The 72089-nt window shown below is 46.0% G+C and overlaps 1 long non-coding RNA gene and 1 other non-coding gene across 2 annotated transcripts; both read left to right on the top strand.

Moving 5' to 3' along the window:
* Positions 1 to 25095: 25095 nt before the first annotated feature.
* LOC119389042 (uncharacterized) lies at positions 25096 to 54718 on the top strand. The gene is made up of 5 exons (XR_005182970.2): positions 25096 to 25154; positions 39998 to 40079; positions 42306 to 42341; positions 48239 to 48319; positions 54561 to 54718. It is a non-coding gene; the product is annotated as an uncharacterized LOC119389042 (long non-coding RNA).
* A 5424-nt stretch (positions 54719 to 60142) lies between these two features.
* Trnat-ugu (transfer RNA threonine (anticodon UGU)) lies at positions 60143 to 60214 on the top strand. The gene has a single exon. It is a non-coding gene; the product is annotated as a tRNA-Thr (tRNA).
* Positions 60215 to 72089: the final 11875 nt, after the last annotated feature.

The following is a 72089-nucleotide window of genomic DNA, read 5'->3' as shown; positions in this document are numbered from 1 at the left end:
ACGGCACCACGAGCGTGGCATGTAAATCATGTCGTACATGACTTGCATGTAATGATTTTCCTGTTACCACTCATTTACGTTGATCACAGTGTATCGTCGCATAATATCAATTTTGGTGTATATCAAGTAAGCTAAATGGCCGCGAGGGCACCATCAGCGTGGCATGCAAATCATGTCGTACATTACTTGCATGTAATGATTTTCACATTACCGCCTCTCATTTACATTCATCATACAGTTTCGTCACGCAATACCAATTTTGGTGAATATCAAGCGAGCGAAGTGGCCGCGAGGGCACCATGAGCGTGGCATGTAAATCATGTCGTACACGACATTAATGGCTTGATTTTTTGTTAGCATCTGTGAATTTTGTTTGTCACACAGAATTGTCTCGTCTTACCAGTTTTGGTATGTATCCATTCATTTAAATGGCCGCGAGCGTCCTGAGACCATGTAATGTAAATCATGCTGTACATGACATGCGTGTCATGATTCGCACTTTTAGGACCAATCATTATGTTTGCTATACACTCTTGTCACGCCATACAAATTTTGGTATATATCAACTTACCGGAACGGCCGCAAGAGCCCCAAGACCGTGGCATGTAAATCATGCTGTTCATGACATGCATGCCATGATTTTCATATTATGACCTGTCATTTATGTTCGTAATACGGCCATGCTGTGTCGTACCAATGTTGGTATACATCCCATTAAGGAAACGGCCAGGAAAACACGAAGTCGTAGGCGGCTAGATAGATAGATAGACAGATGGATAGATACGCTCAATGTCGCAGAAGTTCGCTAAGAAATGCTTCGCATTTAAAAGTCACCCTGCCCAATTACAGCGTGATTTTACTTCGTTGTGTTCTGATGTATAGTATTCCTCGGGGCGGCAAACCCGTCTGCGTCTGTCGACGCCCTAACTACATTCGTGTGTGAGTGCGTGAATCGCTTTAACTGTTATATCATCCGCCATCGCTTCATAAGGACGTAAGGCTGCCTGTGCCGTGTTGTGTCTGTGTGCACTGCAGTGCGGTCAGTTTTGAGTGTACCCTGTCTTACAGCCTGTTTGCACTAAATTTAAAAAAAAGGTGTGCCGGTAGAAGCGACCTATTCGTATTACAATGGCGAGCAAAAGTACTTCTGCCATTGATTGGAAAAAGTGCTCCTGTCAAGTATGGTTTCCAAATTACTCGATTTGAAACTTCACTAGTTACATGAGGGAGTATTTAATATATTTACAAATGCGTTGAGGGACTTTACATTGTCCTTCGTTCATATTTAATGAGCCCTACATGTACGATCGGACATTTTCTTGTTACTAAATGAATCAAAATGTTATGCTCTCCCAATAAACATGACGGCATCACACTCGATAAACGTAAGTGTGTTGTTATTGAACTTGCAAATCATTCTCAGAAAGACAGAAAATTTTTCCTTGGAATGTTGCTGTCATTGTTATCTAATTAATAAATATATTTGATAAAAGTGGATAAGCGAAAGTGAGTACATGTTACAGTTTCACAGCCTGTAACTGCTTTGTGTTGATTGCTGTAATGGTACCCCGAACAAAGAAACAACGACACGCCGCAGTATGGCAGAGTGAACCCCAGTGGTATGAAAGCTAAGGCGAGATATGGTCTTGCGTATCTCAGAGTATCATGGTATAAGAATGGGAGAATGTGTAGGCATTATCCTTCACCCTGGGTATTAAACCCAAAGGCCGCAAAGCAGGTGCTATAAAATATTCAGAAACCCTTGCCTATTTGGGAACATGAGGGTGCCTGACTTACTTTATTTCTTCCTTTCTTGTGTTCTCTATGTCTATCGCTTTACACAATGCTTCCTGCATACTGTTGCCATTCTCCATGCAGGGAATTCACCCGACTTGCTTATCTTTCCTTACCTAGGCACCACGCCAAGTGTGCCTTTGTAGGTGGCATAGTGGACTGTAGCAGTGATACCGTGGCATCGTGGCAGATGGCATCGCCTAGATATGAATGCATGATCTCACGTTCCGTCGCTGGCGCCGGATAATAAGGTCATGCGTTCACATCCAGGCAACATTGTAATGTGGCAACCTTAAATGAGAACTCACCTCAATGAAAGGTCAAATTGTCATATCAGAAACGCCTGACTGGCTTCAAGCCTACGATCGAGATAGAATCAGTTATGCGAAATCAGCGCATACAAATGCGCATGGTGCCGGCTCAGCTTCAAGGGCCACATTTTATTTTGTGCTTGTGGGCGCCGTGTTTTAAATGCGAATGCATTTCTTCGTCGGGGCATGTCAGGCGTCTGTCGGTGTCCGCGCGCCGGCAGGTGTTATCTCTCCGCTCTCACTCCCTCTCCCATAGCAACAGCTGCAGGCGCGCGCGCTTATCCTCGCCCCTAGCAACCGGAGCAGGTGGTACGGGCGGATAAGTGCGGCATGTTGGGCAGGTTGGTAAAGTTGCATAACTTCGACAGGGTAGCGCAAAAATACGGAACAAAAGAAGAGACGTGGACAGCACAAGCGCTAACTTCAAACCACGTTTATTTTGGAACACGCAAGAATATATACATCACTAATCACAACGATCTCAACTATCGGCTCATGATACGACAGCCCTTTAGACTAATAAGAAAAACCATTCGTACTTCTGCGCAGAATATCACATGCGTCGGACAGCGAACACACCCAATAAAACAACAAATGATCCACTCATTTAGAAAAACAAAAAATAAAAAATTTTTTATACACTCTTCGATTCCAAGCGCGACATCAGGTACTGACGCGATATTAGGACGCTATACTAAGGAATGATAGTTCCTTATCGTGTAGGTGTACAGACGGCTGGCTTACGCATGAGGTGCCTTGCCTCTGAACGATGTAAGCCTCAGTTATCTCACGAGTTAATTGTACCTTGTGACGGAATAAAACGGAGGTTAGTTCAAACTGCGGATCGCAACCACACTGACGGCAATGTAAGGCCAAATTTGACGACGGAGCACATTTTAAGGAGCTGTGGTGCTCGCTCTGGCCGCTGCCTGAACATCCGTCTGCGCGAGCACCACAGCTGGAGCACCGGTGGAGGCACCGGTGACAAGCACATACCCACATTATGAAAAAAAAAACATCTAACGTAGTCAGGGCGCTGTGTTGGCAGACCATTGTAGAACAGCGACATTGCCAACGAGCGAGCGTATCCCAGATTTCTCCAGTCTGGGAAGTCATCTCATGTCACAGCCCTACGTTTTACGCGGCAGCCGCTAGAGTTGATTCATCGTTCTGAGGAATTTTCTTGCAGGCGTTTCAGGTGCGAAAAAGGTGAAGTGTATTGTCAAAGAATTTACCTTCAGAGCTCGGACCTTGTTGCTCACCTTTGATATGGATAACTACTCGGATATGGTGATGTGCTCCTCTCAGGGTGTCGGAACGGAATGTTTTTCGTTTCGGCACCGCAAAAAATTCCGTTTCGTTTCTGTTCCGGAACAAAAAAAAATGTTCCGTAACGGTTCGTAACGGGTTTTCTTTAATGAAAAAATTTGACGTTAAGGTAATCATAACGAAGATTGGATTTGTGATGTAGTTACTTGCCCTGCTCTTAGGAAAGTGGTACAAGGGTAAAATACGTTCTTCAGAGGAGCGGAAGTAACTGCACCACGAATTTCTGCCAACTAGCACAAACAAGTATTAATTTCAAAGTCATAGTATTTATTTTCTCAAAAGACAAATACGATTTTCTTAGTGGGCTCAATGCTTTGTGTCAAGGAAGTGAGCACGATCTGAGAAGCAGTACGTCGTGGTGTGCACTCTCTGATGTGCGAGACCGCTATTCTGATAAAGAGATCGCCAGCCCTGCGCGACACACGCAGCACAGTCACAACGAAAGCTGGAAGGGCGGACTTTGTAGAGCCCGCTGGAGAGTCTCTTGGGACAATAATACAACTACACATGCAAGGTACCCACTACGCCATAAATCATCCCAATTCTTCTGAAGTAGAGAACTTCCCACTATGCCATTTTTTGTCATTCTTCAGAGTCTCGTGGTACACGCTACACATCTGAAAGGCATTATGCGCACTTTGGTGGACAACTATGGCGCCAAAATCAGCTGTTGTGATCTCATAACAGCTTTCGCTGTAACTTCAGCGCCGACAATGCCCTCTCTACGCCTGCGTGACAGGAGCGCAAAAATCCACTTGCGTTAATATAAATATCTCTGATTGCCACTGTTTTCGTTTCTCGCACAATTTCAACATATCTTTCGCTTTGGAATTCCTGCCTGAGGTACGCGCTAATACCGTACCCTGAGATATGCTAACATTGCACGAGCTCAGTTGCTCCGGATTGCGAAGTTGTCTCGTGAACCGAAAAACGATTGAAAAAATTTTTCGTTTTCACTCCGGAACGAAATAATAGATAAAGTTTCGTTTACGTTTTCGTTCCGGTCCAAAATATCGTTTTTTTTTTCGTTTTTGTTTTCGGTTTTCGTTCCGTTCCGACACCCTGGCTCCTCTTGCTTGAGGAAAGAACGCAGATACTATTTCGAGGGTTTAGCCTAAATTAATTCTCTTTGGCTTGTCCAGAAAGTTTAATAAGGGCTAAGTGTAGGTTTCTTAAACAGCGAAAAGTACAGAAGTCGTATACTATGTGCACATCATCCACATAAACTGAACAGAGTATTGTAACCGGTATGATGCTAAGAAAAGGGTTCATTTGGACGATACATACAGTACAGCTGAATACACCACTCTGCGGCACGCGCGTCTGCTATGAGTGGTTTTTAGAGCGCGCCACCAACTCTGAGGCGCAACGCTCTGTAAGGGAGATAGCTCTCAGTAATTTTTGAGCAGATTGCCGCATATACCCGTACAAGCGATCTAGCGAGGAATTCCAAAGCGCCGTTTAGTGCGGTATGCCTTCTCAACGAGTTGAAATGCCAAGAAAAATTGCTTCCGTAAACATTTCTCGCAAATGTTCGCGAAATGCTAATAACATGGTCTATTGTGTATCTGCTTTCCCTAAGACCAGGCTGCGACATGTTTAAAACATTGTTTCCATTAAGATAATGACAAAGGCGCTGGTTTCTTCAAGCTCATAATCACTTGCTACCCAAGCTTCTCGCTTGTGCTTGTGCATTCAAAAGCAGTTTACGTGTTCGCTCAAATTATGCATGTGTGAGAAAAAATAGGCAGGAAATACGTGAGAACGCTCACAGTGGGACTGCAGAGAACAACTAGCTCGTGCTGTTTGAATATTTTATTCAATATTACTTTTTATTTCTTTTGCAAACACGTGTACTGAATAATACACATTTGTCTTAAGTCGTAATGTCAGTGCAAAACATTAGTCAGTCGCATTTTTTATACGCCTCAAATCTTGAAGCTTCAATATGCTTGACTCCTCCTTTTCTAAAGGTGCAGGCGACATCAAGATGCGTCATCGCCTCAGGCTCACTGTCTACCTTGAAATATTAACTGCATGCCCTTTGAAAAGCTCACTTGTTTGCGAACAGACTTGCTCTTCTTCTGCAGAGCTCACGTTACCATAGAAGAAGATTAAAGCAGTTACATTTTGCCATATTCAAACAAGCCTACGTGGAGTAGTATATTGTCTTTCCGCATAGCTGAAGTTAGAAAATAAATAATGTATACTTCCTTACGTGAGCTATCCAATAAAATTCCAAAGCGACTACTTCTGACGCCATATACTTGTCGTGAAATTTACATATTACAAAGTATAATGAGTCAAAACGTGGAACATGAATGTATTCATGCCAGAGGTATGGACATGATCCACGGCAGAGCTGTTATGGTCGAGGTTTGCCGTGTGCCGCAGATAGAAACTTATCGCCATCATGAAGCGACACGCGCTTTCTTTGTCCTTTTCTTCACCGCATTCCTCTTCTTCCTTTTCTTCTTCGCTCCCAGAAAACGTCAGCTGATTGGCCCGGTGTGGCATGCAAAAACTCTGATGCGGTAGAGAACCATTAAAGGGGTGGAGAAAGAAAGAGATGAAGAAAGAAGGGTAGAGAAATAGAGAAAATCTTGGCAAAAAAGATTTCATGCTAGATTCGAACCCACGTCCCCACGATCCCAAAGCGAGGGAGGGAGGGAGGATCAGGGGATAACGAATGCAGATATAAAGATAAAGAAAGCACCAGACAGAAATAATAATAATTGTTGAGGTTTAACATACCGTAACCCGGATATGATAATGAGGGACGCCATAGAGGAGAGCTCCGGAAATTTCGACCGCCTGTCGTTCTTTAAGGCGCGCCTTAGCCTAAGTACTCGGGACTCAAGCATTTTTCGCCTCCATCTAAAGGCGGCCACCGCGGCCGGGATTCGATCCCGCGAACTTCGGGTCAATAGTCGAACACCATAACCACTAGCCCACTGAGGCGGCTAAAAAGAGTTAGAAAGAAAACGACAGACATAAACAGACAGAAAGAGCAATCGAAAAAAGAGAGGAAATAAAGAGAAGACAGGAAAAGGTAAAAAGACAGAGAAACAAATAGACATATAGAGAGAAAGAGATAGAAAGACACAGATTAAGCAAAGCAGAATTAAAAAAAGACAGAATAAAAGAGAGCAAGCATAGCTATGTCTTTTATAGTATGGCAAGATGTGGCAAAGAGAGAGGTGTGGGGGTAAAAGCCTAGCTAAGCCAGGACCAGCTAGGGGCCCACAACCACTGCTGTGACACAGCCTTGCGCGACTTAGTGCAGGCTGCCCTAATTTTTTGTTATAAAATATTGACAATTGCAGAGTAAGGTTTTTACCCGCCGTCCCATCCATTTGTAATTAGAGTGTGTACAGTAGCGGCGTAATATTCTCCCTAGGTACCTATGAGCTACACGTTGCAAAATGAAGTAAGATACTCTCGTAATTGTTGAAGAGAAGACGCCCATGCGAGAAGCCGCCCAGGCCCATGAATATATGTAAAGTCTGACAAAGGATATTGTCTTCACAGACATCGGAGACATTTAACGAGGAATTCCTGAATGCTTATTTCGTTAAAGTAGCGCACTGAACAGCGGTATACAGTGAAACAAAAGCAATAACTGAAGTGACCAGGCGAGCTTGTTGGTATGGCATATTTGCATAACGATGGCAGCGCAAAGAAACAGGACACTAGATAGGAAGAAAGAGACACACACAGGGCCGTGTGTGTCTCTTTGTTGCCTTCTTGTATCCCGTTTCTTTGCGTTACTACTGTTATCTGAATAACTGAAGGAGTAGCGCGAGAAAATTCCCGCCACTGCTTTCATTCGTTGCTGCTAAAGCCCCCAGTCATAAGGTTGAGAAGCACCTAGCATCAACAGCCTTTTACGACAGAGGTCTGTTAAAAGTAGGGTGCAAAGACGGAAAGAGTTATTTTAGTCCACTTAACTTCATTTCAGTTTACGTGATAATCACTACACTACACTTAAAAAACAACAGTTAATGTCCCCTGTGCTTTCGTTGGGATACTTTCTGTTGGAATAATCTGGTTGTGCCTAACAAAGAAACTATCCCCTCGAAAACATTTTCCTTCTGGAGTTAGATGCCATTACAAGAACACCACTCTGTGATCCGTTGCATAGATTGGCTGTTCCGATTATATAATGTACGAACACTAGGTATTATATAAAAAAACGTTTTCCTAGAAGACTACACAATTGGGCTGTGGCTATCAGCATCCTTAACTTCCTCGGGGACTAGGGTTTATTTACCCTTGCGCTCACCAACTTTGCACCCAACTGTTTATGTATAGAATATGGGATTTAAAATTGTGTTATTTTATGTGTAGAGAAGCCTTGGGACATGGTAATGGGTTACCCTCTCCAGCGCCTTCTAGTGGGTCGTCCTCTTTGGTTGCTTGTAAAAGAACGCCGCTCGCGCAGGGAGTTCGTGCCTTGCCGTGACTATCGCCATTACTCATTGTCGTTGAGTGCTGTCCATTAAACACCTTAACAATTTGGTGGAGAGTGCTCTGCTCCCATTCAATGCCCCTGGAGCTCCGATCCCGTACCCTGCCATCTACCATGCCTCAAGACGCCACACAGCAAAGGCCTCCTCTTGCAACGAGCACATGTCCCGGTGTCCCCTGTATACGCGATCCACCTATCTTCACTAGCGCCGATAGCACCGACGTGGAGGACTGGCTCGCAATTTACGAGCGCGTCAGCATTCCCAACAAATGGGACGAAGAAGGCAAGTTAGGCAACTTGGTATTCTACCTCGCGGGCGTAGCAAGCTTGTGGTACAACAACCACGCGTCCGATTTTGCGACTTGGTCCGATTTCAAGACAGCCGTCATCAGCGTTTTTGCCCGCCCAGCAGTTCGTAAGCTGCAAGCCGAACAGCGCTTACTCGAACGAGCTCAGCAGGCCGGTGAATCTTTCACAAGTTATATCAAAGGCGTCCTCGACTTGTGTACGAAGGCCAACGGAACCATGTCTGAGTCTGACAAGATCTGGAACGTAATGAAAGGCATTCACAACGATGCCTTCACCATGCTGCTCGCCAAAAACCCTGGCACAGTGGCCGAGGTCATAACGCTGTGCCAGAGCTACGAGGAGCTCCGCCGGCAGCATTCGATGACCCGTCGCTCCCCATCACGCGACGCAGAGCTTGCTGGCTTGGCGGCATTATCTGACCAGGCCGTGTTGCTGGCAGAAGTCAAGTCATTCGTGCGCGAGGAAATTGCACGCCATGTCTCCCTCCTCGCCTTTGCCAACCTGCCGAACGTTCAACAGTCGTCGATCACCCTTCTTCTTCCTCTCCGCTGAGCGATTGAGAAGGAAATTGCGGAGGTCATGCTTGAGTACCACCCGCAATCTCCGGCTGCTGCGCCCCAAAGTTACCCTCCAGTTGTCGCCAGGATGCCCCAAGTAATTCCTGCGGCTGCCCCAATGAGTTACGCCGAAGCCGCCGCTAGACCTCCGTTCTTTGAAGCGGGTGTGCCGGCTACATATGTTGACGCCATTCCTCCGCCCCGACTGCAGCCCACCATGCAGTCGTTTCAGCTTGCCGACCCGTCAATCGCGTCCTGCGACATGGGCGGGACCTACCCCGGAGAACCGATGGCGCACCCCCGACAACCGGCCCATCTGCTTTGCTTGCGGTTACGCCGGTCACGTGGCTCGTTATTGTCAACGCGTGCAGCCGCCTCGAGTCGCGTCACCTGTCACCAGCCAGTCAAGCCGTGCATTCTACGACCCACCTCCACCTATGTCGCCGACGTCACGCCCACCTCCAGCTACTCGCCGCTCTCCGTCTCCACGACGTCGATCACTGTCACGCATGCGGCCACTTTCGGTCGCGCGAGAGCAGGAAAGTAGTCGTCGCAGTCCAAGAGGCAAGGGCTGCGACGCTATCGAACTGTCAAAGCCCTCAGCGAAGTCCATCGAGTGTAATCGACGTGTTTGTGGACGGTGTTCGCGCATCGGCCCTTATCGATACTGGAGCCGCTGTATCCGTTATGGACGGAAAACTTTGCCGCTTACATCGAAAAGTGATGGCGCCACTTTCTGGGATGTCCCTCCGTACAGCGAGCTCCCAGAGAATTCGTCCTACAGCAGTATGCGCTGCTCGCGCCGTCATTCAGGACGTTCTATACGACGTCGAGTTCATTATAATTGGGGCATGCTCTCACGACGTCATCCTCGGATGGGATTTCCACTCCCGCTACGACGTCGTAATTCGTTGCGCACCAGCCGAAATCGAACTCTCACCGTTCTCACATTTGACGCCGACAGACAGTCCATCGGCAGTGAGCAAGATCCTCGTCAAAGACGATACGCAAGTGCCTCCAAACTCGTCAACGGCTGTGTCGGTCTACTGCGCCGGTCTCTCCGACACCATTGCACTCTATTCGCCATCTGTCCCCGTCTGCACTAGGAAAGGGTTGCTGGTACCTTTCGCGACCATGCGAGTCACTCAGGGCAGCACCACTATTTTTTTTTACCAACCCATCCCCATGCATTGTTACGTTGATTCGCGGGGAATGTCTCGGCAGAGTGGAATCCGTTGAAGACGCACAAGTTCTGGACGCCCCAGATGACTCGCACTGTACCAGTTCCCGCACCATCAGGGCTGTTTCAACGTCTGATTCATCACCGACTGATGTATTTGGTCCCTCCATTGCTTACAACCTTACGTCGGTCCAGCGTTCCTAGCTCTTGTGCTTGGTGAATGAATTTCGTCATTCTTTCGATGTTGGGCAAACATCCATCGGCCGCACGTCCGGTGTTACGCATCACATCGACACTGGCGCCCAACCACCACTGCGGCAACGTCCATATCGCGTGTCTCCCACAGAACGCCGGGTAATTAACGAGCAAGTGGATGATATGCTTTGACGCGATGCAATTCGGCCCTCCGACAGCCCATGGGCGTCTCCTGTTGTTCTCGTTGCGAAGAAGGACGGTTCTGTGTGGTTCTGTGTGGACTACCGACGGCTCAACAAGGTCACCCGCAAGGATGTTTATCCACTGCCGCGAATCGACGACGCGATTGACAGCCTCCAAGGAGCAGAATTCTTTTCATCTCTCGATTTGCGCTCGGGGTACTGGTCCATGGCTGATGACGCTCGACCAAAGACAGCCTTTGTCACGCCCGACGGCTTGTACGAGTTCGACGTCATGTCGTTCGGTCAGTGTAATGCACCCGCGACCTTCGAGCGCATGATGGACACCGTTCTGCTTAACTTGAAATGGTACACGTGCCTGTGTTACCTGGAGGACGTCGTCGTCTTCGCTCCACGCATCTCCAACGTCTGCGGCATGTTTTGACACGTTTGAGCAACGCCGGCCTCCAACTGAATTTGAAGAAGTGCCGATTTGCGGCACGGCAGCTGACAATCCTCGGCTACGTCGTGTCCAAAGACGGAATCGTTCCCGATCCGGCCAAGCTTCAGGCCGTGGCCGAATTTCCCAAACCTACGTCCGTCAAGGAACTGCGCAGTTTCGTCGGACTGTGGTCATACTTTCGACGCTTCATACGAAACTTTGCCACCATCATATCGCCGCTGACGAAGCTCCATGGAAGTAACGGACCCCTAAATTCGTGGTCGTCCGAGTGTGACGACGTGTTCGCAAAGCTCCGTCGTTTGTTCACGTCTCCTCCCATACTACGCCACTACGACCCTACGGCGCCGACGGAGGTACACACGGACGCCAGCGGTGTAGGCCTCGGTGCTGTCCTTGCGCAACGCAAACCAGGGTTCCCCGAATATGTCGTGGCGTACGCAAGCCGTACGCTTACCAGAGCCGAGACCGATTACTCAGTCACGGAAAAAGAGTGTTTGGCGATCATATGCGCCCTTACAAAGTTTCAACCTTATTTGTATGGTCGCCCATTTGATGTCGTCACCGGCCATCATGCACTATGCTGGCTGTCGTTATTGAAGGATCCCTCAGGCCGTCTCGCTCGCTGGGCACTTCGCCTGCAGGACTACGACATCCGCGTGCTGTACCGCAACGGACGCCAGCATGCTGACGCCGACGCCCTCTCGCGCTCTCCCTTGCCTGACGACAATGCCCCCTGCTGAGTACCTCACATAGCTGTTGCTTCAATCAACGTTCACACCATCGCTACCGAACAGCGCAAGGATAAATGGATCACCTCGCTCATCGACTTGCTCACTGATCCGTCGGCAACACCATCCACTCGCGCGTTGCATCAGCAAGGCCACCATTTCGCCGTTCGTGGCGACCTCCTGCACCGACGCAATTACAACGCCGACGGCCGCCAGTGGCTACTAGTGAAACCCCGCAGTCTGCGTTTTGAAATATGCGAGGCCTTCCACTCTGACCCGCAATGCGCGGACTCTGGGGTATCCAAAACTTACCACCGCATTCGACAACGATACTTCTGGCGTGGGATGTACCGCTACGTGCAGAAGTTCGTTCGCTCCTGCCTCGATTGCCAACACCGAAAACCTGCAACGCACGTGTCCCCACCAGGTCTACAACCATTACCTTGCCCTAACCGTCCGTTCGGGCGCGTGGACAGCGATTTGTATGGGCCACTTTCTCTGACATCGGCTGGTAACCGCTGGGCCATCGTCGCTGTTGACCATCTAACGCGATACGCCGAAACCGCCGCCCTCCCAGCGGCTACAGCGCGCGATGTTGCCTCCTTCCTACTACACCGATTCATACTGCGTCACGGGCCACCCCAAGAGCTTCTCAGCGATCGAGGCCGTGCCTTTTTATCGGAAGTCGTGGAAGCCATTCTGAAAAAGTGTCATGCTGTTCACCGCAAAACTACTGCTTACCACCCGCAGACGAATGGCCTAACCGAACGCTTTAACCGCACGCTCGGCGACATGGTGTCAATGTACGTCGCCGCCGATCACACCAATTCGGATGCCATTCTGCCCTTCGTCACCTACGCCTATAACACCGCCCCTCAGAGACTACTGGTTTTTCACACTTCTTCTTACTGTACGGAAGGCACCCGTCGCACACCATCGACACGATAATTCCAGACAAGCCGGATCCATCAGAGTGTGCGCCTATTTCTGGCACAGCCAGGCTCGCTGAAGAGTGTCGCGAGCTTGCCAAGATATTTACGACGAAGGAACAAGAGCTGCAGAAGAGCATTCGCGATTTCACCACCACGTTCCTCCCTGGAGCGCTCGTATGGCTCTCGGTCCCTACCACTGCAAGTGGCCTCTCTTCAAAGCTGCCGCCGAAATACAAAGGCCTATACCGGTTGTCGAGCGCACATCCCCGGTCAACTACTTGATCGAACCCATCGAACCAGCTTCGGACATGCGCCGTCGAGGGCGCGACATAGTCAACGTGGAGCGCCTCAAGGCCTACTATGACCCACTCATAGTGACGAGCTGTTAAGTCGCCGGACGGCTCCCTTTTCGTACCCGGGGTAATTGTAGAGAAGCCTTGGGACATGGTAATGTTGGTAATGGGTTACCCTCTCCAGCGCCTTCTATTGGCTCGTCCTCATTGGTTGCTTATAAAAGAATGCCGCTCGCGCAGGGAGTTCGGGCCTTGCCGTGACTGTCGCCATTACTCATTGTCGTTGAGTGCTGTCTATTAAAAACCTTAACATATGCTATGCCCTGGTAACTAGGATAGCTGAGTATGTGTCACTAGGCGAGTACCGATGTTGACTGAAAACAGAAGCGAAAACTGATTGCACAAAGGAGCGTGGTAGAAGAACCAGGTGCATCGCTATGCATTGATGTCTCCTAATATAATTCATGGCGTTTCTGCGCACATCAGTTACATATCTGTCTCGTTATACTGGTCAGCATAACCATCCCAACGCTCATCATATGAGTAATTGTGTGCATCGGTAATATAAGAGATTCTATTCAAATTAACGTCGCCGTTCATCTGCAAAGATAAATGCGCTACCAGTTTATTTTATTCGTACGGGGTTTCTTCAGGTATTTCCCAGTTGCATGCGAAAACCAAGCGATGCGCTGTCTAAGCGCCAGTAATATTATATGCAACAGGCACACTTCACAGCTATGTGTCTGCGTGTTAGAGTGCATTCTGTTCAGGACTACAGACGCTTGCAACGAGAGCTCCTTATGCGCCATGTTTCTCCCATACAGAACTGCTGTAGATAAGCCACCTCCTACCCCAAAAGAAAATGCAAAATCCAAAAGAAGAAAAAACATAACAGAAACGAAAGTAAGAATGCATTCTTAGCTAGTCGCACCTGTCATTGTACTCCAGAGCAACAGACAACAATTAGGTGTTCTCTCCATCCGATAGCAACATATATATACTGCACAATATTATTGAAAAATGCCATGCCAACAAGGCCGCATTGGATACCATACTCTTGTATATTTCGTTCTGGCAGAGAATTCTTTGCGAATTCCTCATTGTTGCATTTACACTGCGGTATTTAAGAAGCAATTTCGAAGCAACATGATCGGCTATGACAACGTTTTAATGAAGTGTTATGTTTTGTTTGAACATTCCAATTGTGTGAATACTTGTGTTTTATCACCTTTATTGTTCAGTGGACAGAACATTCTATTGAAGAACTTCAACTGAGTGCGCGAGTGCTGCATTATGTGCCTTTGTGTAGCCTTGTGTCTATTTCCTACTCCGCGACGACAACCATTGCGCAACAGAAGAGGAGTAGCAGGCGCCACACATTAGCACCAACGTCTCCTATATACATTTAATTTAAGAAAAGGCCGCATTACAACACCAGTTGAGTTCATTTCTTTCTCTTTTATTATTACTATACGTCGTTGAGGAGATGTTAGCGCTTTTGTATAGCGCCGGCTACACCTTTTCATAGAAACCAGAAAATTACAACAATCAAAAGTTAAAGAAAATACATCAAAAAGCACATACGGAGAGTTCGTGTAAATCCACTCACGTAGCAACGCAACAAACAACTCAAAATACAGTCCATTCACATAACACTATAGTTCAAACAAAATGCAGTCACGCGAACACCATATGTGCTGTAAATAACACTACACAACGTCCAGTGACGTAAGAACAGTAAAATTGGCCAAGCCCATAATTAGGGCCACAGAATTAGGTAGCACATGAAGCGACATATAGCGCAACACGGTCAGGTGAAATTATATACATAAAATCTGCCTTAAAGGGATAAATTAAACGAGAGACAGGCCGTAACTTGGAGATTAATACAAACACACTCACCCCAGCCCGGCGATCCTACGCATCTGGGGCCGAATTCACAAAGCTTTCTCTTGCCTGCGCAATTTCTTTGCCAAGAATTCTCGCATCTCGAGGGAATACGATAGCAATGGTAGGAATTTAACTTACTCGCCACTTTTGAGGGCAAGGAGGCAACGCGAAAGCCGATGAAATGACAAGGAAAGAAAGAAGTGCGCGCAAGTGATAGCAAGGCAGCACGCGAAGCGTCTAGCATCGAGGGTATACGATGATAGCGAATGTATTTTCGCTGTATCTCAGCTGCCAGTTCCGGGCGTCTGCTACAGCGCTTACGCGTTGCAGCAGACGTCCTGGGGTCTTGCGCGAAGCCAAGTGCTCGTGTTTCTTCGATGACCATAGCTAACAAAAATCTAGTTGCTCGATGGCGTTAATAATCCGTGCGCTATCTCGTCAATTGCAAGCGAACGACGCTCCAGATGGACCGCATCTATAAACCGCGCATAAATTGAAACATTGAAGGTTTGAAGATGTGACCGAAGCGTTTCCCCGTTTACCACAACCAGTTACATTTTCATGAAGCTGCGCTGCCACTCAAATTAGGCATGTTCGAGCACGGTACGGTGGTTGCCATTGGGGTGTTTTGTAGCTAGACGTAAAAATGTTGTATTTCTTACAAAGATCTCAGTACAAGACATAGGAGCGGCTTTTGAGCCTACGGAGAACTGTGCAGAAATATAAAGCAGTAGTAAGAAAGGCATGAAGCGCGTAATGCCACAAGTTCAATTAACCGCAGCATTTTGACAGGGCCGATGCCAGAGCAATCGTATACGCTTAGATATGTGAACGCGTAAAACGAGGCAGATTCGTCGGGAGGTTTCAACGAGCTAATGCTTTTCAGAAGACACGGCGCAGTCCCTTCGTCGTTGCGGAGTTTGCGTGAGCAAACATAAAAGAAGTGGCGTTCAGTTATCTCGGCCTGAAGTGACATCACTACACGTGCGCCTGGATTCACAGGGCGCGCGTGCTGCGCGTTGCACGATTAACAAAAAGAAAAAAAAAGAGACGGCGGTCTCGTTACTTACTAACGTCTATGGGAGCGAAAGCCATACAAAAGCGAGCGAAAGTGTGATTGTGCTTATATATAAGAATCGAAGCAAATTAAGTGAGCAGTGATTTGTTTAGTGAAAGTTTATTTAAATGACGATAATCGAAACAAATAGAATATTCAATTAGTGAAAGTGACATTAGTGACAGTCAATTAGCGATAGTTGATTAGTGATGTCGCACTCGATACAAAGTGCACGGTAATATAACCCCACTTAATGGCTTTAACCTTCGAGTCACCTTGGGCAAATGCACTGGGATCCCGAGTTTCTTTTTCTCTTTTTGATCGACTTTCACCGGACGTTTCGCATTAGGTGTCTTTCGAGGGAAAGATAATATATATACAATGAAGCAAGTGTTACAGTGGCCAGCTATCTTGCGAAGCACTGCAGCGGTGGTCGAGTCGTTACAGCGTCCGGCTGCAATGCGGGGGGTACTGGGTTCGATTCGGAGTGTCGCCAAGCACTCGCGTATTTTTTTTATGGAAAAACAGATAGCAAGGCCTGAGGTTATGTGTTGCGAGCACTCGTTTTTTTGATAACGCTCTCTTCTTTCACTCCCCTTTAGACCCAAAAACGCTGCGCCGTGCTCGCTCACGGATCACAGAAATAAGAGTACCTTTTTTTTTCTTTTTCTCTAACCACTACTATCGCAAGAGCGCCCAGTCCCGAAACCCAGTTATCATACCTGGGCATTACTTTTCACGACTCTGGCTATTCGAGCGCCGGTCAGACATCACAGTGTTCTCAAGAACATCAAGAGACACGCGGCGGCCAAACTGCTTGCGGCCAAGATGACTGCCTTTGTCGGGACATCTTTCCGTGCTAGTTGGGTGGGATTCATTCCACGCAGCAGCGCAAAACGACAGGGACAGAGAGAAAAGACACAAACACAGCGATGTGTTTTCTCTCTCGGTCTCTGTCGTGTTGCGCAGCTCCGTGTAATGCCTCTGTCAATAGTTCAAAAGAACTCCAGCAGGCTATCAAGTTCTGAGGAGAGGGCAAAACAGTAGGCCTGTGAAAAGATTACGGCAAATTCATTTGTGTCATTAAGGGCTACTCTTCCCTTTGTAAGTACTTGAAAATTTTAAACCGGAGTTTATTCTTTATCAACAGCAGCTAAAGTATAGATGACAGGTGGACAGACAAAAATCCGCGTATTCAGCTTGACTAGTTTTGTGCCCTAAATAGTAATTGGCAACACGTATGACAATACGTAGAAATACCACGCACATATGTAAAAGTATGTACAGCCACGGGCGAAAGCTTGGTTATGCTGGTTGAAGTCGACTAGTCTATTCTACATATTCGACAAATGCAATCCATAGAAGCAATGTTACACGGAGGAACTGTCCTCTAAACTTATTTTTGCTGGTTGGTTGCATAGTTTTCAACTTCTTGCTCAGAACTGTACGTTGTAAAATGAAACATCTTGTTTGAATGCACACATTTTATGTAAGGTTACATTCATTTTTGCACAGTAGGAAACATACTTGAGAAATGAAAATGAGATAGAAAAAGGAGAACTAGAAAGCAAATAGCAATATTCTTATAAAAGTTACAGTAAACAAAATAACGTAAGTTTTTGTTTAAGATGCATGCATACACATACATACATATATACATACATACATACATACATACATACATACATACATACATACGTTGAGGTGTAGTTAATAGGATGAACTGCTATAAAACAACAATGCTGATACACTCAGTCTTGAGCACATGAGGTTTCAAGGCAGTAACTTACGAAAGAAATCTCTCACCACTCTTATGTGCCAACTCGGCATTTCTCGAACCCTCTTGGAACAATTTGATGCATAGTTCCTGCTGCTGCCCACTCACAAGCAATTTTTATACATTTGGTGGGCGGCAGCCCACGACGATATATAAGAGCCCCTGACAATGTGATGCCAAGGAAAAGCGCAATGCATCACATTTTGGTACATGTCTGCAATATGACACATAGTTTATTTACATAGTCGGGGAGATTGACAACACTATAACAAGCCATGTTAGGTGACGTGGGCTGAAAAATTGGCACAGGTCGGTCAAATTCTGGACAATACATAAATAAAGCAATTCGCTGTTACTAAGCTCCTCGGTACAAAAGATGCTGTTGTTGACATGTCAAGATCCTATTGCTTCTCCTGAAAACACTCCTCAAAACGTTTAAAAGTGTGCACATTGAGAGACTGCTGTATAGCAGTTTCTCATTCCGCTCCGAAAAAAATTTCAATGCACCTCTGGACAAGGCATGTGATGTGAAGCTTCAGTGCCCTGCACGTATAGCTTGCTGCGGGCCTCAGCTGCAATGTTTATCAGCAGAAATGTGCAGAATAACATTTTATAATGTTCCACGATGAAGTAATTATGTTTCAGGCGCATAAAACATGGACAACAATAAAATAATTTAAAAACATTTACCTGGCACAGTTTACAGAATCTTAAATACAATTTCATGGAGCAATCACAGCTTATCTGAAGATAGTAGTAATGGTTATCAGCCTAGAAATTTGTTTGAAGTCGCCAGTTTCAAGATTAGAGTATACCAACAGCCTTCTTCAGGCTAAAACATTGTACAGACGCATCAAAAGGCATAAGTAAATGCATGCTATAATCACCCTACAAAAAGCAATAAATACTTTAAGCAGTAAAATTAGCAAAGCTGCATAGATGATAAACTATTTACAGAGTGTACAATTACATAATGGAGAAACCTATGGCAACAAACACTATATAAAAAAAATTAAAACTTACACAGTACATGCAGAGAGGTTGAGTGTTGAAGAGGACAGACAGGCGACGGGATAACATTACACAGGTGCTAAAGCCTATTGGACGTACTAGGAATAGTGACGCTCCTCTTGCATCTAAATAATCCGCGGAGAAGGACTTTCCAGAGCTTATATAAATATAAAATCATTTGTGCTATACTAATGCGCGTATCCTGAACGACTATATCGACCAAGTGCAAAATTACCCGCTTCAATGGTTTCATTCTTGCACTACCAAACATGAAAACACGGTTTTGGTTGCCGACCATGGCTGCTGTTTCTAATGCCAGTGAAATGCAGAGACACACATGTACTTTGATTTACGTGCATGTTAAAAATTCAAGGTAGCCGAAATTAATTTGCACACTACCACTACAGTGTGCTTTACATGAATGTCAAGGTTTTGTATATTAAATGCAGAATTTAATAATTTTGAATCCTCAAGTGCAAGAAATTGCTGAATGATGCACTGCTCAACAATTAAACTGCAGCTGTGCAGATTCTCACCATACAATTCTAACTGTTCCAGATATCACAATGCATTCTGTTTGTTGACGTGCGCATTCAACAGCAGGACACAGTCACTGGTAGTCGCTGCCTACTTGTTGACCTTGCGCGTTTTGTCCGAGATGCACTGTACAATTAGATGACAGTGAGGCACCTGATCCCGTGATACTGCTGCAACATAGAAAAATGCACATGATTGTTACAACCGTGCTATGTGTAAAACTGGAAACTTATATGTGCTAGAAACTCCAGCTCTCGTATTTTCAGAAGCCGATTACAAGTATTAAGAAATATTAAAAACAAAAAAAAAAAGGTGTGAACATAGAGCCACCAACAATGAAGTCTTTGAAAAAATATTTTATGATATAAATGTACAACTACGATGTTCATTTTTAAGGCAACAAACTTCTGCCTAATAGTGAGACATAAGCCAATAAAGTATCTTCTATTTCGACTTTACACTAAGTGCAAGAAGCCGACCACAAATGAGTTCACTGTGCTACACTCTAAGACAAAATGAAGTATTTGGGGAGTATTGCCGCCCCATAACTACAATCGTCATCCATCTCACGTACTTTCCTCGCGTTACCACCACGGTTTGTTACCACCACGTACTTTCCTCGCGTTACCACCGCGCGTCATTAGAGTGACAGCATTCTTGATAGGCAAGTGCCAAGAGCCAGGTTTTCAAAAAATAAAACCCGAGCATGCAATATTACGTTATTGTTGTGTGGCAGAAATACTAAAAAATGCTCTATTTTTTCTTAGAGTGTACTCATGCATTGCTATGTTACAAGACAACAGCTATTGTTCATCACTTTAACGCTATTTAACATAGCCACCTCATCATACAGTGTGCAGGAACAATTTTGAAGACTAGAAAACACAAAGCACTTGCGAATTATGTGTGTTTTTGTTTCTCAAAGCCGTTTTTCCTACCAAAAGTACACTTTGAAAAAAAATGCACTTGATTAGGAGAAATAATTCTGAGCAACAAACACACTCATAATCCACAAATGCATGTTAATGGGCTCTTATGGTTTCCACAAACACTCACCATCATCACTATTGCTGTCAATGCCATGCCGGACGGATATGCTGTGTCCTGCTCAGAACACCAAAGGTGCACTGTATGACTTGTCTTGCATGGGTGGTGGCTGCACTGCACTGCTGCTTAGCTGGGCCAGCCACGGACAGGAGGGTGAGCACCCATGGCTCTCAGGCATAGGGAGAGTCACCTTCAGAGATCAACAAGCGTGTATTCAGGTCAAATACGATTTGTAGAAATAGCTGTGCGACTATGCAATTGTGCTGAGAACATGTACGACGGAAATGTAACATATGCAACAACATTGACAAAAGATGAGCCACGACCGGTAAAATGCGCATTTACTGCTCCTGTGTTGCCTGAGCTCTTTCTCCCTGCATGTTGCGAACAGCCAGGCGATTTTCACCCGCTTGCTATTTCCATACAGAGCCCTTTATACAGTGAGTGAGTCACAAGCACAAAAGCTCAATAAGCAATAAAAGTATTTGTGCCATTTCAAAAGCACAACTTTCCAGTCTCACATGTATGAAGTAAAATTCATAAGCTGCAGACTTTACACTTGCGACATTGTCAATTCCATCATAGTTTGCTTCCCCTTAAGTGTACAACTAGCATTGGTGTGTGAAAATAATACAAGCATCCACTGTTACTAACAATGTTTGGGTTGTGAAGGTGTCTACATTAACCGGTGTTTACCGTACCATCTGTACTTTAAAAAAACTAACCTAGCAACCAGCCATTAGGCAGTTTTCTGCCCTTGAAGCTCCCAGGCCGAGCACAGTCCATCCAGATGAGGCTGCCATGCGTGCTTCCAGGCCCCTTTGATGTCGGCTGGATGATGACACCTCTACCGTTGCAAAAGACTTGTACATTTAGGGAGCACAAGTCATTCCTATTTCTGTACAGGTGCTCCAAGTCATAAGGCGGCTTGATTTGCCAGTGCTTCCAATCGATGGATTCCAGGACCTTACGAAAGTCTGCGATCTGTGAAGAGGCCAAACAGGATATATTCAAAAAACCATCATTGAAAGCGCTCTTAATATATTTGGCAGTAACACAAAAACTATCACTTAGTCAAAGCTATCAAATATGCCATATTCAATATGCAACAAACTGAAGCCCCATGTAAGCTTTACATACCGTGAGATATATATGTCCTGGTAAAGTATAGTGCTGCCACAGCAGTGATCTTCTACACAAGTAATTTTGCAATATTAGGGGATTCCTGAAGTGCTACATGGCTCCTGGAAAATAAATTCGCACCAAATATTTTTCTCTCAATTATCAAGCGTGGTAAACAGAGAGGCTGCTCTTAATAACAAGATAATAACCCGCTTAACCCAAATCATAAGCACTGCTGGTGTACTTGCTCATATTCGAATATATGTATATTGGCCATATATACGTATATACAAAGCGGTAGTAGTACATTTTTCGTACTGGAACTTAATATGGGGTGACATTACATCTGCTGGGATGAAAAACTTACAAACGTACGTTATAGCGCTATACGAATAACAACGAAATTAGTTGCTCAAGTTCAACTCACCGATGGCAGAACGATATTAGCAGCCGTCAGCGTCACCGGGAATCGAATGTGCTCTGCAGCCACAGGCAAAAGACGTCTGTGGACTGGAAGCTGCCGTTGACGTAGAAATGCAAGGCTAGCGAGACGTGTACGTCCACTGGTGAAGCGTGAGCAATCGCGATGGGCCGCTGTAGTCAAGGCTCCAGTGCCGTGCAAAACGACAGGACAGATGCACTCGAAAACCTGTAGTTAGCAGGTGCTGGTCTACGACCTCATCCAAGGCAAGGCACCAGTGAGAAGTGTGTTCTGTCCGGAGCGAAGCGTGACGTCCACGTGCTTTCGGTACCAGGTACAAGTCCAAGTTTTTACCGGAGAACAGTCAAGGCGTTCTGCCAAAGCAGCCACACTTACAGCAGAATGTCTCGGCGTGCGACTTCGGTTCGACACGTTATGACGTTGGGATTACGGTTATCACAAGAAGGAGAAGCAACGAGTTAAAAAAGAAAACGCCAAGCCCAGCGCCAAATCCTTAAAGCACTCATAAAGCGCGATCACGACTTCGTAGGGCGAAACACGGTTATCAACGCTTTTAATCTTCTGTCACACGGGCACAGCCTCTTCACAAGTCATGGAAATGTCAACACAGCACCACTGTTCACAACGCACATCGTTTCACTCCCGAACACTGAACTTGGCTGGACTGCTCACAAGAAAATAGAAGCGCACGGGCTAACCCTTGGCGAAGCGAGAACCAAATACAGAGCGTAGTTCATGCGTTACCGTGCGAGCACGGAATCACTCAAGTAACGCGCCGAAATGTTGTCAATTCGAAATGCCGCACTGCATCTTACTGAGACACTGGAAAGCGAAGCAAACGAACTGTTACCAATACTCAAACACGCACTGCAGGCTCCTCGGCGCCGATCCCCGCTTCATAAACACACCGAGGCACAGGCTTCGCTACGCTTCACCGCACACCAAGACACACTGCCGTCGGTCTTCACACGGCTTGCGCGCACCGAAAAAGCAGCGGTATTCACAGCACATCCAATCGAACGCTGAAGGAACCCAAGCATTTGCGAAAATCGGCACCGACACATAGCGACACACACAGTTTACGGCGCCATGTTGTTTTCGCGAACTGCGCAGCAGGGGCAAGCGCTAAGAGAGCTCACAAAAAGCTCTTGCGCGTTTTTCACGGCGAGATAAAAATTTCTCTTATGTGCGAGGGGGAAGATATGACGAACACGACAGCAGCGAGCGATGAAAGAAGTGTTTCGTCAACGTCATAAGATGACCTGATGTAGAGAGTACTGCTTCCCAACCAATCACAAGCTGCGCCTCTCGCCCAAGCCGTCGTCTGCTTGCATTTGTCGTCTGCTACGATAGGAGCTTGCAGCGGGGGTTTCGCCTTGTCTACGCGATGATTTCGAGGTCACGCTGACGCTTCTGAGAACAAAATACGTATATGAGTGGGTGAAGCCACCTTTAATTGATATTCTCACATCAAGTTAAATGGCAGTTAACCGACGCCTCCAGGATTACAAACATTGCAACATGGAGTCATTACTGCAACATATCACGAATGCAAAACTCATATATATGCGCGGCATGCAGAAAAAGTTTATTCATTGCTCTTCCGTGCTCCGCAACAATAACGACCTTATTGGCACTGCATGAATAAAAAAAAGCGTGTTAAAATGCAAAATGATCAGTGTTGGCTGCTTAGGGTTATTACTATATTTTTCTCCGCATTCGCCAGCAAACGTTAAAGGTGACCGTGATTTTACATACCATGTACACCATGAAAATAGTGCGCATATCTCATCGTCTTTGTGTGCCCAGCTAGAATCTGTGACGCATGTTTGGGACATGTTTGGATAGGGTCTATCGGTATCATCGAATCAAACATTCGATATTCAACGATACCGAAGCATTCCGCTGCGCAAAATACTGAAAGCAGCGCGCGGCACTGGCAGAAACAGTACAGGCTTCAGTATGTGCCAGCGCACGCTAGTGAAAATTCCAGCGTCTACAGCGTTTCCCAGTGAGCGCCAGCGCCACAGCGGCAAAGCCAGTGCCCCTACCAGTGCGACCCAGCTCTTTCCCAGCGCGGTCACTGGAGTCTCAGTGAATCCGAGCGAATACCAGTTTTCCCAGTGCGACCCAGTGCCAAAAAACGTACTGGTATCAGGCTGGGGGAACTGTAACGGCGCTGGTTTTTGCAATGGGGTCGCTACTCTTAGGCTAGCTTTCGTAATTTTCTGGCTATTTTCCGCCTTGTAGACCTGCCAACCTTGCCGAAGGCCCCATCGCTACACTAATTGTGTTTCGTTTCCGCTGTAGCGTTGTGCGTGTCATCATGCGTGGCCTGTATTCCTATCTGGATGCATACTACACACCACACACACACACTATATATATTGTCACGGGGTTGTCACGTCCACAAAGGCAGCAGTCGGCGCGTTCAAGATGAAACTGGTTATTTGGCCGAACTTGTGGCCTGGAAATGAAAACCAGACTACAGCAATACACGCTCTGCACTCATAGCGGTGAACAACGCGTTGGCCGTCGATAAACTCAACTGCGGCAAGAAGCGTCGGCATTTATACATGCGCCATCGAACGTTCGCGCCATATCGCTGGCGATCGCGCAAGCTCTGGAATAATCTTGGCTATTCGCGTCATGTGTGCAATCTTAACAAAATGATCTAGTACAATCCGGAACTTTCCCGGACATTCTGGCGCGGCTTGCGCAAGGCAGTAGTAACACGTGTAAAGGGCGTAAAACATAGAAAGAGAGGAGCGCGTGTGGCATTATCTCTCTCTCTTTATATATATATATATATATATATATATATATATATATATATATATATATATATATATATATATATATATATATATATATATATATATATATATATACATATATATATATGTGTGTGTGTGTGTGTGTGTGTGTGCGTGCGTGTGTGTGTGTGTGTGTGTGTGTTTGTGTGTACGTCTCTTCACGCGGAAAGTAACACATTTCAGAACTTGCGGCTCGTAACCATGCTCGTTAAGCCGCTTGGTGCGTTTTTTCACACAGCTACGGACTTAAGATTTCTTAGGTAAAAGCCAGCTCATTGTGACGCTTACGGGGTGCTGAGAATCCTGGCGGAAGTTCACGGAGTCACAGATCAATCAAGTGTTATTGCAGATAATTAACTAGAGAACCACGTCAGCGTAGGCGATGCCGCAAGTAACGTGATTAAAAATTCTCGTTGGGTGGTTTCTATTTTTGCCCTTTGGTTTATCATTAACATGATGAGATTCAATTGTCCTTTTTAGTGAAACTGCTGATCAATATGCCTGAGTGAGTATAGGTTGGTGAGCCGCCGATGTGTTTAACCATATTCAAACAAACACTTCTCCATATTAAAATTGACATTTTTGGAGCACTGCGACTGACGGGCAACAAGTATAAAAGAGGTACCGTGATCGCCTTTGTCAGATTACGTTGAGCAAATCCACGAAAATGAAAGGCTTGCTGTGTTGCGTTCTTGTCGTTCTTGTGGTTTTTCTGTGAGTATGGTTCAATAAGATAATGAATTTTCCACTATATTTTGCATGTAAAAGAAGCAGTTCTAAGAGAAAGTTGCGGTGCATGTAATACACTTTGCTCTTACCATTTTGCAACTAGTGGCCGACGCAGACAAATACCGGAAATTCATGGTCGTGCGCAGAGACGAAGTATCAAACACCACAGCAGCTTGGCCTTTCCGCTCGAGCTTTTCGGTTGATAGTTTAATCCACAGAGACGGCGAAACGCCATTGGAGATTCGGGATCATCCACTATTACGCACAGACCTCTCCCATCGCCATTCTCCCGAATGACCGACCATCAGCCCAAAAGGCAAGCAGGTGACACATCTGTGGCAACGCCACTGATGCATTGTCATTGAATCCACAAGATTCGAACAACGTTTCAATGGTGGTGAAAGGCATCGCACGTCGATGGCGCGTGCGCTCACACCTAGTAGAAACTGTTGGAATACTGTCATCACGAACTGAAAGGATCGGTGCGTTTCAGTGTGTTTCAGCACCATCATTTGTAGCTCTGAGATGAACATGACGCCAGTCTCAATTCTGATGAGGTCAGTATATGCGCTTCGCTGCGGCAATGCACAGCCATTCCGCTTGAGAGTAAGTGTTCCTGAGCAAATTGTTACACCTGCAGCGAAAGACTACGCTTTTCTCTTACCTCACCGCAGAGCTACTTGAATGAAGTGTGAGGCCACCGTCATTTTGCGTCTCATTTTGGCAACCCTACGCAGAACACAATATCCTACGCAGTTTTGGCAACCCTACATATGCGTGCTTCCCTGTTTTCGAAATAAACATTGTTGCAAGTTAGCGCCTGTGTGTGTCACGTCTTCCTTTGTCCGTATTTTTTCGTGCGCTATAATCTTCAGTTTCACATACCAACACGCCCAAAACGCCACGTTACTAACCTACACAGAAGCTCTTCACTAATTAGACCTAACTCTCCTCGCATTGATCATTGCGCATGTTCTATGTGCTTCCATCCTTTAGTGCGCAGGCGTATTTGTCAAGTCGGAGAGGCCGACGAGCACCGAGACCCCAGAAATCACTCACATCAGTGCCCCAAATTTTTGCATTTGCCGGACAGGAATCTGACGAAATTTGTGTCACCGCGGGAGCCTACATACGTGAGCCCAGGCGTCAAAGTGCATATGGCTTCCTACGCATAACAGATAGACAATGAAGAGACATCGAATACTATTGGCAGTAAAGCGTTTCTTGCAAAGACGTAGAAAAATAAAATATAAAGAAAAATATTATTCCAAATGCATGGCACTTCTCAATCTTTGATTCAAAGTGTTACTGCAAAACAGAACCAAATGGCCCAGGCTCATCCTCGTCAGTCACAGCAAAAACGTAATGGCTCACAGATATGTAGCGGGTAGCTCGTTTCTCCGCATAATGACGAATGAGCGCGTTGTAGGTCTTTCCCTACTTCACAAATATAATGATTATTGTTGGCGTACTGGGTACCTTGCAAGTGTACTTGTAGTATTTGTCCCAAGAGATTTTACGAAGGGCTGTAGAAAGGCTACTCTTCGAGCTTTCGCTGGAACTGTGCTGCGTGTTCCACGCAGGTCTCGATTTTTTTTTGCTCATTGTGCGCGATAGCTTTTATGGACACCGATGGTGGCAGCAGCGGACCACTATGTGAATAAAATCTGCTGATGTGGCCTGATAGCGCCTTCCACTGTAAAACATATTGAAGTTAACTCACAGTTGGGAGAACTAATTTAGAAGCATTCAAGCTAGGTAGCCAGAGCCAATTAGGTTATTAAGCTACGTACAAAATAGAAAATTAAAAAGGCGGATTCCCCCCAAAACGCCCCTAGATTGGCGTACTTCGTTACACTGAAGTGACATCCGCCGATCTATATACAAACTATCAATGAAATTTTCAAGCAGAGCACTTATTGAGTGACATGTGAAGCTGGTGATGGCCGTGTTCCATTAAAACCTCCTTACCCGGACCTGGCACCACCAAAGCGCAATAATTGAAACAAGATAAATTTTATTTCCCGGGTAGGAGTTTGAACCCGGCTCCACCCGCTCCCAAATCGAGTGTCTTCACATCTAGGCCAGGCGCCAAAGCTTGACCAACGGCACTGAGGTGAAGCATACGGATGTGCTCTACCGATGATGAAAAAAACAATTGCGAGGTAGTACAAACGCAATGGTCGCTTCACTGAAATATTTCGTTCTGGCGGTGTAAAAACCATCTGCTGGACGACACTTAAGGTTGATATAAGGAATGTCACATTCCAGGAGAAGTTGAAGTTCAAAAAAAGTTAATTGTTAGCCCGCCATTCCACAATCGCGCGATGGTCCTTTCGTTGGGCCCTTTTACAGGGGTGGAACGCTGCAAAGAACATGAAAAAAATCACAGCATATTCACGGGGTGGATGATGATGAGTCGGCGAAGCTCCGGGGGAAATCATGGGTAAACCCAGAAACCCTTCCGTGAAATTCGCCCAATACGTCATATAAAGAGTGTGAAACACCGCGGTTAGGTTATTATCGAACCAAAGTCGATCACACACGTCGCAACTGTGGCCAAACGAATGAGCGAGAAATTCCCGCTCGAACCGCGCGTCGGCTCCTTGAATGTGAGACCGCTGCCGCCGTTTGGTCGCCACTTCCCACGCACGAGCACCATCACGGTCTGCCAGGCACCGCGCTCGGTTCGCCGCCGCTTCTCGGGCTCGCCTTTCGGGGTCCGATGCTCGAAGTGCACGTTGCGCCGCGGCGTCATTGGCGCGCACAGGCACGGAATCCGCCAGGCGCCGCGCTCGCTTCGCCGCCGCTTCTCGGGCTCGCACCGCGGGATCCTGGCGACCAGCACGAGCCGCCGCGGCCCTCCGCGCCCGCCGCTCCGCTTCGTCCATGCCCCACCAGCGATCCGACACGTACGGCGACGATCCAGGACACTGAGAGAGGTACTCGTTCCCCGCGCGCCCAGGCACAGCTCGCGCAGCAGCCGATCGGAGAGTAGCGGCACTTCCACCACCATCTAGTGGCGATTCACACGAGCGCACTATTGCACACACTTCTATTGGACCAAGACAGATTGTGTGCAGCGCCATCTAGAATATCATCAGTCAACTGCAGTTTGTATGCACTTCTATAAGACAGCGCCATCTATTATACTGTTCGGGAGATACTGCCGACTGCCGGTTACGCCTGACATGGGACAAGGTTAGACTAAGAGGAGCTACGCCCCTAAAACGCCGTGACGATTGAGCTCGAAAACAGCGTTCGGGGAATGCCTGTAATAAAACTGATCGCTTACAATCGGAGGCAGCATTGTGGAACGTGAAAGAAAGAAAGAAAGAAGGAAAGAAAGAAAGAAAGAAAGAAAGAGACAAACAAAAGGCGCAGGTCATACACTCCTACGCCAAGCTTCGCTTGTCCCCGTTTCCCTTTTATGCCAAGGACTCCTGAAATTTTAACTCAATGTTTTATCACGATTCCTTGACGGCCCAGGCCACGTGAATATTCTGTTAGGTCAAAGGCTGCCTCATCATCATCATCAGCCTGTCTACGCCCACTGCAGGGCCAAGGCCTCTCCCATGTTCCGCCAATCAACCCGGTCCTGTGCTTTCTGCTGCCACGTTATACCTACGAATCTCTTAATCTCATCTACCCACCTAATTTTCTGTCTCCCTGTCACGCGTTTGCCATCTCTTGGAATCCAGTCAGTTACCCTTAATGACCACCGGTTATCCTGCCGACGTGCTACGTGCCCGGCCCATATCCATTTCACATCAGAGTGCCGTTCAGTTCATACTTCAATTCTAGTTCATGCAGTTTCCTGCAGCTCGCACAGGATTTCGCAAAGCATCGTTCATGCACGGTAACGGAACTGAAGTGTAACCTTTCACACTGCAGCAAATAATTAGGTGATGAGCACTTTCCATGGTTTCGGAAAGTATTTTGGTTTCATATCCATTTCAGTGCACCTGATGACTTCATCCGGTGAAAGTGGCACGGTCCGTGACTTCGCACGTCCTATCTGTTCCTATGCTAACAAACGGGTTGACCCGCCTCCGGGCGCCATCTTGAATCGCACGGCGCGCCACCTATGGTTCGTGGGCATTGCGAATAGTGAAGCTGGTGGAAATCCTCGATGCCTCTTGCGATGAAATGATCTATGATGCCTCCTGTACTGGACGTGGTAGCGAGGCCTTTTGATGCCCTGACCACACCCAAGCCGTCTTTCACGCAGTATAAGGACGAGGCGTTGTTAAGTCTTGATAACTCCATGTTGAAGTCACCGGTAATGATGAGAGGCCTGGTTCTCTCGGCAGATCTATTGTAAGGAAGCAATCGCCGCGTTTTATTTTTGTAGTCCACCTTGCGGGCCACGTGGATGAGGGGATGGTAGTTGAGCGTCTTTCAGGGGTGTTCTGTCTTCAGCTTGTTCACTTTCCTTGCGTCGGCCGCGGTGGTGTAGTGGTTACGATGCTTGGCTGCTGACCCGAAGGTCACGGGTTCAATCCCGGCCGCGGCGGTAGCATTTCGATGGAGGCTAAGTGCTAGATGCCCGTGTGCAGTGCGATCTCGGTGCACGTTAAAGAATAGCAGATGGCCAAAATTTCCGGAGCCCTTCGCTATGGTGTCTCTCATAATCATATCGTGGTTTTGGACCAAAAATCCCAACAATTATTATTATTATCACTTTCCTTGCGTGTCAATGTTTGTGTTCGCCGTTATTGTGTTGGTTGAGACCATGTATCACCTGTGGCTGATACCCGCATGACATAAAATCTGGTATGCTGGTATGTGCCACACGTGATTGAGAGAAAGGGTTTCATGACGTACGCGACAGGTATTTTGCGTTATTCATGACACGATCAGTGAATCGTGTTCGTCATACAATGATCCCTTGCTGTGCCAATTTTGGTATACCACAAGTTATGGAGACGACCAGGAGAGCGCTGAGACGTAGGCGGCTAGACAAATAGATACGTAGATCGAAACGGCCAAAGTGCATGAGGTTGGCTAAGAAATGCTTCGCATTTAAAAGTTCCGTTGGTAGGTGTAGAACCCGTGACCTCTGGGTCCGCGACTATGGCTGGCTGGCGTTTAACACACTGAGCTGTCGCCAAACACATAACGGAGCCTACATGAACGTGCCTTTTATCTTTCACACTTTCCTCTCACAGTGCTCTTGGATGGATGGATGGATGGATGCTCTGAATGTTCTCTTTATAACGAGGTGGTGACAAGTGTGCCACCTGGCTCGAAGAAAAAAAAACTTCGTTGCCTCTGCAATTAGCTCCGGCAACGCGCCATTGCTACGACCGTCCCATTCAGCGCGTTTCCGATAGGAGAAATGTAATTTCTTCAACGCTTTAATGCTCTCCGAAGTGCGGCTTAAACCCAAGCTAACGCTACAAAATAGCACTCCGACCGATGCCTTCACTATTTTTTTCTCAATGCCAGTGCAAACGCTCGCTCATCAATGGAAGCCGTCGGTCCGCCTAAGTTCAGGGAGTTTCCGTGGTGAGACGCCACATAAAGGGTAGGGCTGCTTGCGTCACACGTGCGTCTGAGCGCTCAACGCTACTGCTGTGGTAGATGCGCCGTCCCTCTCCTATATCATTGGACAGTCAGATTCTTTCCTCTGTACTCCTTCCTTCGAGGCTCGAGGATAATAAAGTCCTCCCATGCAGTAACGTCGCGGTGATGCGTCCCTTTGATAGCGCGCATAGCGCCACGAAAGGAGCCGCGCACGAGATGGCCATCTCAAAACACCGCGTCTTTTTGTGAGCCAGCGTGACAACGTATATGTACTCGGAGACAACTTTCTGTGGCAATGAAGGGAAAGCTACGGGGGCGCAGCGTCTGCACATGTACTGCTACGCGAAGTAGTCCGGTTTGGCGCGTGTCTCGTAACGCCGTGGAAAGTGATGGCTAGCGTTGCATTTCGACCACATTTCGACGCACACGCTGCTTAGCGTCCAAAGTACGGGTAAAAGGCGCGAGTTTTTCAAGCACACAAAAACGCAAAGTGATAAAGTATAAAGTAAAATAAATACAGATATCTCGCTTGTGTGCGCTGCATTCCGTCTCAATAAGCTACATGCAGAAAATGAAGGAGTATTGTATATATCTCACGCAGAAAATGCGGATGCAATTGTGGGACTTATTCATTAGCGGTAGGATACGTGCATTGTGGCTCTGTAGCTTTCCCTTCATTGCCACAGAAACCCCGAGTATTGGCCGCGAGGTCGAGCGGAGTCGCCGCCTGGCGGCTACTGGCTGAAGCGCGCCTAGTGTGGATTGCTCCCTGCGTCGTCTGCTAGCCACGTGGTGTTTGCATGTGCGCGTACGTCCTGCTCGTTCTGAAACGGCGGTTTGTTTTGTTATGTTAGCGCGAGTTTAACTGCTCGTACATATACCTAACATGGTGTACAGAAGCAAATGAACTTGCTCGGCTGCATGCGCATTGTATCAAGATCATTGAGTGCGACTTTCGAGAGGGCGGTGTATTGGTGTCGTACCCTATGTTCGCCAGAATCATTTCAGTGATGGCGCCGCTTTCTGGTTCAAGCACATCCTAAATTGCGCTTGGCATAGTCCCAAACATGAGGAGCATTAAATAGTGGGCGAATGCAGCGTTTTAGCGACTCGGTGGTAAAAAAAACGAGCCTCATGAACTTTCGCGTTGTTGTTAGGTGTATAACCGCGGCACTCCAGTTGGTGATGAGCTTTAGTTGTGCTTTAGATGTCCTTTTATTGTACGGTCATGGTCCCGCTACAGCGAAATATTTCTATCAAGTGAATTTTAAGACTTCGGTACTCAAACTGTCCCTAAAAAAAGAAAAGAACAAACACACAATGAAATAACACGGCAGTGATGAAACGGAGTTTCCGCGCGCAATTTTAACCTTGATCCGCGTTGCTCGCTGACCCTGTGAGAATTAACGGCAAGGCTAGGGAGAAGACACGATGCTCGTCGCGTTTGCATTCGCGTTTCACGTCGCTTTGAAGGACTGCATATGGAGTATCAGTGTTTACTATGTGCTGATAACTCTCCGACGCTCGCCTCGCTGTCGCATCGCGTTCCGCGCTCGCCATGTGAGAATTAAATGTCACGCTAGAAGTAAGACACGCTCGACGCTCGCCGCGTTTCTCTCGCGTTTCACGACGCTTTGAGGGAGTGCATATCGAGTATCGGTGTTTACTATGTGCTTGTTGATGCCATATCTTTGCGCGGGATACACCATATCCAGTGTCCAGGTATATCTTGACAAGTTCAACAACCGCAAAGGTTAAATCATGATCGTGGGCGTCAGTCCTCGGTACGGAGATGCGCACTAGGCGTCAACGTGGGTGCGTCCACATCGAGCGGTGCAATATCTGCCAAACAACAATAGACATTGTACAAGCTCTCATACACCAATGCACTATAAGCACCGTCCACCAACCAGAGGGCGCTGCGTTGATCGCACTGGCTTGTCCCAAGTTCGCTGATTTAGCCGTTAGGCGGCACGCAGAAAATCACATCATATCCACGGAGTGAATGATGATGAGTGGGCGAAGCTGCGGAGGTTCATCGGTAAACCGTGAATCTTCCGTGAATTCTGCCCAGTACATCATCACCGACGTGAGATCGGGCGCGTTTATACTAAAGGTTCGATGAGAGTTATGACGACTTGCAGCTCACTTTAATTTTACATGTACGCTGTGAATTTTCATTGTTTAGAAAACCATTGGTTTAGAAAACATCTGGCGTCTTTCGTTAAGCAGCTGGCGTCTTTTCGTTTTGCTTTAGAAATATCTGGCGTCTTTTCGTTTTGCTTTTAGAAAACATCTGGCGTCTTTCGTTGGTTTATTTCATCAATCAACGGCGTTTTGAACAAAATTTTTATTGTTTAATCACGCACAGGAGAAATCTCACCAGGCACTACCGTGGAGGTAAACAATGGCTGCTAATGGGAATGAGAGACAGAAGTAGTCGGCTTTAAGCTAACACTTACACTTCTACTTCTACTAACGTTTCCTACTGGAACATGCGAATGGCTGCTAATGGGGAATCAGAGACAGAAGAATTCGGCTTTTAGTTAACGCGCATGCTGCGAATTTTTTATTGTTCAACAACCCACAGGAGAAATCTCCCACCGGCACCACCTTGGAGGTCAAGATCTGGTACTAGCGTTACGACTGGTGACGCACTACGAGGGACGAACGGGTGCCGCTTTAAGGAACTTCGCCCCTAAAAAGACACGCGCAGACGTCCCCCGTATAGCCCGGCCACAAACCGCCCACTCATGCAGCGAGGGAGACCCGGAAATCGCGCTCAATTTTGACCAAGCCCGTCTGATCATTGGTTTTTTACCTGCTAGGCTTTGCGTTCTCGCGCTGCAGTTGCACTGAAAACTCGATTGTACGGTGCCTATAAAGAATCAACTACTCTGACGACACGTTTAACTTTCGTGTTATACCGATTTACATGACTAAAGGATCAGTCATCTCTTCTATTGTTCGTCCTTCAATAGAATCAGCGGGTCAACGTCACAATATTTGAGCTGACGTCAAGGTGGCATTTCGCGAAATCAAGTGACATCTAAAAGCAATGGAATAAATCTGACTTTCATAGAACCCATGGCGAACTGTGCGAGGATGTTCTAAGTTGCAATGGACCGACACACCTTACTCAACACACTTCTTCCGCATACCCATTTAGTTAATAAAATAAGAGATTCAGAATACAATCAATGCCGGTGAACCCGCTACCTTGAAGGTGATGCTTTGCCGCCATGCTGAAGCTTTAGCAGGCATAGCCCTCGAACGGAGCACGCCGATTGTAGGCAAATGTAACTCAGTGGTCTTTGTTTTTACAAATAAAAATAGTTGCCTAATTTAGGAGCAACGTTGCACGGTTCCAAGAATCTGAAAGTATGATGCGTGTTTTGGTAATTATTTTCGTCCGTCTGTGAAGTTGGATAGAACCAAGGCATATGGCCTTCCAAACTGGCGCTCCGGTACCGGTTGGGGGTGTTACGAGGCACAAGCGAAGACCGTTAGTCGCTCTTTTTTCCTGGAAAATCAAGCAAGTAACGACGACAAATCCCTCAACTGCAGTATTCTGGCACTGCGGTAAGCGCGAGATCTGTGTTAGCCAAAAAATTATCATCACTGCGACGCGCTTTCAGTTCAAACTGCTGATTTACATGATATTTAGAGCCTCTTAGAAACTTGACTTAACATTCGCACGCATTAGAAAAAATAATGTAGCTAGCACAGTAATTGCTCGTCTCAAGAAAACGATTCCTATACTGGCGTCAGTCCCGGCGCGCATTCATACACATCGCGGTAGCAGACGATAGCGAAGCGGCCCCCTTTTACCTAGGCCTTTCGGCCTACCTGCTAGAAGTGGCTAGGCGGCCAGTGGTAGAAGGAAAAAGGCCCGTTACATGGTGTTAAAACATATCATCAAATAATTTTAATAAATCCGTCGACGCGCATGCACACCCGCTCAATCACATCTATAACGCCGATCCAGGCCGGGAGTCTGTGTTATCGGGAGTGTCGTGTGTGTTACAATAAGCAGGGACGAAGTTTTCTTATAAGCTATGCTCTGTGCTTGTAATATTTGTGTCGCGTGCATGTTTTTCCCGGAAAAGTGAGCTGCTCACGATATGTCCAGCCACAATGGAATCAAGAGCAATGAAGAGGCAGACAGACTCGCCGAAAAAGCCTTGAGTGCAGGATGGGATTGAGCAATTCCTATGTCAGGGAAGGATGTTCCAAATATTCTGTTGCAAGGACCTAATCACTGCTCTATCAATAAGCGGTTGCACAACACTAAATAAACCAATCATTACTTTACGAAGTCGATCAACAACAAAAATTTCTCATAGCGGCAGACGTTCCATGGCACATAGAGAAGTTACTTCAGCCTTCGACTTGAAGAAGATGCTTTTAATGAGAAGAAGGAGTAGAGGTCGGCCTGGAAAGCGGGTTCTAGCCTGCTACTCCTCACGGGGGCAAGGGGAAAGGGCAAAGAAAGAAAAAGGGAGGTGTAATGATAGGCGACGATGGTATCCTATAGAAACAGCTTCCAGCAAAATAAGCCGGTCCAGCTCACGGGAATGCTCCTGTGGTCACGAAGATGAGTATGTTGGGCATATACTCCTCATGGGGGTAAGGGGCTCACGGGAGTATGTTGGGCATATACTCCTCACGGGGGTAAGGGGAAAGTGGAAAGAAAGAGAAGAAGGGAGGTGTGATGATAGGCGACGATGGTATTCTATACAAACAGCTTCCTGCACAAGATAAGCCGGTCCAGCTCATGGGAATGTTCCTGTGGTCACGAAGATGAGTATGTTGGGCATATTCTTTTGGAATTCGTGAAGTACGCAAATGAAAGAGAAAATTTAAAGAAGAAACCATCAAGTTTGGACAGACGGCCCCTCAAATGACAGAAATTACTTAGACCGTGGCCTGAAATGCATCTTCACAAAAGGGCGAACATCTTACTGAAACACTTCTCAGTGGACACTGGACTAAATAAGCACGTGTGAACAGCATGAACAGCTATGTGTTGCTATATATAGAATGATGTATTAGTCCATATACCGTGGGTAGAACTATAAATGTGTACATGAGGACACTTTATTGCCAAGTGAACTCCTGTCATGCAAGCGAACATTACATTATCATGTTATTTTACCTTGCTTCAGAGCGCTATATGCTTCTTCTTTAGTTGTTCATTTTTTTTTAAATTTTAGGTAACCCTTTTTTTTCGCCGCAGTACTTAGATAAATGGAGTAGCCGAGGTAATATTAAACTCAGCCTCTCCCTAGCAGGCCAGTTAAAACGGAACAGAACAAATATGTAACATTCCGTCATTACAACATTACATATTTTGTCGATTCTAAAAAGAGACAGGGCGTGCAAACACGGACACAAGAAAGAGATCAGGACACCACAACGCCTTCTAACAACTGAAGAGACGCACAACGGCTGAAAAGAAAGAAGGCACGAAAACTTATCTGCGCATGCCCATGCAACCGGCGAACCTATCAATCCGGCACACGTGGCGGTCTACGTGGAAGATAACTGTTAAGACATTTGATTTCATCTTTATGCAAGTTAATAGACGGTTGACTCACGCATGCGCTACCACTATTCTCGATATGCCATGCTTCAATCATTAGGCGGTTTCCTCATTTCTATGCCGGTACAACACTGCGCATTCATCGAATTTTGGCGTGCACTTACAATCTCGAGAATGTAAACATAGATTAGAAGGTGAGCCTCCTGTTAGCGATCTCTTATGTTCCAACAATCTCTGGTTAATGCATCGGCCCGTCTGTCCTACGTAGAAGCGGCCGCAGCTGAAAGGGACCTTATACACCACACTTGTACGGCAATCAGTGAATTTGTTGGTGTGTTTTACGAAACAATTATCGGTCCGCTTCTTGTCTTTTACTCGCTCATTCTTCCTCTGCACAGCGGCACAAATCTTACCTAGCTTATTGGCAGCCGTGAAAACAACATTAACGCCGTATCTACTTCCTACTTTCTTTAGCCTGTGAGATATGCAATGAATGTACGGAATACCTACGACACGTTTCTTCCTATCGCTTTCTGCAACCATGCTCGGACTTAACACAATAGACTTCTTTAAACGCTCAGCGACCGTGGCCACTGCATCACGAGGATACCCTACATCTAAAAGACGCGTAACCTGTGCGCTAAAGCTATCACTCATTTTGTGCTCACACGACTTGGTGAGGGCTGACTTAAGGCAAGACATGGCGATGCCGTTTTTTACAACCTTCGAGTGCTTCGACGAAAAATTCAACAGCGGTTTGGAAGATCTAGGAGAATACTGCCAGCACACGTGGTTCTTCTGGAACGTTAAGGAAATGTCTAGAAATTGTATTCCATTATTATGAGGCACCTCTTTAGTAAAGCTCAGCCCTCCTCCATTTAATTCAAATTTTTCGCTCACGGACGTTACCACCTTTTCAAAGTCCTCATCACTACAAAAAATCAAGTAGTCATCCACATAACGAAAAACCTTAATAACCGAATTACCTAAGGCGCCTTCCAAAATATTGTCAATCTTGCTAAGGTATAAATCACTAAGAACCGGAGCAACCTTAGAACCAATACATATCCCTGATTTCTGCACATAAACGCCTTCCTTCCAACCTACCAGCGTCGACTTTAAATACATGGAAAGGATTTCTAGAAATGCCCCGGTAGAAACACCACATTTATCGGTGAAAACCGTCTGGTGGCCTTGTTCATTAATACATTCATTAACACATTTTAACAAGTCCTTATGCGGCAAAGAATAATATAGGTCTTCAATATCCATACTAAAAGCTTTACAACAGCCGGGGTTCTCCTCTGAGAGGAACTGAACTAGCGCCTGGGAATTACGCATACGAAAAGGGTCTGAAAAACTCAAAGAGGTTAAGCAGTTCTGCAAATAACTAGATACAGCGACTTGCCAGGTGCCTTGCTCTGAAACGATTGCTCGAAACGGAATCTCGTTCTTATGTGTTTTGGCTGAAAAAAACAATTCTAAAGTAAGTGATTTAGCCTTCTTGACATTACAAGCTATTCTCTCAAGATTATGTCTTAACAAAAGGTCGACAGCACGTTGCCTAACTACCGATGGCTTAAGTTTTACCGTCCTAAAATTCTTTTCTATGGCTGTTAATGCTTTTTCTGAGAACAAACTGTCCGGCATAATTACAAAGTACCCTTCCTTATCTGAAATTTCTGGCCTGAGTTTCTTCTCGACACAGTAACCAAAGGCCGGATGGGATCAGAACACTTGAGATGCATATTAGAACCCTTGATGCTAGCAACGCAGTCTGAAATGCAGTGGGAACGCTCTTCTTCAGAAACAAGTCTAGTGATTGTACGCGGCAAACTTAAAACGTCTATTGGTTTCAGGTTCGGCTTAAAACAGTATTTAGGACCTAAGGCTAGGGTTTTGCAGTGACTATCATCTAAGGCAGCTCCTCCAAGGACTAGCACGTTATTTTGTGGTGAAACAGTAGAAATAATCTTCCTCTTACATGGTTGAAGTTCTCGAAGTTTACCCTCCATAAGAATTCCGCATGCTGGTTAGCTACACTCATCCAGTCGGCGTATATCTGCTTCTGGCGGCGGTCGTCACGTGAAGTCGAGCAACGGACCTTGAGGCATTCCTGGTAAAATCTCACTTGACGCCATGATTCCGCGGTCAATATGGCACATATCCTCCTGGCATGTCCGGTAGATGGTTGCAGAAAGCCGCACAAAAGCTGAACTTCAACTGGGCAAACTCTATTTTTAGAAAACCATGAAAAAGTTCTAGCACGGACCAAGCAAATAGCAATTAAAGAAGCCAAAGAGGCAGGATTGTTCAGATAAGTAGGAGAACACGGAAAAGGGCTCAGAGTACTAGAAATGAAGCTTAGAATAACAGAGAGCTGAGCTAGTTGGTACGTATTCATTCTAAAAAGAGACAGGGCGTGCAAACACGGACACAAGAAAGAGATCAGGACACCACAACGCCGACTAACAACTGAAGAGACGCACAACGGCTGAAAAGAAAGAAGGCACGAAAACTTATCTGCGCGTGCCCATGCAACCGGCGAACCTATCAATCCGGCACGCGTGGCGGTCTACGTGGAAGATAACTGTTAAGACATTTGATTTCATCTTTATGCAAGTTAATAGACGGTGCCTCAGAATAATGGAATACAATTTCTAGACATTTCCTTAACGTTCCAGAAGAACCACGTGTGCTGGCAGTATTTTCCTAGATCTTCCAAACCGCTGTTGAATTTTTCGTCGAAGCACTCGAAGGTTGTAAAAAACGGCATCGCCATGTCTTGCCTTAAGTCAGCCCTCACCAAGTCGTGTGAGCACAAAATGAGTGATAGCTTTAGCGCACAGGTTACGCGTCTTTTAGATGTAGGGTATCCTCGTGATGCAGTGGCCACGGTCGCTGAGCGTTTAAAGAAGTCTATTGTGTTAGGTCCGAGCATGGTTGCAGAAAGCGATAGGAAGAAACGTGTCGTAGGTATTCCGTACATTCATTGCATATCTCACAGGCTAAAGAAAGTAGGAAGTAGATACGGCGTTAATGTTGTTTTCACGGCTGCCAATAAGCTAGGTAAGATTTGTGCCGCTGTGCAGAGGAAGAATGAGCGAGTAAAAGACAAGAAGCGGACCGATAATTGTTTCGTAAAACACACCAACAAATTCACTGATTGCCGTACAAGTGTGGTGTATAAGGTCCCTTTCAGCTGCGGCCGCTTCTACGTAGGATAGACGGGCCGATGCATTAACCAGAGATTGTTGGAACATAAGAGATCGCTAACAGGAGGCTCACCTTCTAATCTATCTTTACATTGTCGAGATTGTAAGTGCACGCCAAAATTCGATGAATGCGCAGTGTTGTACCGGCATAGAAATGAGGAAACGCGCCTAATGATTGAAGCATGGCATATCGAGAATAGTGGTAGCGCATGCGTGAGTCAACCGTCTATTAACTTGCATAAAGATGAAATCAAATGTCTTAACAGTTATCTTCCACGTAGACCGCCACGCGTGCCGGATTGATAGGTTCGCCGGTTGCATGGGCATGCGCAGATAAGTTTTCGTGCCTTCTTTCTTTTCAGCCGTTGTGCGTCTCTTCAGTTGTTAGTCGGCGTTGTGGTGTCCTGATCTCTTTTTTGTGTCCGTGTTTGCACGCCCTGTCTCTTTTTAGAATGAATACGTACCAACTAGCTCAGCTCTCTGTTATTCTAATATTTTGTCGATATATCATGTAATGAAAACAAACACATTCATTCCAGATGGGAGTCCTGCGAAAGCAAAATGCCTGACGGTCACATTGATTGCCGGCAATGGACATCTCCAAGAAGACGCAGGAATAGTGTAAGTGCTGTGCTGGAGTCAATTATGGCGAATAGATGCCGATTCGTAAAACAGGAAATGTACTTACCAAAATTCACTCATACTATTAACAATGGAACGAACAATTTCTAACATTTCAGCGTAACACTCACATGGCATATTGTCGTAGTAGACAAGCTGAAAAGTTAGCTGAAGTGCATTTCTAAATACGAGTGATGATATAGGAGCGTGCAGTTTTCGCGTTTTACTTGTCAAGTTAGAGATATCATCTGGTCCTTCGGAAAAGTGCGCTTAACCTGATTTTCGTAAAATGCTACGGTTACTGCCGCAGAGTCTCAACGCCATTTTTCAATATTCCATGAGGTGATTTTTGGTTTGTCCTGCCGTTTTTTTAGAAATTCCACATAGGCTACGCGGGCCGTTTCTGTCACTTATGCTCAGCCTTCGAGTATTTCCTGACTGTAAAATTTCAATCCAGCTGAAAATTTTCCACTGCCAAAGTCTTTCTGAGCCTCTAGGCTCTCAAGGACAACACTTTTTTCAGTGATTAGCGTCAGCCACTTCTAGGATATAACAGAAACCGAGATGTCGACATCCACATGCTTTCGAAAATTCCGTTGGTACGTTGACACTGGCACGCTGATGCAATTTTTCTCTGTCTACGAAGGAACTATAGCGCACGTTCTGTAGTAGACGACATCTTAATGTTAGCGAGGGGATTGCGAACGCATGAGAGACGATAGGACAAGCGTTACTAACAGCTGAGGTATTGCATGAGATATGTAGCCATGTACCGAAACCAGCCTAACATTTTGGTGGCTGTGTAAACATGCATTAGAGTTGACGTCATGAGTGACATGGCAAGCGTAGCGTCACTATTATAGCTGATATACGTATACGATGGTGTACGTGAAAATGAAAAACGAGCACTAATGAAGAAATCTAAGCCTGTTCTAACCCAAGTCAAAGCTGCATGAAGTGCGCAGATTTGATTCGCCAGTGTTTCTCCTGCGTTTATATTGCGTTTATCTGCTGCTCTCTGTTGTTTCGCTTTCTTTTATTGCGTTTATCGGCTCTTTTCTGCTCTTTTCATTTCGTTTCGTGTCATTGTGTGATATTTTATATGCTTTTATGCAGTTTTCTTGTGCTTATGGATTTGTTTTCTGATTGTCTATTTTCTGTTGTATGGTCAACTTTTTACACTTTTTTCTGTTGTTTTCTGCTCCGAGCTTGGTGGGGTTTAATATTTGGGGTTTAACGTCCCAAAACCACGATTTGATTATGAGGGACGCCGTAGTGGAGGGCTCCGGAAGCTTCGACCACCTGAGATTCTTTCGCGTGAACCTAAATCTAAGTACACGGGCCTCTAGCATTTTCGCCTTCATCAGCAGGGTTGTAGCATGGGGTGAAGTTATCGCATGTGCCCTACGTGCGATGCATATGGGCCGGCTCGTGTCCTCTCTCCTCCAGCTGCGTTCGCCGCCCCTCCTTGCGCGCGTTTACTCGCGAGTGGAACATGCGATGGGCGGGGCGATGTTATCGATTCGGACTTTATAAGAATCATAAGTTTACACCACCGTGTAAGAATATTCAGGTGTTGACACTGCGCGCGCCTAAGCGGCCAGAAAATGCTCGGTCGTTGGTCCGTTGAGCGGTGCGCCATCTAATGGCTTGAGGCGGAGAGCGCCCGTGAGTAGCCGAATCACGGTGGTGCTGCGTCATCGCCGCCGCGCTCGCCGTGCCCTCTCCTGTTGCTCTCTCGATTTCGCCCCTCGACGCCGCTTGGCGGATGCACATTATCCAGCAAAATGGCACAGAAAAATGCACGTTATCAGCAGCATTCGCGTTGCTATGGAAAGCACTGCCCCGCTTTTCGTAGCGCCCTCTAAGACGGCGCCGATGAAACTGCAAGTCATCTGATAAGAACCCGGACATTATCTGGACGCGCGTGGATAGCGGTTTCCCATGCGTTGGGAGAAGAGTGTCATCACCTGAGTATATTCTTACACCGTGGTTTACACCGACGGCAAAAACCCGTCGAGAGTGTCCATACTACAACAAGAACATACTACAACAACAAAACTACATTTTGCTATGCTATTCGATTTCAACAACATACTACAACAACATACTACAACAACAAAACTACATTTTGCTATGCTATTCAATTTCAACTTTATTTTTCTCGCAGCGCTTGACTTTCGATATTGAAATGCAGCTACTAATCCGAAAATATATTTTTTACAGTATGAAAGAAGTCATGAAAGCTCTTTTGACGAGAAAGTAAGTCTACTTGCTGCATATGGCAAAATTGTGTCAAACATTAAGCAAATCTTGCCTGCAGGGGTGACGTAGTGGCCGTGGCTTTTTCTGTCGACCATATGATGCTGAACTACGTGATACAGTGTGTACGATTCATACCGTAGCGCTAAGAAATGCCCACATAAATCCAGCTGCTACTTTTTACCTACTTTGAGGCCATCACTTGTAGGCAACGCTTACTACGAATATTCGATCTTTTTTGCTCGTAGTCCTACGTTATAAAAGACAGTGTTACATAACAAGAAAGGTTAGTTCTAAGAACCAAGGAATGCGTCATGAAATACTGCGCAAGTAGGTTTGTATTTATTTCGCATCGATAATTGTTTGCAGCGTTGCTCTTTCTTTTGCAGATTAGCTCTCCCTCTATTAGATTTCACATTGGACATAGAATAGAACTGCGCGAGGTGGACGCAGCTGCACCACGAAGACAAATTGACAACATGGAAGAAGTGTTTTAGTAACATAGCTGAGAAAAATAAGTTTGCTGAGTAGACGTTTGCACAAAGGGCTCAGTTAGCCGGCGAGACCTGTATAGTATACACAGAAGATATTTTGTGGCTCTGTAGGCAATCAGGTGCCAGCATGTCTGAAGAACACAATATAGGGCATTTACTGAAAGTCATTCCAGAGGGTTTATACAACATTTTAATAGGTAGTAGTAGTTGTAGTACTAGTATTAGTAATACTTTATCGTATACAGAAACCAGACAGACTAGAACCACAGTGCCCCGCAGGGAATATGGGGGCGAAAAGAGAAGTCTGTCCGGCAGGGTGGTGCCCCTATTCCAAGGCCCCGCTGGCACGAGTCAACCGTTAAGCTCTTTGAATCAGTCGTAGCTGATCTCTCAGGGCCGCGCTAGACAGCAGCGCCTCCTATTCGTCCCATGTGCCATTTGTGTCGTGTTCTTCTCCGTGCTTCGCCCACTCCCACGTGATGTGAAAAAGTGTTGGTGTTGCTACACACCACGGACATATGTCTCTATACGCCGTGGGGTAGATCAAGGGGAGAGTGCGCAGATTAATGTAACTGTTCGCCTGCAGCCTTCGTAGCACGGTCGTCTCCGAAGTGCTGAGTTTGCCATGTGGGGGTGGCTAGATCTGTCTATTTTCTCTATAGTACCTTAGAATCGTTGCGCAGCAAGGGTCTAGGGGGGTAGGGTCCTCTATTGGAGAGTATGGGGTGGCTTGGTGATGTGTAGAGCCGCAAGCCACCTCTTCCGCATTCAAGTTCCCAGTCACGCCCTCGTGCCCCCGGGCCCAGGTTACAGTATGGACGTATTTGACATCGGGTCCCATCCAGTCCCAAGAAATATTCGAAGCGCCTGTGCCCCAATTTTGCCCTTTGAGTAGTTTCTGCAAGCCTTTTGTGAGTCAGTAATGATGGTTAGTAGAGCGTTTCGCGTGCATCCCTCTTTTATTGCTATGGTTATGGCGACCTATTCCGCTACTGTTGTCGACGCTCTACCTGTTGAAGCAAGGCTGTAATTTTCCCTCTACGGTTTCTGACTAGAAAACCTGACATCACTGTTTGATGCAATTCGACATTGCCGGACGTTTAAATCCCCGAGGCGCCACAAAATATTGCTGAAGCTCGGTCGCCTCGCAAATGTCACCATGGCGGTCGCCAGTGCAGAAGCTATACCAACTGTTGACTTTGCTTCACCATTCTTCAGATCGTTCGGGAAGAGCAACGCAGACATTAAGACATGAAACGTGAAATGGACGGCACATATTGATGCTATTTCCCACAAGACGTGGCTACCCAGCAGCTTGAGAATTTCGAACACCTATCTGTCACCGCAGCGTCGATTGCGCAATCCCAATGTATTTACCGCCCATGTCCGACTTAATACCCGAATATGTTGAGCGTCGCAATTACCCAAAATATTTTGCCGACGTGCCCGAATGCGGTGAAGGCGAGCGACGATTTTCCCCGCTCCCATGTGCTACAGCTACAGTAAGGCCGGTAACATGTGGAGGTATTGAGATCGCTCACGAGTACCACGTTATCAACGGTGGCCACCCTGGACGCAGCCGCCTGGCGTCCCATCTTTTCAGGAACATTGGTCTTCCCACTTACGACCCAATAGCAGCTTCTGGCATGGACGCTTGCGCAACCACTCTCCTGCCTCTGATCGAAGTGCGACGCCAACTGCAGCCCCTCGACGCGGGCGGTCTCCGTCACCACGTCACCGTTGCTCGTCACCACATCAGGAAAACTAGAGCGCGGCCAATGGGGTAGAGGTCGCTTGAGGCTTGCTGCAAAAATAGATACCTCCACCGGTGTTTATGTATAGGAACAAGGTGCAAGTTTTTGTTGATGGCGTAAACACAATGACCTTACAAGAACTCGTTCCGCGGCTAGTTGGTAGAATGACCTTGGCGGACACTGGCGTTACTGTTTGGACCATGAGTACTGCTTTCAAAGATCGTTTATGAAGCAAAGTGATGGTTTTATGGCAGAACGCGACTACATTCGGCGGCGTGAGCGGATACTCGATGTGTCTCACTGGTGTTTGTACCACGGAAGTGTCGTTGAAAGATCAAATGTTTGGGACATAATTTAGGATTCCTCTCTAGAGCACACATTACATAATTCGGCGCATTGATTTATTTCCAATGTGTGGGGCTACAGTTGGTTTCAGAAATGGATAGGTGTATGTAAGCGATGGTGTCCCGGATGGGCTGATAGAGAATTCGGACAGGGAGCGCAATGCGCGCCGAGTCGACGCCGTTGTGCCAGCATTGTGTTTCTTCACACATTTACAACATTGACACCAGGTTTGACACAATGGTGGAACCTTTCCATTTAAGCTATATTAAGAAGTACATGTTAGTGCCCCTTGCATAGTCTAATTGAGGAAAGGCCGTACACTACTATAGACTACAAAATATTCGAATGAATCGGTGCTACTACCAGGAGAACTTAGGCTCGCCTCATTCAAAAAATACTAGCCGGCGAAAGTAGCCGTCCTCGGTAACGTTCGAGGCGGCGACCAAGTAAGTGTTTCTTTAGACGGTGCTAAAAGAATACCTATGACTAACAAGCCCCGAATTCCCGTCAAGCGCCGTATGTTTGGGCGTTCGGGAAAAGTACCTGTCGGTTTTTGATTTTTCACAGAGTGACCAAGCACCCTAGACCCCCGCGCCTTGTACGCGCCACGCGATAAACACAGCAACAGCACAGCCAATCTGACGCAAATCCTACCGAGTATCGCCCTCTGAGCGCAAGATAATACACTATCAAGAGCGCGAAAAGCTTCAGAAAGGTGTCATTCAATAATCGCCGAGCCTTTGGACAGCTGCAGTGATTCCCGTCAAAAAACATTGGCCGCGTATCTGCGTGCTTCGCTGCAAATGTCGTCTAAAGACGATAGAAGAGGCGCTGCGTGAGATATGGACGCCATCCGGCAATACTTCGGGAAACATGAGTGCTGTGTTGCGGGCTAGTAGTCCCGGCGCAGCGGCAGGCGAAGACCGGCGGTGACCAACGCGACCGGTGGGGACGCCGGCCAGCCCGAACACGCTGTTTGGCGCGATGCGCCGAAGGAGAAGAAACGTCCGCACACAACGAGTGCTCTCCACAAACTCTCTTACTTACACGTTGCGTGGGTAAAACAGGAATGCCAGAGCGGCGCCCCCTGTCATTCGTACAATGCAATACTGAACCGAAACCGAAACACAACATGAGCTTGTGCAGAGGGCACGGAGGAAGACAAGTTTCAGCGCAGTCGCATTTTCAGCGCACCTTAAGAAACTAGGGTTGTAACATTGTAGGGCGAGTAGGGCCAGAAGGACCGTCACGACGAAAACCTGCCTCCTCAGTCGTATTCGCCTGGAACGTTGGTGTGGCTTCGCGTTCCCTCCTCCGCTCCTGACCTTTCCACAAAACTACTGCCTAAGTACGAAGGCCCCTACCGCGTCCTACGTCAAGCATCCCCAGTTAACTATATGACTGAGCCTGTTCAATCATCTACGGACCGCCGTCGTCGCGGCCGCGAGACTGTTCACGTCGATCGACTGAAGCCGCATTATGACCCACCAGTTGTACCTGTTCCTTAGGTCGCCAGGATGGCTCCTTTTCCGCGGGGGAGTAATTTGTAACATGGTAGGGCGCAGACAAGAACGCCTGCGAAAGAAGAAGAAGACGGTTGTTGTTGGCGCTCGCGCTTGCTCGGCTTGGACCGCTGATCGCTTCAGCTGTGGCAATCTTTTAATAAACGCGTTACTGTCTCAACGTCAAACGCGTACCATCAAGGTCTTTAAAATTGCGTATCTATGTATTGTCTATTAAAGGAACACACCACCCAATACTTACCTAATGATGTTACGCCTCGGATATGCGTAATATTTACTTTTTGATCGACAACGTTCACAAGTATGAGCAGCCGTACCAGTTCAAGGTGGGTGGGCGGTAAGAGAGTGGTTCAACTTTGGCCGGTTGGCTCAATCGGGTGACGTGCCGACAAACAGAAAGATAGACCAAAATTTCTGCGTTTAATTTCCCCAAGAAAGACTATCGTCTTTAAAAAAAAAAAGAAGGTACCTGGAGATTCTGTGTCGACTGCCACCGTCTGAACTACGTCATCAAGAGAGAGATGCTTACCCTGTCCTACGAATTGATGACGCCTTAGACTGTCTCCATTCGGCATCCTACTTTTCATCTATAGAGTTACGCTCAGGCTAATGGCAAATTCCCATGCACGAAATGGACAAGCAAAACATGGCTTTTTAACACTGACGGACTGTACAAATTCTGCGTGATGCTGTTTGGGCTATGCGACGCACCCGCTACATTCAAAAAGGCTCACGCACACTATTTTGCGTTAAGTAAGATGTTCTTTGTGAGGAGCAAAACAAGGTTAGTGTTACCTTTATTACCAAACACATTCAGGAACATCACTCTAGACGCAACACATGTATAAAACTGCAGCAGAATCAAGTCATATGAGCATAATGCAAACGCATTTAAAAAAGCAATATAGTTCAGAGTCTCTGTCGCACAAAATGTGTCAGCGTTGGTGACGTTGGTTCTGAGCTAAAAATCCAGGTGGATGCAAAAAAGACAAATCAGAACTCGCGCCGCAATCGGATCCAGGTATTCTGCGTGACAGTCGAGTATTCTACTGCCAGCTTCGCGCGTGCTTTATTCTGCTTCGAAAGAAGACGACATACAGTCATGTGGGCAACGAGTCACGTTGACACGCGTTATTATACGTGGAGGAAGCGTAGACTCACACCTGGCGTCACATCATGTGACGCCTGTTGTTGCACCAAATGAACTACCGTGTGAATTACCTATCGAGTGGCTGGTCACACAACGTGAATTACCTAGCGAGTGGGTGGTCACACAACGTGAATTACCTAGCGAGTGGGTGGTCGAAAGCCATCAGCCCATTATTAAGTGTGGAGCAATAACTTATCGTCATAGTTACCACAAGCCAAACCATCAAAAAACGTGTGCACCGGCGTAGGTGCGCGGATTACCTTACAGAGGCGCAATGGTGACTTCGTAACTGCATTTGCGGTAGAAGCCATTGGAGAGTTTACAACAGCCAATGTCAGGCGCACATATTTTCTTTCCTTCACAGCAAGATCGAGGTGTCAAATCACAAGCGAAACGAAACATACTTAACAAAAATTGATGCTTGTAGCACGAAGTTTTCAACCGCATAAAATTTGATGTCGGCAAGGCTCAGTTACATATTTTAATATTAATACTATCTAGCATGGTATCTGTATAATCACCGACACCGTCCTAGTAGTGAAGTAAAGAACAAAACTTGTGTTTATATTATCTTTCTCGAAAGCGTGTTGACGCTTTGAGGCTCATGTGTACTCTCACAATTTACGTTTAGACCGACCTTTACGAGGAAAGAAGCTTGAGTGAAAGAAAGACAGAAGGAAAGAGAGAAGGCAGGAAGCTGGTGCACGTATGGGTAAGTGCACTTGCAGCGGTATTATTTTTCGCCAATTCGTGCAGTTGTACTTAGGCGTATACTCAACCCCATCATAATTTTAAGACAACGTTCTGGAGGTTTCGCGATCGCCAGTGCAAGACCTTCACAAAACTATATTTTGGCTACGTGCTTGCAAAAGAAAATTCAGAACTGGCAAGCTCATCGCTCCTACAAAAGTATCTAAATATTAAAATAAATCAAGGATGCACCGCCGTCCATGGTCTAAACGAAGAATTGCATCACCTGTAGTTGTAAAACAAAACTTCAGAACTAGGACAAGATATTCGGGCGAATTTATTATGTGCTGTCATTGAACGTGTAATGATAGAGGGGTGCAAAGTGAGATAATGACGTTGTAAGATGCTTCACCCAATTTTACCCTACATGGCTCGCTGTATATGATCCCTAAATTTTAAGTGAGAAGATAGAAACAGTTGCAGTTGCAATTATCTGTCCCGTCGTGACCGCTTCTTCAAAAAAATGAAAGCAGCAAAAGAACGTTTGACGTTTTTTGCACAGAAAAATATTGCCTGGACAAAACCAGAAGCAAAAGTATACTGCACTTGCAAGGTCTTCCGCGCATTGCTAAAAAATAGCAACGCGGTATACACGGCTTCCGAAAAACGCGGTAGGTTGTTGCGAAACGAAATATTTAGTACTATGTATTGCACTTGGTTGTTCATATTCATTAAAAAAAACTTGGTATATTCCGCTTTTTTAATGATTCAGCAGTACGTAGGTTTCCACGACTGGCGCTCTGCAGTGCGCGGCCACGCTGAGCCGTGTTCACCCTAATAGTTAACGGCGATGTACAATCCGCCTTGTGCATCACCACTTCAATAATCAAAACGTCAGCCAGCATTTCTGAGGCCATAACCCCTCCTCATACAACCTCTCTTGGCCTCAACATCAAGCGGAGTCGCCGCCTAGCGGCTTCTCGTTGATCCGCGCCTAGTGTGGATTGCTCCATGCGTCGTCTGCTAGCCCCGTTGTGTTTGTATGTGCGTGTACGTCATACAGATCCTCAAAAGGCGGTTTGTTCCGTTGCGTTAGTGCAACTTTAACCGCTCGTACGTATGCCTAACGCGATGTAAGGAAGCATTTGGCCTTGATCGGCTGTATATGTACTGTAATAAGATCAGAGAGTGCACTTGTCGAGAGTGCTGTGGGTGGTCGTCGTACCCTCCGTTCACGAGAGTCATATCAATGTAGGTGCCGCTCTTTGGTTCAAGCGCATTGCAAAGTGCACTTGGCGTTGCCATAAAGATAAGAAGTATTATATCTCATGTGAGTATAGCCTTTTAGTGGCGCGGTGATAAAAAAAAGGCTCGCATGCACTTGAGCGCTGTGGTTAGGTGTTTATACGTTACGCGACGAGCTTTAGTTGTATATGGTCCTGGTGTCACTAGAGAGAAATATTTTTGTTAAATCACGTCTGACACTTCGGTACTTAAATTGTCCCCTAAAAAGAACAGAAAATGAAAGGACACGGAAATCGCAAAACTGAGTTGCCTTGCGCAATTTTAACTTCTGGCGAAATTTATATAAAAACACCCGTGTACTTAGATTAAGGTGCGCGTTAAAGAGCGCTGATAGTCAAAATTAATCCAAATGGCGTAGTTTACATTTATGTCGTAGTAATTTCACGCGAAGCCACACTTTTTTTTCCTTTACATTATCTTGAGCGTTTGTGTTGCGTTGTTTAGATTGACAGAAGGCGGCGGACATTATTCGTATGAAAAAACGTACTTTGGTCTCGTAAAATAACCGGACATTTGTTCCATTACTGTCGTGCAAGTAATCAATCGTAGAAATTGCCGTGCTGTACAGTTACCTTTGTGCACTGTTACAGGAATAAAAATAAGCGTGTGCTTGTTAAACGTCTCCGTAGCGCTAAAGCGCTGTCAGCCACGTAGCTTTCCTGAGTAAACCTATCAAATGTCCTACATTTAACGGAGAACTCAATAAGAAATGCGAATGTATATTTGAGCACACAGTGCACAAAGTGCTCTTTCAAATCATCGTGCAGGAATACGGACTTTCGTTTTGTGGAGGGGCATCCAAATGAACAAGAAGTAAATAGTTAATTCAGTCGCACTATGCAGCAGTGCGTAGTAGGTGGAACACAAGCTACACATGTACAAATAAAACAACAATAAAACGTCACCCATTGCAATAACGCCGACTGTCGCTGAAGGTGAGCAACCCGTTCGTTGGCAGAATGCGCTTCTCTCACAAGTAATTGTAACGTTCGGTGCGCTTCGTGAATTAATGCGGGAATGAAGGGCGCACATATTACCACAAAGCTGCAGTCAACGCATTCTGTTTGCCGGAAATTGGGTCACATCGCTCACAACGAAGCGCTGTAGTGCACGTTTGTATACACGCCGACAACCGCCTATCCACACTAGCGCGGCGACGGTGCTGCCACCTGTAGCCTGATCTCGCGGCGAATAGCACATTGTGCTTCCATACGTTGGCGCCCACATATACGTAATATAACAACAAAATTGACATGTACATCGACAATGAGTTTCGTAAGTTTGTTATATGTTTCGTAACATGAAACATATTACCGCTACACCCAATGAAAAGTAATGCAGCTTCGAGGAATGTCGGCATGCCATAGTGGTGTGAATGCGCGCCCTGTTCTGTCGCTCAGGCCGCATTCACACCAGTATGTTTTACCAACATTCTGCCACACCATAGACTATGGAGCCAAGCAGCATAATTAATCACATGTCCCATCGTTGTCCTGTGTATCCAGGCATATTATGGCATTTCGACTTATTAATAACTCCTTTCTTAGGGTTCTTTTCAAAATGTACCAATGAAAAGCATGATCCCAGGAATGAATAACGACAGGATCGCTTGTCTCCGGCTCTTTGAACCTACACAACCTGTTGTCCATGGACATAAAAAATTGGGGGACCCTTAAGCTTCGCCTTTAAGAGTTGAACGCAATAGCGAAATCCGGCCCCTAGTGCGTGCTTCAACCACTAAATGCATACTTATTAATGTGTATTGTTACACACACACACGCACACAGACACACACACACGCGCGCGCGCGAATGGTACAGGTTTTTGTTCTAAAGCAAGAGTCGCATGGCCTCCAAGATATACGCCGCGCCCTCGCCATCGCGGAGGCCATGAAGAGTCTGACAATGCCTCGCAGATGGCAGCACAATATCTAGCGTTTGCTGTTTGCTTGTTGATATGTTTTCGGCTAGATGGACATAGTTGTCCATTTTTAGAGCTGTTTGAAAGTTCGTGTGTGTTTTTAGCGGCGATGGCTGCACTATCCCGGCCTTTTTCGACATAGTTTGATGGCCTCCCAAATGCGCCTAAAAATCGCCGAATGGGCTCGTTTTCGTCGTGACACCTGTCGAACAAAATGCGTTAAGGAGACTCCTTCCACTACATGGCATTTATGTAGTGTTTTTTTCCGAAGCAGCTGCATGTAACGTCGTGGCTTTGTGATAGGACACCTACTTGCCACGCGAACAGGCCGGGTTCCATCCTCAATGGGACCGAAATTTTTATTCTTTATTTTATTTGCTTCTTTCTCGATTTTTTGCTCACAACCAACGGTGCCGACGCCGACGGCGGAATTTCTGCGACACGAGCTCTCTAACGCTATCGCGTTAATACTCTTGTGTGCGAGCCGGCAAGTTGCCTGTGTGGAGGTTAGGAAAGAAGGTGTTAAGGGGTCTGTGTGGAGGTTAGGAAAGAACGATGGTGTTAATTAGCACTGTCTTAATTAGAAAGGCCCTGCATAGCAAGTTCCTAATTAACACAATCTTAAGTAGCTAGGCCTTAATGACCAACTTTTTAATTAGCGTGACCTTGTTGAGGTACTTTATCTCTCTGTGGCCGTTTCTTTCTTTCTCTAATTTCTTTTCCGTTCATCTGTTCTGTGCTTCTCTTTTGTTATAATCAGGAGGCACACGCATTCAAAAAAGGCCTACAATGCACATCCATGGTGTCAACCTCGACGGATATGCTGGTCAGAGGTTTTATTAGGAAAATTGTACTATAACTACCCTCATTTTTCAAATCTGCCTCTCCAAGAGCAAACTGTATTTATTTATAGTAAATACTAAAATGAAGAGGATGAAGAGGCCGAGTTTTTGCGTTTCACGTGCTAGGCACAGCTTAGTTTTCTAGTCGCGTGAAACTGTGGAACGAAAAGCTCAAACAGCTGCGCGGTAATATGTTTGGCAGTTTTAGGATAACGTACAAAAAGCTTTGCGTTAGCGTTTGTAACCATTGCGCATGAGTCATCCGCTGTGCTCTTGGGAACCCACGTTAAGTGATAAAAAACTCGGGCCCCATTCTAAAACTGCCTCTTACAGAAGACACCATGCCCATGCTACCCTACAACAGCTTTCCATGGAAGGATGCTATCTACGCGAAAAATGTAGTATTAGGTTTAGGCACCGTTGAGACATCTCCCAACGAATATTCTACGCGGACTTTTTGTATGTGTAGCAGCTCTTTGGCTAGCCTGTGTAACGCTGTCCCTCCGTCCGCACAAACGCGAGGCAACGCGCTTCCCTCGGCGCAGGTGTTGGAGCGGTACCAATAGGTCACGCCGCAGCTGGGCGTTGACGTCAGGCACCCCTCGCACGCTTCCCTCGCAGCTGCGCGCTTACGTAACTGTCTCCCTCACCCGCCGGAGCGCCGCAGCTGCCGGCTCCAACGCCCGCTCGCCTCCCGTGTCCGCGTTTCAAACAAACGTTTACAGCAGTAAATGCTACACCGAGTTTCGCTTCAAGCGAATCTTCCAGCACTCACCGCAGAACCCGCGTTAGCGCCTTTCAACCCGTGACGCCACCAGTGCGCAACGCTGCTGCTTCGCATCCCATCAGCATTCCCTTCTGGGAGATGGTCCATTTTTATTTCACATCGCCTCCAATAATCTGATTTTAGTAGATTTTACAGCGAAAGCTGTTATGAGGTCATTTCTCCGGCCGTTTTTGGCGCCGTAGTTGTCCGCCGCCGCCGCCGCCGCCGGTATCCGTAACCAGTATCGCTCGAAATACGAAAAAAAAACTAAATAAGAAAAAATTCCAGGATGGAACGAGGTTCGAACCTGGGCCCCCTGCGTGGGAGCCCAGTATTCAACCTCTGAGCCATGCCGGTGCTTGAAACTGCTTTGCCAAAAAGGTCCTATACAGGCTTCATGTCGGGAAGGAACCACATTAGCATAGGCAATATAGCGTGGTAGAAGATTAAAATAAGCACCAAGCATCGCACAACGCGAATTCTGTAACCAGGCGTCAAACAATTGCGAATTGCGCAACGAGTAGGTTGTTGAATGCTTCCAACCCATTACAAAAGGGCTCTGCCATAATTCTTCATCGTCATCAGGCGCAGAATCAACAAATTGCGCATAATCCCTTACATGCGTTTAGCAGGTACCAACGCTCTCTGTAGAATGACGAAAAATGGCACAGTGCCTGCTGCCCTACTTCTAAAAAATTACAATTATTTATAGCGTAGTGGGTTCCTCGCAAGTGCACTTGTATTGGTTGCCAAGGAGCCCATAAGCGCATGATCCACTTCCTCGGGGTCTCAGTAAGATTACAATGATTTATAGCGTACTGGGTTCCTCGCAAGTGCACTTGTATTGGTTGCCAAGGAAGCCCATAAGCGCATGATCCATTACTTCGGGGTCACAATAAAGTTCTTCGCCCCCCCCCCCCGTCTCTCTTCCACGTCAACGTATACAGCATGACGGGAGAGGGAAATAGCAACCGGGCGTCACCCAATGCAAATTACATAACTGGTGGGCCGTTTAAAGATTCCAACCCATTACAAAGGGCTGAGCCATAATTCTTCATCATCATCAGTCGTCACGTCAACAAAGTGCACATAATGCCTTACAGACGTGTAGCTGGTGCCTCGCTTCTCCATAGAATGACGAATAATGGCTTAGTGGGTGCTTCCCAACATCACAAAAAGTTTGATTTGTGGCGTAGTGGGTACCTTTCTAGTGTACTTGTATTGTAGCCCCAAGAGAGCTTAACGGGCTCTAGAAACGCCGCTCTTCCAGCTTTCGCTGTGACTGTGCTGCGGTTTCAGCGCAGGCCTGGCGTTTTTTACGAGCCTGCTAAATTCACTCCGTAAGCTTTTCCTTGACAATTACGCCTAATCAGTAAAAACACCTTGTTAAAAATTTGGTTCATTAATTCAGAATACTTTGCTTTCTGCAGTGCACAGAAGACGGCGGTTGTCCGAAAAATTGCACCTGCAACTTGCCGAAACACAGGTGCGTCCCAAAAAATTGAGGATGGGTCTCGTTATGCAGTCCATAATAATGTTGGAATGCTAATATACATGCGTCCATAAAGTAATAAAGCTTTTTCCTTTATAAAAACGTGCGAAAACAGTGTCATTCCTTGTGAAAAACATTGTGCGTTTGTTGAAAATATTCGCTACGCTATTTCCAGGTGAGGACGATCTCACAAGTTCAATTCCGTATTCCCATGAAAGTGAAATGAAAACGAGATGATTACGTACTGGGCGTGATGTCCACGCTGAAAAACCCCTTCCATTTGACGTTTTCGTGTAATAATACGGCGCGCCTCATAGCCATTTCTAATGTTGTCAGCGCAGACGAAAAACGGGGAGAACGATGAAGACAGACACTGCGCTTCACTCTGCTTTATCGTGCTCCTAGTTTTTCATCTGCTCTTTAGACATGAGATAATGAATCCACAACGATCCCAGTCGACCAAGCTTCTCACTTCTCACTCGCGGCTGAACGCATCAAACACAGGTGGGTCTAAATTATCTATCTTTGCCTAGCTAGACTCATGTGATTAACCGCCAACCTGTGGGAGGCGCGATGTTGAGTTGTCAAAAAGAGAGCGCGACAATCACGCTGACGTCGCCGCACTGATGAAATTTCGGCTGAGTGGCGGCGCTGAGGTTTGCATGCGGTGTTCCTTCGAAAACCGCTGCAAATGCCGCAAATAAGTTTGTGACACCATGATCGTCCTTGTAGCCATTTTTATGAACGCTTATACCACGCGCTCCTCACTGTCGTCCTATCATAATCGGCGTAGGGCGAGCTCGGTGCAAACTTGTGATCCCATCGAGAGAAAAACGCGCTCATTTGTTGCAGTTTCAGTCTGTTTAGGGGCCCTTTAAAGGGCAAACTATTGTCTGACGTAACGTCAGTACTCATTTCAGAGCACATACGTGAGTATTATCGAAACGTAGCCACGTTACGGTGCGATGATGTGAATATCATACGTAACTTTCGTTAGCGTACCCCTACGGGGTTGAGCAACGCTAGAATATAGCTTGCTGAATCAAGAATACAAATGTAATGTTTACTAGGCATCTATGATAGCGGAGTCAACACTGGAACTGCAATTGACGTTAAGCCGCCATCACGCCTGTATTATAGGAGTGCTCATGTAACGTTTATTGCTTTAGTATAAAATTAAATATGCAACACTGCAACAACAATTGACGCTACACCCACATAGCGCCTGCATAGGGTTTTTTTCTAAAGCAGTTTCAAGACGTGGCGGGGTTTTGTGGTGGAATACCTCACTGCCACGCAGAATGCTTGGGTTCGATTCCTGCTGCCATCGTCATTTGTATTCTTTGCATTCGTCTGCACAACGCTGCCGATGTCGGTTTTTCTTTACGCTCTTGCATTTATATGACCAATGTCTGTTTTGACCATCCCTGGGAAGATACTGTCAATCACCTGTGGCGCATACCCGCTTACCGTGACCCGTGGTATACGCGTCTGTGCCACACATGTCTGGGAGACGGTGTTTCACCACTTACGCGACAGGATTTTCACGGTATTCATGTTATAGCCAGACAGTCATATTCGTGAAACCCTCTTACCCTCCCATACTAATTTTGGTCTGCACAAAGCTAAGGAGGCGATCACGAGAACACCCAGAGGTGGGCGGATAGATAGATAGATAGATAGATAGATAGATAGATAGATAGATAGATAGATAGATAGATAGATAGATAGATAGATAGATAGATAGATAGATAGATAGATAGATAGATAGATAGATAGAAACGCTCAAAGTGCCCTGGGTTCGCTAAGAAATGCTTCGTATTAAAAAAAATATATCATAATTTGCACAATCTGCACGACTGTAAAAAAGTGTGTTGATCAAAACCGACAAGTCTAATAGTATTTTGAAATCAGCTTCCTCTCGTTACGCGCTTCATTTACAGGGGCCGATAGTCCCAAAATCGTTATACGCTAAAAATTTTCGTAAGCGAATATTTCAGCCAATCACTACGGGACATATTGTTAGTGGAGCCGGCTGACGATGGGGACAACGTACTTACGAAAGAGGAAATTTGCGAATTTGTCCTCAGATGTCGAAGTGCGATAGTATTTATCTCTCTAACCGCGTACGTCTGGGTGCTCTCGTAATAGCCTCCTTGATATGGTGCTGATCAAAACTGGTATGGGAGAGTAAAAGAGTTTGACGAGTATGAATGGCATGGTTATGCCATGAATAACGCGAAAATCGTGTAGTGTACTTCATCAAACCCTTTCCTCCAGACACTTGTGGCACATACCCGTATACTATCCGCCGTGGTATACGAGTATGCTTCACAGGTAATTGACAGTGTATATCTACCCAGTAACGGCGACAAGAGATATTGGTAATTGGTAACCAATTTGTAATGGTAGCCATTGGTGACCGACACCGGCAACATAGTCCCGTCGAATGCGAAGAATAATAATTAGTATCCCAGCAGGAATCGAACCCAATTATTCTGCGTGGCAGCCAGGTATTCTACGACAGAGCGACGTTAGGTCTAGCAACTGCTTTGGAAAAAGACCCTATGCAGGCGTAGTGTCGGTGCAATTTCAATTGTGGTTATGGTGCTGGCTATCTAATTTTAGAATAAGGCAATAAAAAAACTATATATGTACTGTTACATTACAGGAGTCGCTTTGCGTTAACGTTGATTGTGCTTCCACTGTTGGCTCCGCTTTTATAGCTGTCTAATAAACATTACATGTGTATCCCTATGATTCAGCAAACTATAATCAAGCGTTGCTCGATCCCCGAGGAATACACTAATAAAAGTTACGTATGACATTCACATCATCCCGCCGTAAAATGCACTTGGTTTCGATAATACTCGTGTCCCTGCTCTCACGTGAGTGCTGACGTTACTTCAGATCATAAGTTACTCTTTAAACGCCAGTGTAGTCGATGTGCCTGGTAAGCCTACGATGTGAACTCAACTACTCCATTTACAAAATACTTCGCTCAAAGCCAAAACATGCCACTAAGAACTACTGGCTGGCTGCTTCGCATGAAACCAATTTCCACAAGGCGTGGGATCTGCCGAATGCTTTTTCTAAACTATTTTCATTGCGTTTTCATCACTTGAAGAGCAAGATGTAATTACACAAAATCTGATGAAGCAGCTAATGTATGCTGCTCCCTCGTGTACTATGTTTGACTCTTAGAAGCGGCATATGGTATTAGTCTTGCAACGGAGTGCTCGAGTTAATTATGGACGTCGTTGACGCATTGAGCAAAGCCTTGACACGCACAAGACATTTACCGTCGCTGTCAGCATGAGAGTATACAATTAGGTATCAATTAAACAAAATGTGGCGCCAAATTGAACCATCACATGACCCGGTATATTGACATATTTTAGTGACGGCATGGAGTTATTATTATGCTTGGCCTTGCTGCCAACATTAAGATAGGAATACGACAGTAATTTCTGGCTGCACAAGCCGTATTTCTGCTTTTTAAGGGAATTATATCATGATCGATTCAGCCAAATGCTGTGCTACACAGTCCACAAACATATCAAGCGGTGATTTCCCGGGCTTGATGATTAGGTGAATCACTTTATTTCAGTGCCAGATACTCAAGCCCGGTGCATTTTTTTATGAAGCGACCATGATGGCTGCACATTATGTTGCATTCAGAATAGCTCTCTCTGATTGCGACATGATAATTATAATATTAGATAACACCAGAAGCACGAATATTGGCCGTAGTTGAGTAACGCTACCCCTGAAACTATACTAACAAATAATAATAATAATAATAATAATAATAATAATAATAATAATAATAATAATAATAATAATAATAATAATAATAATAAAATCCGGCAGATCCCTCGCATTGTGGAAATCGGTTTCAAGCGAAGCAGTCAGCGAGTACTTATACGCTGTATTTTATAGCTTTGAGCCAAGCGGTAGGAGGTGAATCGGCGTCTTTATGTAAATGAAATAGCTGTGTGCACATCGTGGGCTTACCAGGCACTTCGCCAACACTGACGTATAAAGGGTAACTTATGGTGCGACGTAACGTCAGCCCTCACATTAGAGCACATCATTAAACATTATCCAAACTAAGTGCACCTTATCGAGCATTCATGTAAACATCATACGTAACTTTCAATAATGCGTTCCTACGGGGTCGAGAAATGCTTCAATATAGCTCGCTGAATCATGGAAAGCTTACTTTTAGGGGCTCGTTTTTCTCTGTTAGGCACATTATTATCTTTTAGTCCACTTTACTTTCTTCACTATTATATCCTAATAACTGAAAATAACATCTCCCATGCTTTCCTCGGCATTATTGTCTGTTAGTACTCATTAATATTGTTCTAACAGAAAAAAACGATCCCTTGAAAGTATTCTTTCCTTCATTCATAGCGAGCGTCTCGTTCTGCAGACTTGATGCCTTCAAGTAGAATGCGAGGGATTACTGGTGAGCTGCCAGCTCGTAAAAGTTCACGTACTACGTGACGCCAACAGGCAGAAAAAGAGTGTTCCACACTGGCCGCCATGGCTGCGATCGGCGCTGAATAACGCTCCTAGGTTCACATGCACATATATACGCCGGGTTCCGGAAAAAACGTGGCCGGAATAAATGTCCCCGGAAGAAACGTCCCCTGAATAAACGTCCCCGGAAAAAATGTCCCTGAAAAAAATGTCCCCATATGCATTGTCGGAAAAAAACGTCCCCATACGGGGGCCCTCATACGTTGCGCCTTTAAGTCGCCAAGTCTTTATTTCTCACTGAAAAAAAAAGAAAGATCCGCGCGAAGATTGCAGTTCAATGAAATTCAAGCTTACTGCTATGTGGAACGCCTACTCGGCCACTGTTGATGGAGGACACAGGACGAACAATCATGCGGAGGCCGGGAACAGAAGGCTGGAAGCATCGCGCACCGCAGCCGCCCAACAGTGTGGAGGGCCTCCCCTTACAAAAACAGATTTAGACAGTCTATAGATGGTCTAAAAATCTTTTTAGTCTATACAGTGTCTAAATATATTTTTGTAAGGGTCTGACGCCTTGCGCTCGGAAGAAGCCACCGTGACAATAAAAAAAAGATGACCCAGTCTCCAGTCGGTGCACCCCCACAGAAGAAGCGCAAATCAGGGGTCATGGCCATGCAGCAGTGTGTTCGCAACCTGTGTGAGGACTATACTGCCGGGACTACGAAAATTGAAGATTTCCTGAGGGCTGTTTTACATACGATTCGGTATTACCTTCAATCTTTTTCGAACACAATGTGGCCGAAAATTTGCGAAGTGTTGAATAAAGAATGCAGTGTTTTTTCAAGTGAGTTCGCACAGGTTTCTTTTTTCGGTAAATTTTTCACTTGGAGACTTTTTTTCCTAGAGAGCCATGCCAGCGGGGACGTTTCTTCCGGGGACGTTTATTCAGGGGACGTATCTTCCGGGGACGTATATTCCGGGGCCGTTTTTTCCTACACCCATATACGCCATAACGTGGAGGGGAGGATGACCGCCACCGTAGCTCAGTGGTAGAGCATCGGATGTGTTATTCGAAGGTCGCAGGTTCGGCCCCTGCCGGCGGCAAGTTATCTTTTCTTCCACTTTACTTTCTTCACATTTATATCCTAGTTGCTACAAATAACATCTCCCATGTATCTTTGGCATTATTGTCTGTCAGTTCTGAATATTATTGCTGAACCACAGGAACAAAAATGTAATGTTTATTAGACTGCTATAAAAGCAGAGCGAACACTAGAACAATAGACATCTGATATGACACCTGTATCGTAGGAGTACTGATGTAAAATTAGGTAGCCATCACCACAACCACAGTTGACGTTACACCGGTATTACGCCTGCATAGGCTGTGTTTTGAAACCAGCTTATAGGCCTGGCGTGGTTCTGTAGTAGAATACCTCACTGCCGCGCAGAATTCTTCGGCTCAATTCCTGCTGGGATCCTGATTTGTACCCTTTGCATTCGTCTGGTCAACGCTGCCGATGTCGGTTTTTCTTCACATTCTTGCATTTAAATTACCAATATCTGTTCGGACCATTCCTGGAAAGATATAAACTGTCCATAACCTGTCGCACATACACGTACACCGCGGCCCATGGTGAACGGGTATGTGTCACACGTGTCTGGAGGAAAGGATTTCACGGCGTACGCGATAGGATTTTCACGTTATTCATGCCATGACCAGATAGTCATATTCGCCAAATCCTCTTACCCTTCCATTCCAATGTTGGTCTACACCAAGTTAAGGAGGCGATCATCAGAGCACCCAGACGTAGGCGGATAGATAGATAGATAGATAGATAGATAGATAGATAGATAGATAGATAGATAGATAGATAGATAGATAGATAGATAGATAGATAGATAGATAGATAGATAGATAGATAGATAGATAGATAGATAGATAGATAGATAGATAGATACGCTTAAAGTGTCTTTAGTTCGCCAAGAAATAGCTCGGTTAAAAAAAAATATGCACGTTCTTGTAGCCAATCTTACGTGCCACCAAGTAGCATAATTAGCACAATCTGCACGACTATAAAAAATCCGTTAATCAAAACAGACAAGTCGAATAGTATTTTGAAATGAGCTTCCTCTCGTTACGCGTTCCATATATAGGGGCCCGTGTTCCGAAAAACGTTCTACGCGTAACATTCTCGTCAGCGAATATTTCAGCCAATCACTCCACGGGACGTATCGTTGGTGAAGACGGCTGACCAATGGGACAACGGACTTACGAAAGACAAAGTTTGTGAATTCGGCCTCAGATGGTAATGTGCGATAGTAAACTCTCAGTACGTAGTAGGAGAACATTTGAAGCTCTTCAGCCAGGCACTACACAAAACAACGAACCGTGTGTTCCTGCCAGTGCAAAACGACCCTCGCTTGAAAGTGCTAGTACTTCTAAACCTGTTGAGGAATTGACAAAATTACCTATACTATCTATCTTTGCCTCTGGCCGGCTGGCATAGCTAATGATATTTCCAACATGAAGATTAGTAAAATATTTTTCTTACGAAAACTTTTAGCGTAAGGGTTACCTTTGGATATGAAGCCTGACATTTACCCTTTAGAATAATTGAAAGCTGGGCCAGTTGGTGACATTCATGAACAACATAATAATAATATCTGGTGCTTTACGTCCCAAATTCTCAAACATATTGAAATAAGGCGCAATCACGACGTGGACCAATACAACACAGAGTCAAACCACATCGCTGTGGTTTCTCCCTCTTTTCTCTTCGTCCGCATCGTGGTTGCATTTTGTTTCAATATGTTCGAGAACTTTACCCTTTATTTGGCCGTTAACTTGGGCTGGTACCCCAACTTATTCACCCCCTTATTGTATAGACACTAACGAAGGGTGGTTCATTTCTCAGTTTTGGGGAATATACGGAGGGCGTATACTTCCTTTCCTGCAGAAATATTCCTGAAGACAAAATTTCACAGTGCATATTTTTGTCAGTGAGTAAGCACGTAAAAGAAGACAAATTCATACTCTGGTCATTTGCTCCTAGGTCCTTATGTTGCAAAAAAGGAAGCCTCTTGCAACATTAATGAATTTATCTAAAATATTTTCGTCGCGTTTTCAGCACTTGAAGAGCAAGGTGTAATTACACAAAATTTGATGAAGCAGCTAATGTATGCTGCTCTCTCGTGTACTATGTTTGGCTCCTAGAAGCGGCATATGATATTCTTCTTGCAGCGGAGTGCTCGAGTTAATTGTTGACTTCGTTGACGCATTGAACAAAACCCTGACTCGCACAAGACATTTACCATCGCTGTCAGCATGAGAGTATACAATTAGGCATAAATTAGGCAAAATGTGGCACCAAATTCTACCGTCATGTGACTCGACATATTGATATATTTTAGTGACGTCATGGAGTCATTATTATGCTTCGCATTGTTGGCGGCATTAAGGCAGGAATGCGACAGTGAATTCTCTCTGCACGAGCCGTACTTCTGTATTTTTAATGGAATTATATCATGATCGATTGAGCCAAATGTTTTGCTACGCGTTCCACAAGAATTTCAAGCGGTAATTCCCCAATCTTTATGCTTCAGTGAATCACTTCATTTCAGTGCCCGAAGCTCAGGCTCAACGAATTATTTTTATGAAACGACCATGCTGGATGCACATGATGTTGCGTTCAGGTTAACTCTCTCATTGCGACATAACTCTACTATTAGATAACACGAGAAGCACAAATATTGGCCGTTAGTTGAGTAACGCTACCCCGGTAACCACACTAACAAATACTACTACTACTACTACTAGTACTACTACTACTAATAATAATAATAATAGTAATAGTAATAATAATAATAATAATAATAATAATAATAATAATAATAATAATAATAATAATAAAAATTTGAAGTATTGCTTGCCAAAACCACGATATGATTACGAGGCACACTGTACCGGAGGGATCGGGAAACTTGGATCATGAGGTGTTCATTACCGTGCAGTGACATCGCACAGTACAGAAGCTTCTAGCATTTCGCCACATCTAAAGGCGACCGCCGCGGCCAGGATCAAAAGCGCGCCTTTCAGCTCAGTAGCCGAGCACCGTAACCAGTGTACCACCCAGGCGGAGAATCATATTTTCTTTATGTATCACCGATACTGTTGTTCGCCTTATCTTGGTACAAGGCACCAGCAACATTGTCTTTATCTAGCCTTCATAGGCGGCTTTGCACTAGGGGTACCACGCCGGAAGTAAGCGCCCAGCTGAGCAGTTTTCTTTATTTTCCTCTTCCTCTGTTTCCTTGGTTTAACATGAAAGTGTTTTATGCCGGGGTCCACAGAGGCTCCACTAACGTATTTCCGTCCCGTATGCGCCGCTGTAAAATATAAAGACTAACAGATGGCAAAGAAAAAACTGAAGAAAAAGTTCTGTAACCGGGAGTCGAAGTCACGCCCCTTTCGCTTAGCAAAGCGCGGCGCGAAATGATTCGGCCACAGGCGGCACGTTCTTCGCCCCGCCAACGGCGAGCTATTTATATACGCCATTTGCCGGTGGCGGCACTCGCAAATCAGTGGTAAATCAGCGTGTTTTCGTTATCACTAGCGAGATGGTGCGAAGGGCTCGAAGGGGACGCTTTAAAGGCAGTCGCCCCACGCGTTGCGATAACCGCGCGCCTCTACAGAGCGTGAAGGAAAGAAGATGACTCATAAGGGCTCGTTTTCTTTGTTAGACACAATAATAATGAGAACTAACAGACAATAACGCCAAGGAAAGTATAGGGGGTGTTATCTGTAGTATGTAGAATATAAATGTGAAGAAAGTAAAGTGGACGAAAAGATAACTTGCCGCCGGCAGGGACCGAACCTGCGACCTTCGAATAACGCGTCCGATTCTCTACCACTGAGCTACGGCGGCGGTCATCCTCCCGTCCACTTTATGGGGTATATATGTGCATTTAAACCTTGGAGTGTCAGTCAGCGCCAGTCGCAGCCATGGCGGCGAGTGTGGAACACTCTTTTTCTGCCTTTCTGGCGTCACGTAGCACGTGATCATTTTACGAGCTGGCAGATGACCAATAATCTCTCGCATATTACCTGAAGGCATCAAGTCTGCCAGAACGAGACCCTTGCAATGAATGAAGGAAAGAAGATGACTCTTAAGGGCTCGTTTTCTTTCTTAGACACAATATTAATGAGAACTAACAGAAAATAACGCCAAGGAAAGTATAGGGGGTGTTATCTGTAGTATGTAGAATATAAATGTGAAGAAAGTAAAGTGGACGAAAAGATAACTTGCCGCCGGCAGGGACCGAACCTGCGACCTTCCAATAACGCGTCCGATGCTCTATCACTGAGCTACGGCGGCGGTCATCCTCCCGTCCACTTTATGGGGTATATATGTGCAATTAAACCTTGGAGTGTCAGTCAGCGCCAGTCGCAGCCATGGCGGCGAGTGTGGAACACTCTTTTTCTGCCTTTCTGGCGTCACGTAGCACGTGATCATTTTACGAGCTGGCAGCTGACCAATAATCCCTCGCATATTACCTGAAGGCATCAAGTCTGCCAGAACGAGACCCTTGCAATGAATGAAGGAAAGAAGATGACTCTTAAGGGCTCGTTTTCTTTGTTAGACACAATATTAATGAGAACTAACAGACAATAACGCCAAGGAAAGTATAGGGGGTGTTATCTGTAGTATGTAGAATATAAATGTGAAGAAAGTAAAGTGGACGAAAAGATAACTTGCCGCCGGCAGGGACCGAACCTGCGACCTTCGAATAACGCGTCCGATGCTCTACCACTGAGCTACGGCGGCGGTCATCCTCCCGTCCACTTTATGGGGTATATATGTGCATTTAAACCTCGGAGTGTCAGCCAGCGCCAGTCGCAGCCATGGCGGCGAGTGTAGAACACTCTTTTCCTGCCTTTCTGGCGTCACGTAGCACGTCATCATTTTACGAGCTGGCAGCTGACCAATAATCCCTCGCATATCACCTGAAGGCATCAAGTCTGCCAGAACGAGACCCTTGCAATGAATGAAGGAAAGAAGATGACTCATAAGGGCTCGTTTTCTTTGTTAGACACAATAATAATGAGAACTAACAGACAATAACGCCAAGGAAAGTATAGGGGGTGTTATCTGTAGTATGTAGAATATAAATGTGAAGAAAGTAAAGTGGACGAAAAGATAACTTGCCGCCGGCAGGGACCGAACCTGCGACCTTCGAATAACGCGTCCGATTCTCTACCACTGAGCTACGGCGGCGGTCATCCTCCCGTCCACTTTATGGGGTATATATGTGCATTTAAACCTTGGAGTGTCAGTCAGCGCCAGTCGCAGCCATGGCGGCGAGTGTGGAACACTCTTTTTCTGCCTTTCTGGCGTCACGTAGCACGTGATCATTTTACGAGCTGGCAGCTGGCCAATAATCCCTCGCATATTACCTGAAGGCATCAAGTCTGCCAGAACGAGACCCTTGCAATGAATGAAGGAAAGAAGATGACTCTTAAGGGCTCGTTTTCTTTGTTAGACACAATATGAATGAGAACTAACAGACAATAACGCCAAGGACAGTATAGGGGGTGTTATCTGTAGTATGTAGAATATAAATGTGAAGAAAGTAAAGTGGACGAAAAGATAACTTGCCGCCGGCAGGGACCGAACCTGCGACCTTCGAACAACGCGTCCGATGCTCTACCACTGAGCTACGGCGGCGGTCATCCTCCCGTCCACTTTATGGGGTATATATGTGCATTTAAACCTTGGAGTGTCAGTCAGCGCCAGTCGTAGCCATGGCGGCGAGTGTGGAACACTCTTTTTCTGCCTTTCTGGCGTCACGTAGCACGTGATCATTTTACGAGCTGGCAGCTGGCCAATAATCCCTCGCATATTACCTGAAGGCATCAAGTCTGCCAGAACGAGACCCTTGCAATGAATGAAGGAAAGAAGATGACTCTTAAGGGCTCGTTTTCTTTGTTAGACACAATATGAATGAGAACTAACAGACAATAACGCCAAGGACAGTATAGGGGGTGTTATCTGTAGTATGTAGAATATAAATGTGAAGAAAGTAAAGTGGACGAAAAGATAACTTGCCGCCGGCAGGGACCGAACCTGCGACCTTCGAACAACGCGTCCGATGCTCTACCACTGAGCTACGGCGGCGGTCATCCTCCCGTCCACTTTATGGGGTATATATGTGCATTTAAACCTTGGAGTGTCAGTCAGCGCCAGTCGTAGCCATGGCGGCGAGTGTGGAACACTCTTTTTCTGCCTTTCTGGCGTCACGTAGCACGTGATCATTTTACGAGCTGGCAGCTGACCAATAATCCCTCGCATATTACCTGAAGGCATCAAGTCTGCCAGAACGAGACCCTTGCAATGAATGAAGGAAAGAAGATGGCTCTTAAGGGCTCGTTTTCTTTGTTAGACACAATATTAATGAGAACTAACAGACAATAACGCCAAGGAAAGTATAGTGGGTGTTATCTGTAGTATGTAGAATATAAATGTGAAGAAAGTAAAGTGGACGAAAAGATACCTTGCCCTCGGCAGGGACCGAACCTGCGACCATCGAATAACGCGTCCGATGCTCTACTACTGAGCTACGGCGGCGGTCATCCTCCCGTCCACTTTATGGGGTATATATGTGCATTTAAACCTTGGAGTGTCAGTCAGCGCCTGTCGCAGCCATGGCGGCGAGTGTGGAACACTCTTTTTCTGCCTTTCTGGCGTCACGTAGCACGTGATCATTTTACGAGCTGGCAGCTGGCCAATAATCCCTCGCATATTACCTGAAGGCATCAAGTCTGCCAGAACGAGACCCTTGCAATGAATGAAGGAAAGAAGATGACTCTTAAGGGCTCGTTTTCTTTGTTAGACACAAATATGAATGAGAACTAACAGACAATAACGCCAAGGACAGTATAGGGGGTGTTATCTGTAGTATGTAGAATATAAATGTGAAGAAAGTAAAGTGGACGAAAAGATAACTTGCCGCCGGCAGGGACCGAACCTGCGACCTTCGAACAACGCGTCCGATGCTCTACCACTGAGCTACGGCGGCGGTCATCCTCCCGTCCACTTTATGGGGTATATATGTGCATTTAAACCTTGGAGTGTCAGTCAGCGCCAGTCGTAGCCATGGCGGCGAGTGTGGAACACTCTTTTTCTGCCTTTCTGGCGTCACGTAGCACGTGATCATTTTACGAGCTGGCAGCTGACCAATAATCCCTCGCATATTACCTGAAGGCATCAAGTCTGCCAGAACGAGACCCTTGCAATGAATGAAGGAAAGAAGATGGCTCTTAAGGGCTCGTTTTCTTTGTTAGACACAATATTAATGAGAACTAACAGACAATAACGCCAAGGAAAGTATAGTGGGTGTTATCTGTAGTATGTAGAATATAAATGTGAAGAAAGTAAAGTGGACGAAAAGATAACTTGCCCTCGGCAGGGACCGAACCTGCGACCATCGAATAACGCGTCCGATGCTCTACTACTGAGCTACGGCGGCGGTCATCCTCCCGTCCACTTTATGGGGTATATATGTGCATTTAAACCTTGGAGTGTCAGTCAGCGCCAGTCGCAGCCATGGTGGCGAGTGCGGAACACTCTTTTTCTGCCTTTCTGGCGTCACGTAGCACGTGATCATTTTACGAGCTGGCAGCTGACCAATAATCCCTCGCATATTACCTGAAGGCATCAAGTCTGCCACAACGAGACCCTCGCAATGAATGAAGGAAAGAAGATGACTCTTAAGGGCTCGTTTTCTTTGTTAGACACAATATTAATGAGAACTAACAGATAATAACGCCAAGGAAAGTATAGGGGGTTTTATCTGTAGTATGTAGAATATAAATGTGACGAAAGTAAAGTGGACGAAAAGATAACTTGCCGCCGGCAGGGACCGAACCTGCGACCTTCGAATAACGCGTCCGATTCTCTACCACTGAGCTACGGCGGCGGTCATCCTCCCGTCCACTTTATGGGGTATATATGTGCATTTAAACCTTGGAGTGTCAGTCAGCGCCAGTCGCAGCCATGGCGGCGAGTGCGGAACACTCTTTTTCTGCCTTTCTGGCGTCACGTAGCACGTGATCATTTTACGAGCTGGCAGCTGACCAATAATCCCTCGCATATTACCTGAAGGCATCAAGTCTGCCACAACGAGACCCTCGCAATGAATGAAGGAAAGAAGATGACTCTTAAGGGCTCGTTTTCTTTGTTAGACACAATATTAATGAGAACTAACAGACAATAACGCCAAGGAAAGTATAGGGGGTGTTATCTGTAGTATGTAGAATATAAATGTGAAGAAAGTAAAGTGGACGAAAAGATAACTTGCCGCCGGCAGGGACCGAACCTGCGACCTTCGAACAACGCGTCCGATGCTCTACCACTGAGCTACGGCGGCGGTCATCCTCCCGTCCACTTTATGGGGTATATATGTGCATTTAAACCTTGGAGTGTCAGTCAGCGCCAGTCGCAGCCATGGCGGCGAGTGTGGAACACTCTTTTTCTGCCTTTCTGGCGTCACGTAGCACGTGATCATTTTACGAGCTGGCAGCTGACCAATAATCCCTCGCATATTACCTGAAGGCATCAAGTCTGCCACAACGAGACCCTCGCAATGAATGAAGGAAAGAAGATGACTCTTAAGGGCTCGTTTTCTTTGTTAGACACAATATTAATGAGAACTAACAGACAATAACGCCAAGGAAAGTATAGGGGGTGTTATCTGTAGTATGTAGAATATAAATGTGAAGAAAGTAAAGTGGACGAAAAGATAACTTGCCGCCGGCAGGGACCGAACCTGCGACCTTCGAACAACGCGTCCGATGCTCTACCACTGAGCTACGGCGGCGGTCATCCTCCCGTCCACTTTATGGGGTATATATGTGCATTTAAACCTTGGAGTGTCAGTCAGCGCCAGTCGTAGCCATGGCGGCGAGTGTGGAACACTCTTTTTCTGCCTTTCTGGCGTCACGTAGCACGTGATCATTTTACGAGCTGGCAGCTGACCAATAATCCCTCGCATATTACCTGAAGGCATCAAGTCTGCCAGAACGAGACCCTTGCAATGAATGAAGGAAAGAAGATGGCTCTTAAGGGCTCGTTTTCTTTGTTAGACACAATATTAATGAGAACTAACAGACAATAACGCCAAGGAAAGTATAGTGGGTGTTATCTGTAGTATGTAGAATATAAATGTGAAGAAAGTAAAGTGGACGAAAAGATAACTTGCCCCCGGCAGGGACCGAACCTGCGACCATCGAATAACGCGTCCGATGCTCTACTACTGAGCTACGGCGGCGGTCATCCTCCCGTCCACTTTATGGGGTATATATGTGCATTTAAACCTTGGAGTGTCAGTCAGCGCCAGTCGCAGCCATGGTGGCGAGTGCGGAACACTCCTTTTCTGCCTTTCTGGCGTCACGTAGCACGTGATCATTTTACGAGCTGGCAGCTGACCAATAATCCCTCGCATATTACCTGAAGGCATCAAGTCTGCCACAACGAGACCCTCGCAATGAATGAAGGAAAGAAGATGACTCTTAAGGGCTCGTTTTCTTTGTTAGACACAATATTAATGAGAACTAAGAGATAATAACGCCAAGGAAAGTATAGGGGGTTTTATCTGTAGTATGTAGAATATAAATGTGACGAAAGTAAAGTGGACGAAAAGATAACTTGCCGCCGGCAGGGACCGAACCTGCGACCTTCGAATAACGCGTCCGATGCTCTACCACTGAGCTACGGCGGCGGTCATCCTCCCGTCCAGTTTATGGGGTATATATGTGCATTTAAACCTTGGAGTGTCAGTCAGCGCCAGTCGCAGCCATGGCGGCGAGTGTGGAACACTCTCTTTCTGCCTTTCTGGCGTCACGTAGCACGTGATCATTTTACGAGCTGGCAGCTGACCAATAATCCCTCGCATATTACCTGAAGGCATCAAGTCTGCCAGAACGAGACCCTTGCAATGAATGAAGGAAAGAAGATGACTCTTAAGGGCTCGTTTTCTTTGTTAGACACAATATTAATGAGAACTAACAGATAATAACGCCAAGGAAAGTATAGGGGGTTTTATCTGTAGTATGTAGAATATAAATGTGACGAAAGTAAAGTGGACGAAAAGATAACTTGCCACCGGCAGGGACCGAACCTGCGACCTTCGAATAACGCGTCCGATGCTCTACCACTGAGCTACGGCGGCGGTCATCCTCCCGTCCAGTTTATGGGGTATATATGTGCATTTAAACCTTGGAGTGTCAGTCAGCGCCAGTCGCAGCCATGGCGGCGAGTGTGGAACACTCTCTTTCTGCCTTTCTGGCGTCACGTAGCACCTGATCATTTTACGAGCTGGCAGCTGACCAATAATCCCTCGCATATTACCTGAAGGCATCAAGTCTGCCAGAACGAGACCCTTGCAATGAATGAAGGAAAGAAGATGACTCTTAAGGGCTCGTTTTCTTTGTTAGACACAATATTAATGAGAACTAACAGACAATAACGCCAAGGAAAGTATAGGGGGTGTTATCTGTAGTATGTAGAATATAAATGTGAAGAAAGTAAAGTGGACGAAAAGATAACTTGCCGCCGGCAGGGACCGAACCTGTGACCTTCGAATAACGCGTCCGACGCTCTACCACTGAGCTACGGCGGCGGTCATCCTCCCGTCCACTTTATGGGGTATATATATGCATTTAAACCTTGGAGTGTCAGCGCCAGTCGCAGCCATGGCGGCGAGTGTGGAACACTCTTTTTCTGCCTTTCTGGCGTCACGTAGCACGTGATCATTTTACGAGCTGGCAGCTGACCAATAATCCCTCGCATATTACCTGAAGGCATCAAGTCTGCCAGAACGAGACCCTTGCAATGAATGAAGGAAAGAAGATGTCTTAAGGGCTCGTTTTCTTTGTTAGACACAATATTAATGAGAACTAACAGACAATAACGCCAAGGAAAGTATAGGGGGTGTTATCTGTAGTATGTAGAATATAAATGTGAAGAAAGTAAAGTGGACGAAAAGATAACTTGCCGCCGGCAGGGTAGAGCATCGGACGCGTTATTCGAAGGTCGCAGGTTCGGTCCCTGCCGGCGGCAAGTTATCTTTTCGTCCACTTTACTTTCTTCACATTTATATTCTACATACTACAGATAACACCCCCTATACTTTCCTTGGCGTTATTGTCTGTTAGTTCTCATTAATATTGTGTCTAACAAAGAAAACGAGCCCTTAAGAGTCACCTTCTTTCCTTCATTCATTGCAAGGGTCTCGTTCTGGCAGACTTGATGCCTTCAGGTAATATGCGAGGGATTATTGGTCAGCTGCCAGCTCGTAAAATGATCACCTGCTAGGTGACGCCAGAAAGGCAGAAAAAGAGTGTTCCACACTCGCCGCCATGGCTGCGACTGGCGCTGATTGACACTCTAAGGTTTAAATGCACATATATACCCCATAAAGTGGACGGGAGGATGACCGCCGCCGTAGCTCAGTGGTAGAGCATCGGACGCGTTATTCGAAGGTCGCAGGTTCGGTCCCTGCCGGCGGCAAGTTATCTTTTCGTCCACTTTACTTTCTTCACATTTATATTCTACATACTACAGATAACACCCCCTATACTTTCCTTGGCGTTATTGTCTGTTAGTTCTCATTAATATTGTGTCTAACAAAGAAAACGAGCCCTTAAGAGTCATCTTCTTTCCTTCATTCATTGCAAGGGTCTCATTCTGGCAGACTTGATGCCTTCAGGTAATATGCGAGGGATTATTGGTCAGCTGCCAGCTCGTAAAATGATCACCTGCTAGGTGACGCCAGAAAGGCAGAAAAAGAGTGTTCCACACTCGCCGCCATGGCTGCGACTGGCGCTGATTGACACTCTAAGGTTTAAATGCACATATATACCCCATAAAGTGGACGGGAGGATGACCGCCGCCGTAGCTCAGTGGTAGAGCATCGGACG

Source organism: Rhipicephalus sanguineus, chromosome 4 (assembly GCF_013339695.2).
Source record: "Rhipicephalus sanguineus isolate Rsan-2018 chromosome 4, BIME_Rsan_1.4, whole genome shotgun sequence".
NCBI classification, from domain to species: Eukaryota; Metazoa; Arthropoda; class Arachnida; order Ixodida; family Ixodidae; genus Rhipicephalus; species Rhipicephalus sanguineus.
Note: the sequence above shows the minus strand (reverse complement) of the source record. Positions and strands in the feature narration are given on the sequence as shown.